At 33.5% G+C, this 72,089-nt stretch overlaps 3 protein-coding genes across 7 annotated transcripts in view; 1 reads left to right on the forward strand and 2 right to left on the reverse strand.

The window, feature by feature from the left end:
- The first annotated feature begins 3,036 nt into the window (after nucleotides 1-3,036).
- Nucleotides 3,037-3,603, forward strand: LOC145249383 (protein CFDP2-like). Its single transcript, XM_080110943.1, has one exon. The coding sequence runs from the start codon at nucleotides 3,037-3,039 to the stop codon at nucleotides 3,601-3,603; it is 567 nt and encodes a 188-aa protein (XP_079967069.1).
- Nucleotides 3,604-7,028: 3,425 nt separating this feature from the next.
- Nucleotides 7,029-41,293, reverse strand: LOC145249592 (tafazzin-like). Its single transcript, XM_080111296.1, has 8 exons — nucleotides 41,054-41,293; nucleotides 35,061-35,189; nucleotides 22,728-22,940; nucleotides 21,532-21,573; nucleotides 17,430-17,492; nucleotides 13,847-13,899; nucleotides 11,578-11,655; nucleotides 7,029-10,454 (listed from the first exon to the last, which is right to left on the reverse strand). The coding sequence occupies exons 1-8, from the start codon at nucleotides 41,166-41,168 to the stop codon at nucleotides 10,353-10,355; spliced, it is 795 nt and encodes a 264-aa protein (XP_079967422.1). The 5' UTR covers nucleotides 41,169-41,293; the 3' UTR covers nucleotides 7,029-10,352.
- A 16,611-nt stretch (nucleotides 41,294-57,904) lies between these two features.
- LOC145249593 (extracellular tyrosine-protein kinase PKDCC-like) overlaps nucleotides 57,905-72,089 on the reverse strand; it is a 117,502-nt gene continuing 103,317 nt past the window's right edge. For all 5 annotated transcript variants that reach the window (XM_080111297.1, XM_080111301.1, XM_080111300.1 and 2 more), the window contains exons 4-7: nucleotides 70,114-70,328; nucleotides 66,007-66,257; nucleotides 62,833-63,009; nucleotides 57,905-58,789 (exon numbers count right to left, since the gene is read on the reverse strand). In XM_080111297.1, coding sequence (XP_079967423.1) covers nucleotides 58,707-58,789; nucleotides 62,833-63,009; nucleotides 66,007-66,257; nucleotides 70,114-70,328 — 726 coding nt within the window. In that variant the 3' untranslated portion in view covers nucleotides 57,905-58,706. The remainder of the gene's footprint in view (nucleotides 58,790-62,832; nucleotides 63,010-66,006; nucleotides 66,258-70,113; nucleotides 70,329-72,089) is intronic.

Raw genomic sequence — 72,089 nt, forward strand, 5'->3', positions numbered from 1 at the left:
TTCTGGTATCTAAGGATCTCTACAGTGAAGGGGTAGGATTTTGCTGCTTGTTGTTTTAGTCGGGGGTATTTATGTCAAAGACGCAAAAGTATTACAAGTTCCTCAGAGCACATGCCATTAAAATATTCATAAAACAGGCATAGGAATGCAATATTATGGTGATGGGAAAGAGGTTGGGCTTGGTTGATAGTACGGACTTATCATTTCTCTCCATGCAAAACATGTCCTCATGTTCATATTCATCCATCATCACACTGCATAAACATGCATGATAAACTCTTTCCTTTGGTAACAGTGGTAATGCTCTGCTGGTTAGTAATGGTAAAAGATCCCTGAACTTATTTCATCCGTTCTTAACTCTTGCAATCACACTAGCACTTGTTCCGCTCTGTTTCAACCTCAAAAGCTTCACCATCCAAATATATTTTCTCCATATTTGACTTCTCGTCCATCTTCATAGTCTGATATTTTTTGCATAAAAATTGGTTATCATTAGGGTTATGACAACAGCATATTCTTTTAATTGTTTTGACTCTCGAGTGTGTATCCTTTGATATCTTCTATGCTTTTATATAGACTGATGTGGTTCTCAGTTGATTAACTGTGTCTAACTGTGTCGGATATATACTCAAGAGTCAAAACAATGAAAAGAATATGCTGTTGTCATAGCCCTAGTTATCATCTCTTGAACTATTAGTATCGTAAGCTCGGATAACTCTGATCGCCTGGGCTGACTTTCAACCAATTATAAAAATAAAAATAATGTGTTAATAATATATGATCTCTGCATTTTAAACATAATTTCCAGGTCGTATACGATTTCATAATTTTACAAACACATTGTAGTGCAGCAGCAAATATTTACTGCGGAGTTATCTACACATTGTTATTTTCTTAGTTTCTTAATAGCTCAAAGTCACCCCGGGTGGCTAGAGTCACCTCAGTTAACGGTAATTCCACTTCATTTCTAATGTATTCAATGCTTATAAGTATTAACAAAAAAAAAAAAAGAAAGAATTTTCATCCAACATTTGTTTTTTTTTTTATAAATTAACAAGCAAAGAGAAATTCTTGCTTGCTTATCAAACATTGTTTATTTACAAATCAGCATTTTGCTTTTGAACATTTGTATGTTTCATTTGTTTGACAAGATGTAAAATCAAAGATTTTACAAATACATTAACAATCTCTATATACACAGACCATCATAAGAGTTGAACGAACATACTTTTAGTTTAGGCCTCTTGATTCTTTGGAGAACAAAGGGCTGCAACGATGCTCCTCCAACAGACCCGGTTCTGGCTGGTCCTCCTCAGTTCGCCCCATGTCATTTTGGCAGCCCTGGTTTCAGCTTTAATGCTTCTTTTCCATGTCTGCCTCGGGTGACCAATTTTATGCTTGTCTTGCGAGTTCCATTCAAAGGCCTGCCTGATGATGTTGGATGCAGACTTTCACAAGGTATGGCCAATCTAGTTCAATTTTCGTTTATTGATCTCTATCTCTATTTGGTTTTGCTTAGTTTTGTCCCACAGTTGTTCATTGGAGATGGAGTCTCCGGCCATCTGATGTTTAGGATGCTTCTGAGACATTTGTTGGTAAATGTTTGGAGTTTGTGGGTGTTGGTCTTGGTCACTCATTTACCTTCATGACCTCTGTCTTCTTGATGTTGATTTGGAGTCCAGTCTTTCCAGCTTCCTCTGCCACATGACATAGCTCCTCCTGCACATCTTGAAACCTGTGTGAAAGGAGGCTGATGTCATCTGCATAGTCCAGGTCCTCCAGCTGTTTTGTAAAATTCCACTGGATACCCGTCCTCTTCCCTGTCATGGATCATTCCATGACCCAGTCGATCACCACCAGAAATATTATTGGTGAGAGCAGGCAACCTTGACAGACGCCGGTTTGTATGGTAAAGGGTTCCATCAGTTTCTCGCCATGGATCACTTGACAGGTGGCATCTTCGTACATCTATTTTACGATGATGACAAACTTTGGAGGAAAGCCATAGTGATGCAACAGTCTCCGGATGACCTCTCTATCGACGCTGTCAAATGCCTTTTGGAATTCAACAAAGACTCCGTACAGGGTGGTCTGCCACTTCCAGGACAGCTTGATGATAATGTGCATGGTTGTGATATGGTCCATACATAAGCGGACCTATCAGAAACCAGCCTGTTCGTCCCAAAGTCTCTTGTCTAAGGCGATCTTCAGCCTCTCGAGAATGATTCTGCTCAGTATTTTGCCTGGTATGGATAGCAGCATGATTCCTCTCCAGTTATTACGAAATGAGAGATCACCTTTCTTTGTCCAGGAGCTGGGTTGGGTTGGTGGTGGGATGGGTGGTGCTGGTCTGTTGAGTATCTCCTTGAAATGCTATGTCCACTTTGCTCTCTGCTCATCTTCTGTTGCAATGGCATTCTTATTCTTGTCTTTCACAGAGCGGCTTGGGTTGCTGTTCTTCCCAGAGTGCCCTGGTGATTTCATATAGTCTCTTAATGTTACGCTGATCTGCTGCGGTTTCTGCCTCCACAGTAAGCTCCTCTATGAACCTTCTCTTGTCTCTACCTGCACTGCGTTTCACTTCCTTGTTTGTCTCCCAGTATCGCACATGTAGTTCTTGTTTCTCTACCAGGTCTTGCATCTGGTTGATAGTGTCTTTCAAGTTCTTTCTCTCCATGATGAGTGCCCAGGTGTCTGTTGTCAGCCACTCTTTGTGCTTCTTTGTCTTCTTGCACAGGACTGTTTTGCATGTTGTCTTCCAGGTCTCTCAAAGACTACTCCAGGTTAGGGGTTAGAATAGGGCCAACAACCCAATTCTGTAAAGAAAGTAAGTTACAGAAACTGCAACGACATCATCTGTTGACTTCTTGATCCAGGAAGTGTCCTCTCTAGTAGAATTCATGATGTGAGCGGGTGAAAGCCTCCGGGAAGCCAATGCACTGACAACCCTTCTGACGATCAAGGCCAAGACCAGAATAGAGACCTGGAACATCAGAACCCTATACGAGACAGGCAAGACTGCACAGGTGTAGTAAGATGCACAGATACAACCTTAAGATCTTAGGACTGTATGATACCTTATGGAATAGAAGAACAAGACTGACAAGTGGAGACATCATCTACTTTGGACAAGAAGGTCAACCACACATGTACGGTGTAGCACTACTGATGACGCCCGAAGCAACGCAAGCACTGTTGTCCTGGGAATCTGTATCTTCAAGAATTCTCATGGCAAGATTCAACTCCAAAAGCAGGAAAGTCACTATAATACAGTGTTACGCCCCTACCAATGCAGCAGATATTAAAGACAAAGGTAAGTTTTATGAGCAGATTCAAGCAACTGTGGACAGACCACCAAAGAGAGACATGAAGATCTTGATGGGAGATTTGAACGCCAAGATTGGCATCGACAACATGGACACAGACCTTATCATGGGCAGACATGGCACTGGAGAACAGATTGAGAATGGAGAGATGTTCACTGAATTCTGTACTTTCAACGACCTGGTCATTGGGGGAACTCTTTTTTCACTATCCACAGGACCACATGGATTTCCCCTGATGGAAAGGCAGAACCAAATTGGTCATGTCACAATCGTGTGAAAGTGGAGACGGAGTCTGCACAATGTCAGAGTGAAGCTAGATGCAAACGTGGTATCAGACCACCACCTGGTTATGGCAGTAGTGAGAACAAAGCTGAGGGCCTACAAAGACCAGGTAGGAAGACCAGCACACAAGTTCAATGTCCACAACTTGAAAAGGCAAAGGCAGAGGAATTCAGGACAGAACTACGAAACAACAAGTTCAGTGTGCTTGAGCATCTACAGCAAGAGACAATTGAAGAGCAGTGGAGTAGTCTTTGAGAAACCTGGAAGACAACATGAATATACTTTTAACTTAAGATTAATAAATAGAACTAGCAAATATCTGTTCCCTCTGAGTGTATACTTTTGCTAGCCTGAGACATGGTGAACCAACATATACTACACTATCCACACCACAAAAAGGAGAAGGTAATGGTTGGGAGAATGTTAACAATAGAACAAATATTACATTTACCTTCCTCCAAAGAAAGAAGGTAATCCTGAAAAGATGGTATCATGAAGAACAAACATACACTATACTGTGCCCCCCCCCCCAAAAAAAAGGTGGTAATGCCTGGTAGGATGTTATGACAGAAGATACTATACAACACTCTCGAGAAAAAAAAAAAGGTGATATTGAGGAGGAGTCCTCCATAAAGACAATATTATAGAGTATGGTGTCATGACAACATAATAGATACTATGTTATTTCCTCCACCAACAAAAAAAGGAGGAGGTAGTCCCTGGAAAGATGACATGACAACAGAACAGATACTACATTAACCCCCTCCTTCCAAGAACAGCGAAATACCTGGGAAGATACTCCCTCTAACACCTTTAAAAAAAAAAAAAAAAAAAAATGGAGGAGGTAATTCTTAGGAATGTGATCTTCTGACAAAAGAACCAATACTACACTATCCATTCCCATTAAAAGATAATACAATAGTAAATTTCCGATTAAATCAAAGGTTTTTGTTTTCTTCATTTAAAAATGTCATAAAAACATTATTTTTTATGGTTTGTTGTCTTTTTTTATTAAGACTAGGATTAAAACCATGAAGTGAATGTGGTATTTTGGTGATAATGTGTAATTTATAGTAGACAAAAAATTTTGTCCAAGAAAAAACAATTATTTATTGATTTTTACTTTTTATCTAAAATTTATTTTTTTGACTAAAATCAAAGTGTATGATTCAATAAAACTTTTTCAAATTTGGGTTTAACTTAAATAGGGAAGCCTCTAGAGTGAATGTGGTATTGTGGTAACTGATATAATTCTAGTTAAGAGTAGAATAGACAATTTTAAGTATTTCTGACCAATAATGACCAACAGCACCCATTATCCCCACACTTTTGAATGGCCTTGTGCCTAATTTGTTCCTTATGTAATAATTTCATATTTAAATATTTCAAAGTGTAGTATCTCTTCATCCCATCAATAAACATTTCATTAATGCATAAACCGGAAATTTTCATGTAAATTGTCTTCCTTATAAATTAAAGAAAACGAAATTCTAAGTTTTTGAAACATTCTTTATTAAATTGTTTTAATTATTAACAATTATAAAACTACTATCGACAAAACTATTGCATTTATAAAAAGAAATATACAAATTACAAATGTATATTACAGAATATTAATCTATTCAAAACTTGTTTATAAAATAAGTTTACAAATTATGAATGCCTAAAGGTGTTTGTATTTGCAGATTACTATATATACAGTATTTTGAAATGTAATGCTGCATCATAGAAGTGAATAAGTATAAACCATTTTGATGTTAATAGAGTTAGGATATGTGGAAAAAATAGCATTCATTTAGACCAGAAGAAAATGTTTTTTGGAATAGCTATTTTATCCAATAAATTTTCAATTAAAAATCCATCGAATCATTGGTAAATTTGCAGGCTTGACTGCTTGGTCTTTTGGTTAGATCAAAGTGTAGTATCTCTTCTTATATTACATTTCATCTTTTCCCTCCTCAGTCATTGAAGAAGAACTCCTTCTAGACTGATGCAATTTAAATTTTTTAAACATGCCTCTTTTTGGGGGGAGCTGGATATTTCTGCACATTAAAAACAAAAACATCCTTATGTCTAATTCTATTCTTGAGACATGTGAATAACGATGAGGACTGATGAAGTCAGATGTGTCATGTTTGGATCTAATCGGTCTCATAAGCTCTTACTTATGCATGACTGTTTTGCATGTTGTCTTCCAGGTCTCTCAAAGACTACTCCAGGTTAGGGGTTAGAATAGGGCCAACAACCCAATTCTGTAAAAGAAAGAAAGTTACAGAAACTGCAACAACATCATCTGTTGACATCTTGATCCAGGAAGTGTCATCTCTAGTAGAGTTCATGATGTGAGCGGGTGAAGAAGAAGAAACCAATACTAACGACAGAATCAAGCCTATCAAATAAATCTACATTAATTAAATATTTGGTTCTTGCCTAGAATTCCCTTTGATATTAAACACAAAAATAAAGAAAAATCTGAATAATGTACCTGTGACAAAATAAAAGTATCATATTCCAAAAATCATATGAATTGATCAAGTAGTTTTATTTTTAAATAAGAAAATAAAATTTTATGAGTAACAGAAGAACAGCTGTCTTGTCCACCATTTTGAAAACAATTTAAAAAAAAGGAAGAGGAAGATAACTCAATACTTTCTACTTGTGAGATTTATGTTATCATGCCTACAAATTCCAACTAATCGCTTAAAAATGATTTACTTTATAAAAATAAAACCACTTGATCATTTTATGTAAGTGTAGGAATATGATATTTTTATTTCTTCATGAGTATCTACATAATATAGATTTTTCTTTATTTTTGTTTTTTAATATAAATGGAATGGATCAAGTAAAGCTTAGATACCTCATAGCAGAAGACAAAGATTGGCAAACATTTCAAGTGGCACCGGTTGTTTGACCTTGACATTGCTGGTGGTTGTTTGTAAACACATCAAATAGCAGACATTAGTTTTATTAAAAAGTTCTGTAAATATATAAAAAGAACGCACTGAGAAAGACACCCATTTATTTAAATATATTTTGTTTAAATACGTTTGTTTTATTACTTATATTAAAAAGTTTTGCATAAATAGAGAAAAAAGTTTTGGTTTTTTTCATCCTTAAAAGTTTTATAAATATTTAATATTAAAGAAAATGTTTTGTAAATATATATTTTTTCTTTTAAATCTTTATAAGTTTTGTAAATATATTAAAAAAAATCTTGCTCATGAACATTCGACCATCTCTGCTATTTAACGTGTTTACAAACAACCAACGGCAATGTCAAGGTCAAGCAACCGGTGTCACTTGAAATGTTTGCCAATCTTTGTCTTCTGCTACGGGTATCTAATCTTTACTTGATATGGTGGAATTCTGGAGAAAAAGCAAATGTTTCAATACAAAAAAGAAAACAAAAAACATCTGGACATCTGATCTTTTATATACTTTTGATATTGAAAATCTTAAACCAATTTCATAAAAGCAAAAGGAATTTGTGTTTGTGTTTATAAAACTCTCAAAGTGACGAGAGTAATGTGTTTTTCGTTTCTCAGATGGTGAATCAATACTGTTTTATAGAGGTTCATTTATTTTCTAATGTCAAATATTGCACATGGATGGGTTAGTTCAAGATGATTTCAGAAGGGAGTAAGCCAGTGTTAGGTCAAAGGACGTCCCTCCGACATTCTACAGTACAAGTTCTCCTCATACAACCACAAAGCATTTGGATGGATTCACTTGCCAGGACATTTTTGAGTAGTCATGTGATTGGTAGAGATAGGTTTCTGAGTGTTTGTGATATTCTTGTGTTGCAATTTAGGCCCTAGTTTGGTGGTGATTAATATATTTGTGGTTTCTAAACTTGTTTGTCAAACTTCTCCTCTTGAGGTGTGAAGGCTGTGGCCTATGTCAATATCTTTGTCTGTTCAAGAATAGCAAGTACTGCAACCATTTGTTCTTTCACTGTGCCATTGGAATAGTTTACTTCTCAACCGTAGTTTGTTTTGTTTGAGCAAGTTATTGTAAACTCACATTGTGATGCCATGGATGTAATATTCTCCATCTTGAACCAGGACTTTGGGTAACGTTGGAAGGTGATTCACCGGGAAGGGAAAGGTTGTCAGAAGCAGAAAAAGCCATGGCCCAAGACAATAGGAGGAAACGATTCCCCAAAAAAAGGAGAGAAGCGACCGGAAGTTAATATATTTAATGGTCAGAGTTGTTTGTGACTGATTGCAGACAGGAGCAGATTGTGGCAGATGTAAAGAGATGATAAGATGAACTGACGACTTTGAGAAATGACAAAGATGCCTCAACATACCAAACAGATGTTTGCCAGTTCTTTATCTGTAATGCTATATCACACACACTCAGAGCCCAACTGATATATGCACATCATATTGAAATTTGTGTTTCCTTTTGCGAGTTCATGTTGATTTTTTTTTTGCATACTTGTAAATCAGTGCTTGCAATCTTTACAATTGTCATGACGACATGATCAGAATCAGAACAAAAAGAGATGTGAACAATCAGAAAACTATGGCACACAAGCGTTGGTGGTCAGCAGTTGTAGAAGAATGTGTATGGTTCTACAGCATAATTTAATTAGAGATTATAAATGAACAAGAAAGTGTGAAATTGACTGTCTCTGTTTTGCATCTCATACTTCTTTATACAACCCTTTGATAGTGATAAATCTAATGTGTAAACACAGCGACCTCAAAAGAAAATGGCCGATGAGTTCATAGAATACGTCCAACAAGTCTTGTAAATGATACTTATGATAATGATTCCATGCAGACTGAAGAAATAATATTTATCATAAAGCTGTCTAACAAGTCCAAAATGATTCCATGGATTGAGTAGCATCAGTTAATAGCCACGGAGGTGTGAAATCTGTAATTTACTTTTACACTGAACCGTTATTCGCAGTCAATTATTGGTTGAAAACGGAAATTTTCAAACAATGGATTTTGTCATTTCAATACATAAGAATTCTTTTTTTGAATGGAGCAAACTTTCCTTACAAATAATTATCTTCATAATTCATCAGTGGAGTAAGGATTAGTTTCAGTTTTAGTTTTTATACAAAACTGAAACTCAGCGGCCATTTTCTATCTTGTTGTCAGCCTGTTTCCATATAACTGCCAGGTCCATCAGTTCACATATTTCTTTATAACGGTTCTATAAATCGATAAATATTGCCCAGTCGCTGTCAGTTGATTCCTGTTCTATTGTAGATCGATGCATATTTTATTTTGCGATGCAAATACGGCATAATCGCATCAACATCTCGGTTCTCATTAGATCACTGAAGTTAAGCAACATTGAGTTTGGCCAATACCAGATGGGTGATAATTTGAGAATACCAGGCTCTGTATGTAGGAGGATGATGGAGTGCCTGCATCCCACCTGGCCTCCAACTCTCTTGACCCTGTCCTGCCGCTGAATCAGGCTGGTTAGGATGAGCGACTAAGGCTGGCTCTGCACCAACGAGTTTCACTTTAAACAAACTCCCAATGTGTGTCATCCGTCATCTCTAGGATATGTGAACACATTTTGACGTACAACTTATTCATATTGCGCTACAAAATCATTCCTTTCACAGCACAATATTTTTTTTTTCTGTAACACAATTTGTTGCATGAGTTTTAAATACTGTTGGTCGCATTTCATTTCTTTAGAGATGGAAATTTAATTGTTATCTTGAGTGGTCTTTGGGCCTTGGTACATGTTATAGTGTGTCCACCCTATGGATAATTATGGACTCTTCTACTTATTATAAAAACTGGGAGAATATGTCTCTCGGCGTTAGTAGACAAGTCATACACACTTGACATTCAGTCTGACGTATACTCACACTCTTTATTTGTTGTATTTAATTTTCTGTTCGGTTAGATTTTGTTTCCATTAAATACCAGTTGTGTCTTTCTTCCAGACCCTTCTGGAATCATAACAGTATAAAAAAAAAAAAAAATGTAAACGTTGGTAATTTTCCACAATTGTATATGAAAATTCATTTTGGTAATGTCATATAAAAAAAAAGTGTAAAGTGGTCTGATCTTGGATGGCAAGGTAATACAGTTTTGGAGAGCCTCATTTATTTGATTATGCAAAATTTTGTACGTGAATTTGTTAGTCTAATATCGATTTGAGGTGAGAGATTAACAGTGTTGGTTTAAAGGATGTCTCTCCATATATAATACGTCTGATTTACTACTCTACACTGTTAAAGTTATTCAACTAGCATGCTGGTTTTCTTCAAGTTGAACTCTTCAATGTCACGTTAGCATTTCCATTTTCTTTGTTCCACAATTTTTTCTGGTGCGTTTTTTGGAAAAGTTGCGAGGTGAAAATATCTAATTAGGAATATATTTTTTAATTTACAAATATTATTATTTAAATCTTACGTATCCACATATAAAAACAATTATAAAATGTAGTACTACTAAAATCCGTTTAAATATGTACAGATAGTTGAAAGAGAGGAGGGCATTATGAAGATAGAAAAAAAAAATTCTAAAAAATCCTTTTCATTTTTAAAAAAGAAAAAAAAATGAATAAAAGGAAAAAAATGGTTTTATTTATTTTGTTGTTATTATTCTCTCTCTTTGCCCCCACTCCCCCCAACTGACACTCGCTTAATATTTGAAAAAGAAAAAAAAAGTGAAGATTTTGATTTGGTAGCGAATGCTTTTGACGTCGATACTCTTACAGAGAATGTGCTTGACACCACAATGAAAGACCCTATTAAGATTTATTCAATTTTTCTGAGTGATATTGTTCTGCTCTTTTCCTCAGGGATTTCATTTCTTCTTGGATCTTGTCTGTAACATGTTTTCGAATTTCACGCTGAAAAAATAAACAAATTATTAATTATAAAATATTTATCTGTTTTCTTAAAATATCTCAAAAAGTTATTTTTGTCTGTTATTTTTAATATTATTTTTGGCATTAATGTACCAATTTGAAAGATGAATTTGGGAAACTAAAACTTGCACAATCAAAAAATGATCTCAAATCCACTGTCTGCCTTTGTTTTTATTGTGTACACTAATTAATCAATATAATTATTTTTAAGACAATTTTTCGTTTTAATTTAAAACAATTGCTTAACTCCTTGACAGTAGGCTCAAGTTAAAAAGTGATTATTAAAATGAAAGCAAAAGTCAACTGTGAATTTTAGATAAATAAATTAAGATGACATCTAAATTAGACTAGATTAATCTTACCTTTTTTTTTTTAAGGATCTGTACATTGTAGTAGTTAATATCATTTCATACATTCAGCTCCAAATTAAGTCTAATGCTAAACAATAAATAAAAGTTTTCCTCTCTCATTAATTTTAAATAAATAAAAATTAAAAATAAAAATTGTATTCTTAAATATTAATTGTAATTAATGTATATGAAAAAAAAAACATAGACAGATGTCGAATATTAAACCAGTTTTTGATTGTGTAAGTTTTATTCGTATTATTTGGAATCTTCGGACTATAATATAACAATGGTGTAGAATGGGGTCGTAAGAGGGCCTATGGGATAGGGGGAAAAATAAGAACTACACATCTGAGTTAAATGTTTTTAGCAGTTTATCCATAGTCACTATTTTATGTGACTCACAAATCATAATTTTGGGAGGGGGGAGTCTTACCCAATCTTTTATAGCTTTGTGTCATATTTCCAGTGAGCAATGCTGATACACAGGTACTTAAAAATTCAATAAATATTTTATATTTTTTTACTTAACATTTCTTTACATCTTCTTAGGCAATGCCAAGAAACCGGTTCTGCTAGTTTAAAAATAAAATTATTTGATTAATTTACACGATTTTTGGAATATGATATTTTCATTTCATTATGGGTGCATACATCATACAGATTTTTCTTTCTTTTTTTCTTTCATTTTTTTAATATAGACGGAATTCTGGACAAGAACTGATTTATTCATAATTCAAAATACAAAAATATCTTACAGCAGTTTTCCCAGCTTGTCGTAAACTGTCAACCTCAGATTTAAAATGCATTGGCTCTCCAATCAAAATTGTCACAGTCTGCAAAAAGGATTAAAAAAAAAAATAATGGAAAACAAGATAAAAAAGAAAAAAAAAAAGACTTAAAAAAAGGAAAACTAGATAAGGAAAACGACAAAAAAAAAAGATTAAAACAATAAAAAAAAAGGAAAAAGATTTAAAAAAACAAAAAAGGTTGAAATTCAATCATCAAATTCGATTTCACATGTTTTACATGTTGGCATGTGTTTAATGGCTTTTAAAAAGTGACAAATTCCAATCTAACTTATCTCTGGCCAGGTTTTTGCCTAGCCTTTTTTCCTCAAGTAAATCATTATTGCTACCTCAACTGTTCTACATCTATTGACCTAAGAACTATCATTCATTCTTTCAACATGGCCATACGAACAAAGTCTCCTGTTTTGCACACATCTCCTCCATACTGTTCAGAGGTCATCAGAACAAAGATTGATTTAAAAACTCACATTCTTCTTCTTCTTCTTCTTCTTCTTCTTCTTCTTCTTCTTTTTGGTTGTCCATTGTTATCCAATGATGACAATCTCCTTCTTGTGAGTCTGCTGATTTTGAAATAGTCCAATCCTGGACCCGCAAGTACGGTCACAGATCAGGCATGTGAAGAACGTGCCAAGGATGGCCTGTTAAGCATGCCTCTTTGCACACCTCACTGCATGGTCCTGTATTCGCTTTTCAATGCAGTCCACTTCCTGTGAGCAGAGGGAGCGCCAGAGATCCTAGCTGGAAACAAGTTTCTCTAGTGAAGAGGGGCATACTCGACACCCCTTCTTGATGTGGTCTTTGAAACGACACTGTGTTGGTCTTGGAACAATTGACCAAAGAGGATTCTACATGGTAGTCTATGGCTGAGCATTCGAATAATGTGCCCCAGCCAATTGAGTTGGCATTGATTCATGATGGACTCCACGTTGTAACTGCCTGCCCTCCCCAACACCTGTGTGCAGCACTCTGTCTCTTCATGTGATGCCAAGTATCTTCTGGAGACATTATATAAAAAGTCTTCAGACTTCTCACATGACACATCCATTATATTATTCTCATCATTTCTCTTAATACAATATATTCAATCTTTACTGGCTAGATTTAACTTCCATACATCACCACACTGCATAAAATGTCTGATAGACTCTCTATTTGGTTGACAACAGTAACAATTTACTGCTAGAAGTTTCCAAGACTTACTATATTCACTTTTAATCATTGCAATCGTACTACATTTGCTCCTTCCTATGTTCTAGTAGTATCACTAGCGTAACAAAATTCTGGACAACCTCAATAGCCTCGTTATTCAAATATATTTTGGGGAATTTTCCAAAATAGTCAACAAAAAAAAAAAAAAAAAAAAAAAAAAATGAATATACAACAAATAAATATTATTAAAAGCAAGTTACTCTTCTACCTATATGGATAAAGTTTTGTGTTTGAACTAATTTTAAGGTGTTTTTACTTAAAAATAAAAGTAGTGTATAACTTGTTGAGTTAAAACAAAAAACAAAATGGTGATCTTGTTCGAGTCCTAGTTAAGTCTCGATAATTGCTAAAAAAATTGAAAATTAAACAAAATACAGATAGAAACACATCCAATAAATGTTGCCAAGTGTGTGGAATATGAGGATTAAAGGACAAAATAAGGTTATATACAATGCATGATTTCATTGGCTACAATATAGGACAAGTAGTAAGTCCACGATGAGTAGAACAGAAAGCTATTAGCAAAAGCGTGATTTTCACCTTGAACTATATATATCCCACAATTAAATCAGTTGCACCATGACAGATATTTTGACAAAGTTTGGTAACGATTAGTTAAGCGATATGAGAGCACAAGCAAACTCTACCAAAAACAATCTCTTTGCTGGAGATAATTAAAAGTAAAAGTTATTCCCCTTGTTGAATGATTTTTAGTCTGAACTGAAAAATGTTTTCATGTTACCTATTGTTCAGGCTACTTAATCTATTATTATAAAGTCATATTCCTGTCTGTCTGTTTACAATTTGACTAATAAAAAATATACTGTTTCACAAGTAGATTTTAATACTGAAAACAAACTTTTATATACTTTTATTCCCGCATGAATTCTACATATACTATTTATTCAAAGGAATCAACGTTCCAGAGGTTATCTTTTTTGCATATTACAGCTCAAAAAAATAACTTTATATGCAAGAAAAAGGTGAAAACTTGAACAAAACTCACTTGTCCTATTCTTGGGATGTAAGGTCTTTTGTTAGGCAAAATGGAATCCATCCCTGAAATGGAGTTAACAAAAATAACAAAAAAAAAATATTGAGAAAAATATATCTACATTTTAAATTAAAATAAATATTCGGTACTTGTACAGTTTTTAATGAAAATATCGAAAAAAGGTTATATTGTACGTATCCGTTTTGGACTAAAGATCTCCCCCCCCAAAATTCATTTAATTTGATCGAGTATCTTTTTTTTTTACTGCAGAAAAACATGTTCTTATGAGAGCGCGTTGAAGTCAGCCATTATGGAATTTGTTAAACACGCCACGGGGAGATAACTCAATGTAAAGCGCCAACACTCCCCCCTCCCCCATCTTTAATACTAGCTTTTCTTCCTAAAAATCGAACCTTTTGCTTGGTATCATAACAAATTACTTTTTCGCTGTAGAAAAAAAAAAAAACTTGATAAAATTAAGTGAAATTTTTTTTCGGAGAACTTCGTTCCATAACAGATATGTGCAATATAACCTTTTTTCGATATTTTCATTTTTTAATGTCTTCATTAAAATGTACAAGTACCAAATATTCTTTCAATTGTGAAACCGTTTTAATCAAAATATGCGCAGGAAAATCTTTTTTTTCAACGGTTATATATATATATATATATATATATATATATATATATATATATATATATATATATATAGGGTGTCCAAAAAGTCACTGAAGGGTTTTGAACTTAAATAGAGTCTTTATTTTTTTACGATATCTTCCTGTAATCTGACTAAGATATTGGGAAATTTTTTTATGCAAAATTCAAACAATCTTTATTTATGAAAAATAGTGTCTTTTAAATGTTGCCCATTTTCAGCTTCGCATATTCCTGCTCTTTCCAAAACATTAGAGATTGCAGAATTTCTGGAGTGCGATTTAACTCCCTTATTTTTGGATATCTTAAAGAGAATCTATGTTAACGAACCCCAAACTCTGTAAGAATTGAAGGAAAACATCAGGAACAAAATAAGGGAGTTAAATTGCAATTCAGAGATTCTGCAATCCGTCATGAATGTTTTGGAAAGAGCAGGAATATGCGAACCTGAAAATGGGCAGCATTTAAAAGACATTATTTTTCATAAGTAAAGATTGTTTAAATTTTGCATTTTTTAAAAAATTTCTCAATGTCTTAGATTGTGTTAAAATTACAGAAAGATATCAAAAATAAAGAATTTATTTAAGCTCAAAACCCTCCAGCGACTTTTTGGACACCCTATATATATATATATATATATATATATATATATATATATATATATATACTAGCTATACCCTGCCACGCGTTGCTGTGGCTCAATTTGGTGTAATGGAAAAATCTAAAAAAAAAGAGAAAATGCATGTTTCTTAGTACAGCAATCCATTCCAAAAGTGTTTCAAAAAAATACAAAAATGAGAAAAACCGGTACTCTTGCAGAATCTAACCTGGATCCTTAGGAGTTTCCATCAATCATGGCTTGGGCTCGACCAGTAGTCATTGGATTAAGCCGAACGTTGCTAAAATGTTGAAACGGTTAATCGAGTGTTTGTTTTTTGTGGTTTTTGTAATCAAAAATGTTACGTTTCAAATAATATTTGGGGGAGGGGGGTACCATACACAAATTCGAAAAGTTGTCCAAAAACAAATAAATGAAAGCAAAGGTAACGCAAGTTATGTTTCTACATAAGTGGATAATTTGTTAGTGTTTTTATTTAATGTAAAAAGTTTAATCAGCTCAGAAAAACACGCAGTGTTTATCGATGTATTTGAAACAGACAAATGGTCGTGGACTCTGTTGAATATGTTAAGTTTGGGAAAATAAGTAAAAAACTATACAAAACAGTGTAAGAACCCACCAAATATATCTGACCGTGACTAAACACCCCCAACCTCCCAATAATAAGAACGGCTTTTGGAATAAAACCCGACAATCTCCCCATGGTAAGAACGGCATTAGGAATAAACACCTTCAATCTTCCCATGTTAAGAATGGATTTCAGAATAAACACCCCTAACCTCTCCATGTAAAAAACGGCTTTTGGAATAAATACCCCCATCCTCCCCATGTTAAGAACGGCTTTCAGAATAAACAACCACTACCTATGTTAAAAATTGTGGAGGTGGACCAAAAGTGAAAATTAACTTTTTTTTTTAAATAAGTTGTTAGTTTAATGCACAGCGCTAATAAGTATCACAGTTTTAATAAAGAAAAAGCAATCATATTTTCTAATATAAAAACAACTCTGAAAAAAAAAAAAAAAAAAGGTGCTAATGCAGAGAGTGATCCGCGCTATTTTTTAAATCATATTTCCACACTTAATTAAAGTTTTACGATATGTTTTTTTATTCAATTGTAAGGTTAAAGTACAGAATAGGTACAAAACACCCTCCCCTCCCCCATGTTAAGAATGGCTTTTTAAATAATAACGTTATTATTTCAGCACAGATCACTCTCTGCATGAGTACCCAAAAAGAAAAGTGTACTTTTGAGTTTGTTAAAATAAGTTTTATCGGGGGGACCAAACAATTTTTATAACTTATGCTTTATTTCTTTGTTTTGAAAGTTGTTCTTCATCGGTGACACCGGCTTAATTTCCTCAGCTTACTCCGGCTGTTGATGCCATGTTCCGAGGAAAGACGGGCATGTGTTGAGTTATGTCCAGATCACTCTCTGCATAAGAACCAAAGTTTGTTTAATATGGTAATAGTTGGGTACTCTTGCATAATTTTACCCGAATTCTCGTGAATTCCCGTCAAGCATGGATCGAGTGAGACCGGCAATTATTGATGTCAGCCGAGCAGCAAGCAAATGTAAAACTGCTTTAAAAAAGGTGTGTGTGTGTGTGTGTGTGTGTGTGTAAAGGGGGGAATAAAGTAAAGAATAAGCGACATATATATATATATATATATATATATATATGGTAATTGGCTCGGCTAAAATCGGAAAGTATTCTCGACGAATAAAAGTTTATTTTTTAATATGTTAATATTTTTTACTTTTTAATATTTAAAAACACAGTTAGATGATAAACAGTCACTCATAAAATTTCATGGAAAACGGGCATGTAAATTTCTAGTTTATTGACTTTGAACAAACCAACCGTTTGATTTTTATATATATATATATATATATATATATATATATATATATATATATGCATATATATGTGTGTGTGTGTGTGTGTGTGTGTGGAAAGGGAAGTTACTTTATACGGACGAATACAAAGTCATCTCCCTTTTCTTAAAACAGCAGTCATTTGAAAATAATTCCAACCAAGGTATTTTCTGGAAGAAATTAAATCGAATCATATTTTATTCTTAACAATATGTTATAACAATCCACAAGAAAAGCCGATGTATCAGAATCAAATATTTTGATGATAAAGAAATGATAAAAAAAGTTTAACTTTATAGATATATAGATAGTATATAGATAGATATAATTGTTTCATTAGTTAATATGTGATTAAAAAAAGAAAAGAAAAATCGATTGTACAATAGTAGACGTTTATATTCTTTCTTTTCAAATCAATCCAAAGAAATTAAAAGCATGACTTACCAATGTGCCACATTGGCAAAACTAAGGAATTATTATTGCAATCGGCTATCAGTCGGCCAACACCTGGAATGATAAAAAAAAAAAATATTCACCATGTGAAATATCAGAAATATTCACCAGAAAACTAATAAAAGAAAAGAAAAAAAGCATTAGCGAATCAAATGTTAATAAACTGTTTATGTATAATATTATAGACTAACGAAATCTTTTGGAAAAGATTTTTTTTCTTTTAATTTTTCATTCTCGGAGGATTCCTCCTCACTTCCAGTAATTCCTGGGAGCACAATTTTATGACAACATAACCAATAGTATACGACTCAGACCCATTAAAAGATATTCTGATTATTTTTTTTGTTTCTTTCATTTAAAAATGTTACAAAAAATATATTTCCATGGTTCCTCCAGCTCTTGCTTTTTTGGGGAACAGGAAGAGGTGTATGATTCACAGATAGGCCTGTATTCAATATCCGTGTGAGGGAAGTTTAGTAATGCCTGACTTAATATGTCATCGAGACGCCAAGAGACTGGCTTTTTCAAGTTACACTTTGTCAGAGGAATAATCTGCATGGAACCCCATGGTTTATGGCGCCTTTCCTGACCCCATTCTCAGGCATTAGGTTGAGGGTTGGAAATCGAGGGTTGATACACAATTCCACAGAGAGTGCTGAGCCGTGCTTAAAAGGCTTCCAAAGTCTAATGACCTTTCTCTGACTTCTAGAAAGAAACTCTATAGGGGATTAGCAGAGGAGGACTTGCTGATGACCTGCTTGTTAGGCATTTGGGATGGTCGGAATAGAGGACCTGCTCTGAGTAGAGCACAGCACAGAGTTTCTGAGTTCTCTCTGACCTGGCAATTGACCCAGAACACGGTGCTCCTTCAATGCCATACAACAGTGAATTTGTCTGGGTGTTCCCACTGTGGGATTCCAGCAGAAGAAAAGCCTGAACATGCTTTCTTTGAATGCCACAGAATCTGACAGTACTGGAGGTATGTTAGCAAGATGATGGCTCATATCGATCCTGAGCATCCTCACCCGCTGAACATATCCTACATAATTGACAACATCATACAGTCACAGGACCAGGAGAAATGACTGGTGTTTCTTTTAATCCTAACCATATCACGAATCGTAGCGTGGATGTTGCATTTGTCCAGTATGTGGTATATATGTTAAGAGATTACAGTTAGGATATCTGTGTAGAATGAGTTTGCCTAAATCCATATTGCCAGTCGGAAATAAGTTTAGTATCTATGAGGTGGTGGACTAGTGCTTCATTGATTAAGGATTCAAAGATTTTAGTGAAGAGAGGAATGAGGCTAATGAGGTAATAATTGATTACATCACATCGTAAATTATATACATTTAACGGTGTGAACTGCATCATATTGTCCTCTCAACTTTTGCAGATCGTTGGGGCGGTTATGTAGCTCCATCTGGCTATAGCAGCTTTTCTTTGCCACATTTCTGTTTTCATGCAATTGAGCGTTTTTCATTGGACCCACTGCCGAGCCAGAAGGGAAAGATTCCGAAGGGAGATTCCCATAAGAGGAAAATCATTCTCTAGCTTTCTGGTATCTTCCTGAAATGTTTTTAATGGCTTGACATGTCTGGGGAAACTTCATCTTGACTTCAGTTGTCGGGTCGTTGGTTCACATCTGAATGTAATGGTGTTCATCACTGATAGCTTTTTGGCTGATAATTCCTAAACTGTATTTAAAAATGATCATAAATTTTATTTTTAATATGCAAAAATATTGAACAAAAACAAAAATAAACAGATTACTTTTCTACAAGACATTTGTTTTATTTCTCATCCTCCACTCTATAATAAAGAGTAATGTGCATTTATATATATATATATATATATATATATATATATATATATATATATATATATATATAGCAAATAGTTAATAAAACATGTTAAAAAACACTTTGAAAAAGAGTTAAGAACATATTTAATCTGAAAAGGAAACACTTAAGTGGATAGTTCTTAATCCGCGGAGTTTTGAAGAAATACTTTCCTTCTCATCAGAGGATAGGAATTAGCAAAATGCAGGATCGGATTTTGCATACAAAAGTATTTGATGAAACTGCAAGTAAGTCAAAGATCTTACTTGATAACAAAAAGTGAAGCAGAGGGAACATGGTGAAGAAAAAGGTGATTTCAGGTGGATGGACAGCCAGGTGAAAGGAAAAGCATCCAATGACGGTAAAATTATAAAAAATTAAGTCCAAGAATGTTAATTTAATTTTCCATTCAAACAAGTAAAATCCAAGGAAATCGCGTAATTGGAAGATGGTCCAAAATAATCCAAGAGGCCAAAATCCGTGGAATAATTCACAAATATGTACAAGGAAAATGGGGAAAAATTCCAATAATATTAATAAAAGAAAAATAAGATATGCTTTCTACATGGCTGCCGAGAACAGAGTATATATATATATATATATATATATATATATATATATATATATATATATATATATATACTAGCATGGGTGCCCGGCGTTGCCCAGGGGTTTGGAGGTGTGTGTTGAGCAAAAAAAAAAAAAAAAAAAAAGTGGTGGTAGGAAGGTAGGCTCGAACCCGTACCGCGAATACTGCCAAACCGGAAGTGACGTAGGTTTAAATTAAGGCTAGATAATCGAAAACAGGGGATGACTTTTGAAAATATCGGCAAAAAAAGCAACCCCTCCCTGTAGAAAAGTGCCCAGTTGAAGATGAAGAAATTAATGTTTTTAGCCAATTTTTCGGTATTTGTTGTCTGAAGGGTTGAGCTTCAAAAGGACACTGATTTTGTGAAAATCTGTCGCCTTTGTCGAAAGTTTTAGGCAGACATGCAAACATACATAGATTTATATATTGGTAGCTCAAATTTTCGACCCAAACCGATTAAAAATCTTGACCTATCTTTGAATACCCTTTATGTAAAATTTCAAATGTTTAGACCAGAAATTGTCTTTAGTAATTTGGTAGAGACCGCAGAGGTCAATTTTTTTTTTTAACTTTGTCGCCTATTATGACCCTTTAACATTTATTGTTTTGGACTCAAATCAAGTTTAGATCCATGTCCAAGGAACCTATATCTAAGATTTCAAGTGTTTAGACCCCAAAGGTCAAATTGTTGAACTTTGACCCCTTAACAGCCAAATTTCTGGCCGAAAACGGATTACAAAAAATTTTCCCAAATCTCAGTACCCTGTATATCAAATTTTGAGTCTGTAGACTGAAAAATGACAGAGTTATTGTGTAGGGAAATGTACAAAAACAGACACTTTCACAGATATATAGAAAGTTATGAAATTATATATGGCAATTAAGCTACACCAAGACTTTTGTGTTTTATCCCCATAGGGAATTGCCAGGCTAAAATGCATGGAATTCTTGTTACCAGTTATTTTATATATAAACATGGTGTTTAGTTTAGCTAGCTAACCTACTAGATTCATTGTTATTCCTGTACACAGGTTAATGCTTCCATTAACCAATGCCAGGGCTTCTCTCATTCGTCTGACTTTTACTATCTCTTTATTTTAATCTGTTTTTTATAGCAGTAACCCACCCTTATTTTGTGAACGAGTAAAATTAGTGACCTTTTTTTAACATTTTATATATATCCATCCAGTCACACAAAAGTTAACAAGTAAATTCAATTATTTAGAGGAACTGAGAAAGCAAACAGCAAGTCTGATCTTTGGCCCTGCCGTCTAAAATGAATTCATAAAGAAAATCTATTTCTATGTTTTCTTTCTTTTTTTTTTTCTTCTTTCTATATCGACTGATATGATTTTTTTTATTTTCTTTTATTCCTTTTTTTAACCTTTCTAGTTTTTCTTTCGTTTCTATTGTTTTTACTTCACCAACTTGGAAGGCTGTGAAAATCATGAGAATGGACTACAAGGATAAATAAAGACCTGGCCAGAGATAGGTTAGTTTGAAAGTTAATTTATAAAAATTGTCAAATGCATGCCAGCATGTAAAATGGACCTTAAACTGAATATGATGATGATGATGATGATGATTGTAACCAAGATGTTATCTTATATGAATATTAATGTGAACACTAGCAAAGCATAATTTTTACATATTTACTTACCCCATTTTAAGCGTAAACATTCTTTTGTTAAATTGACTTTCCCTGCAAAAAAAAAAAACATTTTTTAAAAAACATTTTATTTATATGTCATGAATAAATTTTATTTAAATTATTTATTCATTTTAAAAAAAAAAAGAAGACAATCATTTTTATAATAAAAAAAGAATTTATTCATTTAATCTTGATCTCACGTCATCAAATCTAAGATTTCTTTAAAATTCACATTACACATTCATCATATCATAACAAAATGGAAGATGATGGTGGTCTAGTGGACATGGACTGACAACCTGGGTGTCCTAAGTTCAAATCCAGTTCGTTGCACAAAAATAACTTTCACTTAGGATGTTGGCAATCTTCACGTGGTCCTTCTTATAATCCTCAATGTCTTTCTAGAAAGATTGTTGGATATAAAAAATATCGGGGAAACCAATGCCAACAATAGAATCTTTGGATTCATATGATATGATTATTTTATTGTAATTATCATGTTTATTAACCAATCGGAAAATTTCCCACATAAGCCTATCTTTATCACATCCTTTATGCATCTATATTCTGATAATATTTTTAAATGGTAAGCGTTAAAGGTTGCGGTCAGAGAAAAACACAAGAATAAATTCCATACGGGCTACAAATAGTTTTATGTTGTTTTTGTATTTTTGTTATATATTACGAAAGGAGGAATTATTTCCATTTAAAATCAATTTAGTATTATACATGTATAATTGAGAAAAGCATGTTTGAAATATACCAACATTATGTGAATAAGCCAAAGCAAAACAAAATAGGAACTAAATTTTACCTGATATCGTTTTTATATCTGTTTTCGTTAAATATCACTAAATAAGGAATCATTTCCATTTAAAATCCAGTTTTCCATGTAAAATTGAGAAAAATAGGTTTGAAATGTGTCAACATAATGTGAATAAGCTAAATAAAAAGAAAATGGCCACCGAATTTGATGCTATGTTTATCTAAAAACAAAACTCAAATTTTAACTTGAAATGATTCCTCATCTAATAATATTTATTAATAATAATATAAATTAATATTTAACAAAAATAACATTAAACCATTTTTAATGCTTATATAAAATTTTTATCACAATTTTTTCTGACTGCAACCTTTAACATTTACCTCTTTTAAATACTTTACTTCACTGATGAACATAAAACATAAAAAAAACATAGAACCTTCCGGAAACATATGTAGCCATTGTCCACAATTAAGCTGCTCAAGGACGAAATCCATGCTTCGCTGGTAGACTCCTTCACCGCGACACACGGGGACCACCCGACTAAGGCTGCAGAAAACAGTATGCCAGTACTTGGTGAAACAAATGTTGTCGGCACCAAGTGTCCAGCGAATGTTTCTAGCACCAATCAGATATCGCCATTTTAGAACTCCTGAAAGACAAAAGACAATTTAAAACATAGATGGCAGAAAAAAAAAAAGACAATTTAGTGGTTGTCAAGAATTCTCCCATATTAGAAAACAATACAGAAAAAATCTTTATAATGTATGTGCCCATGACGGAACAAAAGAATTATATTCCAAAACTCATGTAAATTGATCAAGTAGTTATATTTTTATAAAGAAAATTATCTTCAAACGATTTTAAGTAATTAATGCGAAATTGTAAGCATTACAAGGCTGATCTTGCAAGTTTTAATTATTGTGGAGTTATCTTCCCTTGTTTCTCCAACATGATAATGCAAGACAATTCCTTCTTTGCATACTGATAGAATTTGATTTTTTTAATTAAAAATAATACTACTTAATCAATTTACGTGATTTTTGAATATGAAATTTTCCTTCCGCCACAAGTCATACAGATTTTAAAAATAATTTTTCTTTTTAACATCGAGGAAATTCTGGATAATAACTGACAATTTGATAATTGAATAATAAGAAAAGAATGTTATTTAACAAAGGATTTTATGATTATCACTTGAAACAAAAATTAAAATACAGATGCAATATTTTCCAACAACTGATAATCCTACATCTCTTGTAAAGTTAAAGACTTGGAGGAATGCCATGTTTCTGAACTTTCTGAGACGAGGGTTGATAATAATACGTATCATTTAGATTATTTAGAATACTGTTCTCATTTTGAGTGCTTCGGCCAACGTAAGCTCCAACCCTCTTCAGGTGTATCTTGTTGAATTTAGGAACCTGTACAGAAATAAATAAAGGGTTTCATTCAAAATTTCAATGCAGATTCCCAAGTTCGGCAGAAAAAGTCCTTATTTTGACAAGATACACCTGAACAAGATCAGAAGTTAGATCATCTAAAACATTGTGAAAAAAACAATCAAGATGAGAACAGTAGTCCGAATAATCCAAATAATATGAATTGAAGGAATGTTATTAAAAATAAAGGTCTGAGAGAGAATGTTACGAAAACCAAAGTGTTGATCAGTGTTTGTAGTGTTGAACAACTCTCTAAAAAGTAGAAAGTTCCTCTGCTTAGTTTGTGGAAAGGGAGTCAGGTAAAATTTAATTTTTTGTGGTACATGTCCATAAGTGCAGTGGAATTACTAGTAGGTTAAGAGAACACAGGGTGGAGTAGGAGCTAGTGTGATTGCAAGTGGAATAAGTTTAAGAAATTTCTATCATTACTAACCAGCAGAGCATTACCACGGTTAACCAAGGAAAGAGTCTATCAAGCATGGAAATGGCTAGTGTGGATTGAAGGCATGCACTGCATGGCCACATTGAAATAATGGATGAGAGTTCTTTGATAAGTAGATATAGAACAGTTGAGGTAGCATGTTCAGGTCACACAGGAAGGCCAACAAAAACATGAAAGTGATGACAATGGACTTGAGAGAAAGAGGGATAAATAAAAGCATGGCTAGAGATAAGCTAGCTTGGAAATCAATTTCTGTAAGTCATTCAATAAATGTCAGCAAGTAAAAATGGACGTTAAAGCAAATACGATAATGAGTGAAAACACGATGACAGATTGGGTCTAAACACTTGAAATTTTATATATAGGTTCCTTGGACATGGATCAAACTTAATAACTTGATTTGAGCCCAAAACAATAAATTTTAAGGGGTCATAATCGGGGTTAAAGTTAAAAAAATTTGACCTCTGTGGTCTCTACCAATTTAGTAAAGACAATTTCTGGTCTAAACATTTGAAATTGTACATAAAGTGTATTCAGAGATAGGGAAAGCTTTTTAATCGGTTTGGGTCGAAAATTTGAGCTACCAATATATAAATCTATTTATGTTTGCATGTCTGCCTAAAACTTTCGACAAAGGCGACAGATTTTCACAAAATCAGTGTCCTTTTGAAGCTCAACCCTTCAGACAACAAATACCGAAAAATTGGCTAAAAACATTAATTTCTTCATCTTCAACTGGGCACTTTTCCACAGGGAGGGGTTGCTTTTTTCGCCAATATTTTTGAAAGTCACCCCCTCTTTTCGATTATCTAGCCTACGTCATTTCTGGTTTGGCGGTGATTGTAACAGCAAAGATGTCACGTTTTTTTCACATTCTTTTCCTCCTTCGCAGTATGGGTTCGAGCCTGCCTTCCTACTACCACTTTTTTTTTTTTTTGCTCAACACACACCTTTCAAACACTCGCGCAACACCAGGCACCTATGCTAGTATGTATGTGTATATATATATATATATATATATATACACACACACACACAGGGTGGCCCACTTAAAAGTAGCCCGATCTATTTAATCTTTCTCTAATCAATATTTTTTTCAGATTAAGCGGTTCACTTAAAAGTAGTCCAATCTCTATAATCTTTCTTAATGACCAAGTGACACCACAAGATGGCGCTACATGCCACACGTCTCACAGATCTTTGACACAAGATCATGTCATATTTACGAAAAAGAGAACAATAAGCAAAGAGTTATGTTATCCGGACTTGTCATCATGTGATTTTTATTTTTGGGGGACTTTAAAACAAAAATAAATTATAATTGTCACAATCCTGACCAACTAAAGGAGAACATTACTAACGCTATCAGGAGAATCACCAGAGAGATCTACAAATGTGCCCAGAAATCCATAAATGCCAACAGGAAGCACTTCTTTTAAACAATACTACAGGTAATTTAAACAATAAAAGAATGTTCCTCCTCTCTACTACATTTTCTGGGCTACTTTTAAGTGGGCCATGTTGTATATAGTAATAATTTATGAAAATACTAGCAAAGATACCCGTGCTTCGCACGGAGCTTTGTTGCGCACTCGGGTACCAAAATCTGTGGGCACCTTTCCAGTAAGTTGATGTTGTAAGAGCAACGATTGCATAAGGTGATTAACATTTTAACTACCTCTTGTAGTGACTGAAATTCAATCAGGAACTTCACAAAACATTTTCATCAAAAAGGAAGGTTACTTGATGTTACATAGTAAATTTTTCATTGAAGTAATTTTCAACTCTTGCTTAAAGTTTATCTTGCACATTCAATACTAAAAACTTACCACAATCAGATCATGTCAGTTTTTCCTCATATCCATTTCTCGAACTTTTTACTGAAGAGCCTCAGGGTAAACTACATTTCTGCTGCTTTGATTTGGAGCCAGAATGTAGAGTTTTTCTGAACTTCCTGTCCGGCTGATGGAGACGTAGAACATACCGTGACTGAAGCAGTCTGATGTCAAGTCTACGCCAATGGTGTTAAATGTCTGACCTTGACTTTTGTTTATGCTCATTGCAAAACACACCTTCACAGGAAATTGGAGTCTCCGGAATTTAAATGGAAGTTCTGAGTCCGATGGAACTAAGGCTTTCCTTGGCAGTAGAACGGTTTCGCCTTTGTAGGGACCACAGGAAATGGTGGCCTCAAGTACATTGGTGTGCAATCTGGTGATAACACATCTGGTTCCGTTTGTTGTTTTTGGCGGTTCCAAGGATCGAAGAATCATGATTGGCGATCCAATTTTGAGATTTAAAATGTGTGGAGGCATTCCAGATATCTCCAAAGAGTTTAAAAACTCCACAGGGTAGTGAACAGCTTCATATTCATTAGTAGCCGAATCAACTGACTTGTATTGCTTTGTGTCTCCTGGAAATTCATCCATTATTGAATTGTTCAAATGATTCACATTGCTGTTTAATGGCGAAATAATAGCCCTCTCAGCAAGCCAATCCGGTGATTTTCCATTGTTTTGCAGGTCTGGGTACACTTTGTCTTTCAGTTGCTTCTGATTACCGACACATTTACCAAGCGCAGTTGGAATCTTAATTGTGTCAGGTGAAGACGTGATAGGAAACTGACCATTACCGATTTGGAGAAGCAATTTTGAGAAGTCTGCTGCAGCTGTGTTATCAGAGATATAGGCTCTCATATTAGTAGTCAGTCTCTTCACTATAACGTGCCTCCAGAGATAGGATTGTTTCAAACTTGCATTGACAATGTTAGCCCTTGTGCCATTTTTAACCACTGGGAGGATTTGACGGAAATCACCGCAAAATAAGGTTGGAATGCCACCCATGGGATTCTTGTTTCCTGTGATGTCTTGCAGTGTTCGGTCAATTGCTTCATAAGCACTCTTGTGCATCATTGGGGCTTCGTCTACAATGATTGCAGAGGTGTCTCTAATTACATTTGCCAAGGCTGAGTTACCAGTAATTTTGCAAACTGGCTGATCCATTCGATGAGTATCCAAGGGTACTTTAAAAGTGCTGTGAAGAGTGCGGCCACCTTGTAGTAGAGTAGCAGCAATGCCACTGAATGCTGTTGCAAGCACAATCTTTCTCATGGATCTAATCTTTGCAAGGATCAAATTGATTACAAAAGTCTTGCCCGTACCACCTGGAGCATCAAGAAACATCATGTTTTTGTTCATTTCACCTTGTGCTTCCAACATTGCCATGAATGAATTGTAAACTTCTCTTTGAGAATCGGTCAGTTTTTCTTGCATATTTTCTGCTTGTAGGGAAAGTTCTTCAAGATTATAAGTAACTTCACGTTGATACTCTCTCGCGAGTCTTTCATCTCTCCCTTGCGTTGGTGCAGGTAATCCATAGCTTGCCAATGGTTGACCGCACATAAGGAGAACTTTTTCTTCAATTAGACAAAGAGTTTTATTGTAGATGTCCTCATTAAAATCTGCTTCTGGATTGTTAACTTCTTGCCTGTATCTGTGAAGAATGTCTTCAGATATTACATCACGAAAAGCCATCCAGATCTCAAGAGGATTTCTTGGCTCACAGGCTGTTAAAATTATCACAAATAGGCTTCGCAAATTTGAAGGTGATTGAGTGGCACTTGCCTCTCCTACTGCTTGATGCAAGTGATGGTCATTTTCTAGAAGGCCTCGAGCAAGGCACGCTGCTCTGTATGTTTCAAACACCTGACCATTGTATGCTCGCAAATTTTGAAATGAAGTTGGACCAGCAACCTCATTGAGCAACAGGCGTAAGAAATAACACTCCCCTGCTTTTGGACTAATCGTGTAGATTCTCCCAATGCATGGTGCCTTCCATACATCATCATTTTCAGTACCTTCAACTTGTACCCCACGCATTCTTCTCATCCATTTCTTTGTCGATTTGTTCCAAGTGTAAAACTCAGGGACTTCTGCGTATTTGAGACCCCTTGCAAAGTCATCCTCATGGCAGAGTTGAAAAAATGCTGTCAAAGTTGTGGCAGGCGGTGGACCTTGAGCTCGTTCCAGAGCAGTATCAGCTGAGAACATGACACGCTGCCCATTTTCAAGATGAACAGAAAGTTGTACAATTGGGGGGAAATGTTCATAGATGGGATGTTCCAATATCCTCCAGGCCGCCTCTGAACTGCCGACATACCTTGCATTCTGGAACTGCTGGATCTCATCCACAATGTGACTTTGTACTTGGCCTTGTTGGTTAGCTGCTCCATCAGTTCTTTGTAGTTCAAACACTGCTTGATCACATCCTTTATTCACGTATTTGAGGACATATTTGATGCTTTGGATCGAGCTGCAAATTTCTACGTTAATGTGAGCGTTGAACTGCTGAAGGAGGACCTTGTTGTACGGAACAATCCACTGGTTTGTTATTTCTTGATTAACATACCGACCATTTCTCTTCATCCTTATTGTACCAGTCTGGCCTCCATCTTCTGGTTTTCTTCGCCTGTACTTGGGGTAAGAGTCTTGGCCTTGCTCGGTACACTGAAGAAATTCTTTTGGGTATTTTTTGGAACATTTGTTGTCAATCATACATGGACAATTTGGATTAAATGGTCCACAAGGTCCATGCACCATATGTGCCATCACTTTAGCATGAAGATCAGGATCTTCCTCTTTGTCAGGGATCTCTGCAGATATGCAGAGATCCATTTTTTCTGGTAGAAGTTTGTCCTCTGGGGCCTGCCAGGTGAGGATGTGTGCATGCGGCAGTCCTCTTTTTTGATATTCAATACTGTACAGGAAATCCCTCAGCCTGCCAAATCCTCCCTTTTTAATAAATTCAAGTAACTTTTTTAGCTTCTGCCTGAAAACCCTGGCAACAATATCTGGACGATCCTGAGGGTCTTGCCCTTGAAGACAATTTTCTGTAATTTCTGTCCACTTTGGATTTGTTGTGAACGTGATGAAGAGGTCGGCTCGGCCCATTCGCCGAACATATGCCATGGCATCACTTTGACGCTCAAACATGTATCGAGGGCCTCCTGTATAAGTTGCCGGAAGTACAACTCGTTGACCAAACTGTTCTAGATTCCCATCCTCCCTAAGAATTGAATCTCTCAAGTTGCTATAATTGTCAGCTCTCAGGGTCTGTTGCTCACGCCTCAGGAACTGTAAACGTTCTGTTTCAATCTTGCAGTACACATCCACCAGCCATTGTTGAAATAGCCTTCGGTACCAGGGAAAATAGTTTCCAGGCCGAGTCATTAAATGGTACGAATAAAATTGCTGTTGGGTAACTTTTCGCCCATTGGATGCCTTCATGTAGATGTTGTAAGATGGAGAACCATAGGGGTACATTAACGGGTACATTAAAGTATCGTAGAGGGGATGTAGTTCGGAGATCCATTTTAATGTATCATTTCTAAAACGCAAGACAATATCCCGGTTAGCTGTTGGTTCATTCTCCATTAATATTCCAATCTCATACGTTGTTGTTGGAGCATTGAATCGCCGTGGATGCTCTTCTTGCGGCCTTCGGTCTTCCCTTATGACAACTTTATGTTCTACCAAGTGTTCTTCTTCAATCCTCTCCTTTGTTGTTTTCAGCTGACAAATAAAGCTGTTGTTCTCATGTAAAAATTCAGTCAGACTTTGGAGAATGTCTCTATTGAGTCTACTGTCACGTCCCCGATTATGTAGTTTCTCTTCCAGACTATCCAAGAAGTAGACTTGAATAAACTTTGCTGTTTCATCTTCAGGTGGTAAAAGACTCCCAATCTGGTGGCAAACCTGGCCTCGAATTCTAAAAGAAGGATTCCACCCATGTACTGCCGCAATTTTGTGACCAAATGATGTCATTGCAAAACAATTGCTATAACAGCGTAGATTTTGCAGAAAATCTTTAGAGATGGGACCATTGCCGGAGAGCAAATCTTGAAGCAACTGAGGCAGTGGTGGAAAGCTATCAAGCACAACTTTGCCAGAAGAACAACAACAACCAGGGGTTTCTCCTTTAAATTTTACAGCTGAGCAATGTTGACATACTTTGTCCATTTTTCCTATATCAGCTGTAGTGAGAGAGTCATTTTTGTTGTAGAGCAATCCTTTTCTATTGCAGTGTTCTATTTCATGGTGTCTCAAAGCAGTCATTCGTTGTCTAGCTGCCTCGTTTTCTGTCAATTGCTGGGGCAAAGTCATACTCTCTCTCCATGCAGCCTCTCGTTGTTGCCCTTGGTATAGGCGAAAGCTTCGTTGGGTTTCCGATTCATTCTGATGTCGTTGAGCCACTCTCAACTGACCTTGTGTACGTCTACTTACCTCATATAATTCATTCGATCGTAATATTGCTTCTCTTTCCAGTGCATATCTTTGCCTTTCTTGAATTTCATCTTGTGATGAATTTAACCGCCTTACAGCATGTCTAGTTCTGTCAGCTTCACGTTGGGTTTCTCTTTCCAAATCTGACAGTCTTGCTCTCCTTTCTCTTTGACGTATCCTGTTAAGTTCTAGACGTCTTTCTCTATCTGAATTGTTTTCATTAGAGCGAATTGCAGCAACTCTTAGTCTATTAGCTTCCAATCTTTCCATTCTTTCTTCCTCACTTTCGTTTCTACTTCGTTTGGGTGGCATAATTTCGGTTTTAAACGGAATTGTTTAACGATATTAATGATTGTAAATTAATTAAGCGTAAAGGAAATGTATACTAACTGAAATGGACGAACTATAAATAATATTTCTGAATAGTACAATTATAAACAATTATATTGTACCTATTTACTATGCCTCCCCACGGGACAGAGTTAGACACCAGGGTCGTTTTTTAACGTGGAGAAAAGGTACAAAAATAAAAATTGTCTCAGTCGTGAAGGATTTCTCCTCCACCGAAAGAGAACAAGAAAATGAAGTGCAGCATCTGAAGAACAGATACTACACTTTGATCTTGACCAAAAGGAATGAATAAAAGCGACCTACGTGTGACTCATTACTTCCGGGTGTAAACGTCACAATCTAAAAGTAATAATTAAAAAAAAAAAGTAAATGTAAAATAAATGTAATACCAACTTAGGTTAACTAAGTAAACAGTACAATTAAAACAGTTCTATTAAAACAAATAATTACTAAGATCTAGGTAATTGTTAGTCTCATTGTTATGGTTTTAAAGAAAAAAATGTGTAAAAAAGTTCTGCTTTTGTGAGTACGTGTATTTCTTTTAAATTACATAACCTTTTTATTTTATTAATTATATCTCTTTTAAATTTATATATTTTGTTAGTAAACTGGAAGAAATTCAGTTGAATAAAACCTTGTTCGTGTTCTTTACGTTAAACTCATATTTTTATAAAAGGTTCATCCGGTTTAAAGAAAGCGCTAAGTTTAAATAAGACTGGAAATAACTAATTCAATATATAAATAGAAAAATGAAATAAATATAAGCTTTAAGTCTTAAGATAGTAATAATCAAAATGTAATAAATTATTTGTAGTTCAAATCTATGATAAGACAGGCTTTCGAAATAGGCTCGACCAGAAAGATTAAATTGGAACGAAATTATAATCTCCGTGCCATTTTCAAAACAACCCCACAAAAGTAACGATATCCTGCAGTTGGTTAAATGACAATGGTTGTAAGAAAAATGTAAAAGAAAATGCGCTTATCTGTTTATTTTGACCTGTTTTATTTAATTAAAAAAACATTGGCTATAACTGGAAGAGAGCGTTATGTTTTGGGGGTTGTTTAAAAAATAGAATGGAAATAAAGTTAGTTCCGTTTTAATTGTCTTTAATTGCGGCAAGCGCTAACAAAATCGAAAAATCACTGTTTACATTCGAAATGTTAACTTTTATAGGTTTACAGGTTTGCTGACAAGGCTGGGGGTGTTTAATACAATTATTTTACTAAATTGATTTTTTTCATTTAAAAATAAAATTATTTCTTTTTTAATAAAGTTTTATTTTAAAATATTTGTTTTTGTTTATTTATATAAAATTACGATAGTTGAATTGTATTCTTTCAATTATATTGGCAAGTAAAATATAAAAGATTAAAACGGAACGAAATTGAAATTTCCATTACATTTTCAATACAATCCCAAAACATAAAGTTTTCTTCGCCAATGAATTGTTTTGATAATATACGTAAAGTGAAATAAATCGAATATAAAATTAAATGAAAATATATTAAATAATTAAATGTTAAATAGATTTTGTAAATAGTACAGTTGAAATGATTAGAATATTTCCAATATGTAATAAGGTCGAGGTAATTAGTTAAAGAGATTTAATATAATGTGATATGCAAATGAGCATAAGTCATTCGATATGGGGGTGGTTTGTAGACTAGTATATAAAGAAATTAGGCATTGATTCTTATGTCTCCTATAACAGAAACATCCTAAAATGGGTTCTAATGTTTCTCTACCAGGAGAGATCTACCCTCTTACCTCCTTTATATTTCGTTGATGATGGAGAGCTGTACACACAGACAGAAACACACGAACCCTATTACTTTATAAAAATATAGATATATGACAATTAAACTACACATAATTTTCCATTTCATCCTTGTGAGGATTCATCAGGCTATTAATAAATCCTCATGATAAAAAATAGAAAATACTGTGTAGCTTAATTGCCATATATATTTTCATAATTTACTACCCAGCTCTACTCACATATTGTGCATTATTGAAGTATATACTGAAAATCGATACATAAACTATTATATCTCCTATAAAATTTTATATAAATACTTGAAATTATATATATAAGAAAATCAAATGATGAAAAAAATAAAAAAATTACATTAATCCATCAAAAGTTAAAAAACAAGGAATATAATGAAAGATATTCCTTATTTTTGAACTTCTGATGAATTAATGTATTTTTTTTTTCATCATTTTATTGTTTTCTTATAGTATTGCTCTATTGTTAATATCGAGAATTTCTTTATCAAAATAGGATCTAATATAAAATATCTATATTTATATTATTCTTTTACATTAATAATTTAATTTAGTAATAAATTAATAACACTAAAGAAGGGTAGAAATTATTTTGACCTTTAGTCCTCAAATTTCATAAACGATGTTTCTGACAAAGGAGAAACAATTTCTGTTTTCTGGGTTGAATCTATCCATCTAGCACTTATTGTTAACTAGTTTTTGACCTTGAACTAATACTTTATATACTTTTTTAGCTTTTACAACAAGTTGCTTGATGTGTTGTCTGGAGCAAAAAAAAGAAAAAAACACTACACATCTAAGACATGAATGGGTCTAAGGCTCCCAAAATTCATATTAAAATTGCCCTGATACAGTACTAATCACTTTTTTTTCTTGTTCACCCCAAACAAAGCATATTGCAACTTGAATATAAGGGGCTACTAGTTAGGATTGTGTATAACAGAGGACTGTGATGAGTTGAGTAGCAAGATGTCTGTTCACAGTACATTTAAGCTTCTTCTGGTTAGTACAGTCAAAGAAGCAAGAAACAAAGATATAAATTCCCAAGTCTAACAATCTGACGGAAGAAACTATTAGAGTAAAAGACTTTCTGGCATCTAGAAACCTCAACAGTGAATGGGTGGGATTTTGCTGCTTGTTGAGTTAATCCCGAATATGTACATCAAGGGGATACAAATTCATCAAAGCACATTCCTTTAAATATGTGTAACACAGGCACAGGAATGCGACAAAGGTTGCTTGGACAATAGTGTAGAACTGAGACTCTTTTTGAACCCGTCTAAGAGTGAGAGATGAGTGGTAGATATGCCAGCCCAGATGTGGCAACAATACTCTATGCATGGGTGAATTGTAAAGATATCAGATACTTCCTGGTGTGAGTAATTTTTTAGCATAATAATAATCAGTTCTAAGACTTCTGCAATTTAACGAATGAATCCTCAGAATATTATAAAAAAATTTTATGACTTCTACTCAGTCATTACTATAGAAACAAAACCAATCTAGCCCTGTGAATTAAATAAAGGGTTCAGTTCGGCAAGGTGCACCTATTGTAGGTCAAAGGTTACATCAAGTCGAAACTGCTAATCTATCTATATATCTATAAAAGTGAAAATGTGTGTGTGTGTGTGTGTGTGTGTACATTTCCCTACCTACATTTAACTACTCTTAATTTTCAGTCTAAAGATTCGAGATTTGACATAAGAGGTATTGAAATTTGGGAAAATCTTTTTAATCAGTTTTCAGCCAGAAATTTGGCTGTCAAGAGGTCAAAGTTCAACAATTTGACTTTTGAAAACTCTACCAAACTCCTCCACCAATTTTAAATCTAAACACTTGAAATTTTAGATGTAGGTTACTTGGACATGGATCAAACTTTTTAATCTGATTTGAGCCCAAAACAATAAATGTTAAGGGGTCAAAATTAGGGTCAAAGTTAAAAATAAATTTGACCTGCAGTCTCTACTAAATTACTCAGCCAATTTTTGGTCTAAATATTTGAAATTTTACATAAAATGTATTCAGACATAGGGCAAGCTTTTTAATTGGTTTTTGGCCGAAAATTTGGCTGTCAAGGGGTCAAAGTTAAAAAAATTTGACCTTTGCAGTCTCTAGCAAACTATTCAGCCAATTTTGGCTATAAACATTTAAAATTTTACATAAATGGTATTCAGACATGCAGCAAGCTTTTTAATCAGTTTTTGGGCGAAAATTTGGCAAGCAAGAGGTCAAAGTTTACAGAGTTTACCTTTGCAGACTCAACCAAAAACTCCTTCAATTTTTTATCTAAACACTTGAAATTTATATGTAGGTTACCTGGACACGAGTCAAACTTTTTGATATATACATATATATATATATATATATATACATATGCACATAAAGGTATAAAAACTTCTAGTAATACAAACAAATAAAGACTTTGGATGGAGAAGATATAGGAGTAGAATAGCATGTTACTTACCCCAAAGAAGAGGTTCATCAATACAGCTGTCATGGTTACTGACGGTAACCAAACCTTGATTGGGTGGTCGATCCTCGATTGTTTTGAATAAAATATCAGGATTAATGAGATGGAATGTGTTCAGCCAATCTGATTTTAACAGAAAAAATATTTTAAAAAGTGAAAAAAAAAATTATATATATTAATTATGAGGGGCATTCCAAAAGTAAAGCCTCCTATTTTTTTAACTCAAAAAGTTGTAGAACTACAACGATGAGAGTGGATTAAATCATGCAACCTTTTGTGCTCCAGAATTTATTTTTCTACATAGTCACCACCATTCTCAATGCCCTTTTGCCAAAGAAACAAAGACAGAAAAAATAAAGGGCACTTTTGCATAATTCGTCATTGATCTAAGGAGGATAACTCCATCCATTTTTTTTTGGCACTTGTACAGTTTAATCAAGACATTAAAAACTGAAAATATAAAAAAAAAAAAAAAAAAAAAAAGGTTATATTGAACGTATCCATTTTGGACTGAAGATCTCAAAAAAAAAATTTCACTTAATTTGATCGAGTAGTTTTTTTTAATTTTTTTTTTTTTTACAGTGGAAAAACACGTTTTTATGACAGCGCATTGAAGGTAGACATGTTGGAATGTTTTGAACACGCCACAGGGAGATAACTCAATTTAAAGCGCCAAAACTCCCTCCCCATCTTTAATACTAGCTTTTCTTCCTAAAAATCGAACCTTTTTCCCCCCGATATCATAACAAATTGTTTTTTCGCTGTAAAAAAAAAAAAAAAAAAAAAATACTTGATGAAATTAAATGAAATTTTTTTCTGGAGAACTTCATTCCATCATGGATACGTACAATTTAAACTTTTTCGATATTTTCATTTTTTAATGTCTTGATTAAACTGTACAAGTACCTTTATTTTCATACAAGAATTTAGGATGCTGAAACCAACACAACTTCAAGGAATTGTCCTTTATATTAAAAACGAAATGTTCAAATTTTTACATAAAAAAAACAAAACAAAGAATTAAAACATTACCAAGAAAATAGTCTAACATTACAAAAAAGAAAAAAATTCTCTTAGTAAAATGGCGGTATCATTCTTAAATCAATGACGAGTTATGTAAAAGCGGCAGATAAAGTATCTTTAATGTTAATTCTATTTTTAAAAAAAAAAAGTACTGGTAGAGCTTTTGAATCAAACAAAACAGACTTCTTGTTCGACATCTTCCCTTTGTTTATGTATATAGCCGGAATATGACGAAGAAAGCACTTAGCAAATTAGAAGCAGACGACAGTTTTATTTTACTTATACATACAAAAAAAAACGATTATGCAAAAATAAGGAAAAAATCTGTAAAAATGATTTAACACTATTTATTAGTAAAAAATTAAGTTAACTTTCCCATGAAAAAAAATTATTGATTTTCTTCATCACAAAGTAAATACACACATGGTGAGTGCTCTTTTGTTGTTTTGACGCCGGTTTGATTTGATTCAGCCTTTTTTCTCCTCCGGCTGTTTACGTATTTCTACGTAGGTAAAAATCGAATATGTCAGGTGTAGCAGTACAAAAAGATCGTTGTCCTATATTAAAAAAGAAAAATAAAGAAAAATTCGTATGATGTACGTACCTGTGACGGAACAAAAAGATCATATTCCAAAAATCACGTAAATTGATCAAGTAGCTTTGTTTGTTTTTTTTTTTAGAAAGAGAGAGAAAATCATTGTTTTACAATTTAGCAATTGATTGTAAATCGCAGCCATTACTAGGCTAAAAACAAACGAATAAATTCCAGAAGTTCTAATTAGGTCATCTACTTTTGTTTAGTCAAGATGGCGGAATGAGACAGTCCATCCTCGTTTCCTTATAAAATTTGATTTTCTTAGTTAAAAAAATACTTCATCAATTTACGTGATTTTTGGAATATGATCTTTTTGTTCCGTGACCGGTACGTGTATCAATAGGTGTATCAGAAAGCGGCCATTAAAAATGATAAGAACTTTAATAATTCAACTTACTATCTTTTGAAGCTTATAACTACTTGAAAAATGTAATTCAAACCCTAATTTTTTTTTTTTCAATTAAAGGAGCAAAGACCAAATTTAAAAAAAAAAAATAGCTGTTTAATAGCAAATTATGCAATATTGTTTTTTTTAATCGGTTTTCTTTAAAAAAGATTTAAAGAAAATCGACGTATTTGGACTTGCTTCGATAAATATAGGTGTATATAAATGCCAAAAAATCACTTACCTATAAAAAAGATACTATTAAATGGGTAGTTCCATTCTTCATTGTTAAGAATTTATCCATATTTATATTTTAAACTCTATGTATTTTTTAAATAAAAGGATTTTTAAAGTGAGGGCCATAGGAAATCGCATTTTCATAATGTGTTTTGCGCAATAAGCTTAAAGGTTGCTCCTGCTACTTGGAATTTATCAAATATGGATTCGTCAAAGGGGCATCATTAATGTCTCTTTTATTGTGTGCTATTAACCAAAATTAGTATTTTTGGTCCTCCGTAGTTAAAAAAAAAAACACACACACACACATTCACTTATAAGTTTTTCCCCAAAAACAAAAAATCCAGTTGACCTATTTTTTTTTTTTAATTCTCTTAATGAAAAACACGAGTTTTTGATACTTCTTTATTGACTGAATTGTTTTTTTTTAAATATCTAAAAAAAAGATAACATTGAATGAAATAGAAAAAATTGTCATCAGCATCCGGTATTTACTTGATGATATAAGTAATATGAGCTTTCATTTAAAAAAAAAAAAAATCAACGTGGTTTTCAAAAAAAAAAAAAAAAAAAAAAAGGATTTACACTTTGGACTTTACAGGTAAATTTGCAAATAACTATTCTTTTTTTTATTTTAAATTTGAATATTTTATTTATAGATCTTTTATCTTCAATTTGTGATATATAAAACTTTGGTACATAAATTATTTAAATTTAAATAGACATTTCAAAATAGGGGGGGGGATTTAAAAAAAAAAACGTTTGTCTAAAATATTATATTCGGTTTATTGGAAAGAGTATAAAATTTTACAATGACCCTGAAAATATCGTAAAAATTGAACCAATAGAAAAATTTTGATAGATTTTTTAAAGTTTAAAAATTGAAAAATATTAAACTCGTAAAATTCAATTGATTTTATTACGTAAAAAAAATGACTGCCTGAATGCACGCTGGCACTTTGTAAACACTGTTTTTTAAAAAATAAAAAATAATATTTCTATTATTTTTTAAACAACTTAAATATTTTATTTTGGAAGTATATTCCATAAAGAAAATAAACAACCCACTTTAAAAAGAGAAATTACGAGTTTTTTTATATTTTATTCGCAGTTTTGTGTTAGGGGTGTCAAAAATTCCCCCAAAATTCTGATACACCTACTGTATCAAAGAGTTGGCAGACCTGAACGAGAATCCCCCCCCCCTTTAATTTTAACCAGTATTCTGCAGTTGGTATTTTTTTTACGATCTAACCCAGCATAATATAAACACCCCTAACCTCCTATGTTAAGAACAGCTTTCGAAATAAACACCCCTTCCAACCTCAAAAACTATACTAAATACTAAAACATTAGGGGGTGGGGTGATTCTCGTTCAGGTCCGCCAAAGAGTTTTCTATACTTTTGTTTTTTAACAGCGAGGAAACAACGCAAAATGGTTAAATATTCAGAATAGACGACATCAACGCTCTGCCATCTGGCATCAATTGAAATGGATGGCTCCCGTCTTGGGGAGGCTCCAGGTTTGATAAGTTTCTGGGAGTGACCTTTACTCCTGATCTGAAATGGAACATGTACATCAAATCTGTTGCTAAGGTCGCTGGAAAAATGGTGGGATCCTTCTACCGTTCCAGTAGATATCTTACTGCTGATGCAATTCTCTATCTATATAAAAGCCAAGTACGTCCAAAGATGGAGTGCTGCTGCCATATCTGGGAAGGAGCTGCAAAAATCAGCTTATCCTGCATTGACAGAGTACAAAATGGACTTCGTAGCCCAGTGGGGGATGCCCTTTTCTCTTCCCTGCAACCTCTCTTCCACAGAAGAGACGTTGCGAGCCTGTCGTTGTTTTATCATTATTTCCATGGGAAGTGCTCTCCAGTCTCTGGTCTCCCCTCGCCAATCTTTCACGAAAAACACCCGTCTTGCTGAAACCACTGTCAGTAATTTTCCCCACTCTTTATCTGTGGCTAAATCAAAACGTAGATTCCATGAACAAAGCTTCTTTCTTAGAACTGCACGCCTGTGGAACTCTCTACCGCTTCTTGCCTGTCTCCCTCCTGACTTTAACATGGAGGTCTTCAAGTCCAACATAAACAAATTCCTGATGAATGTAATGACACTTTATCAAATCTCCAATACTAATGAATATAGCAACACTATCCCATTGATGACTGTACACAAAATAACCCTTATCCCGAGTGGCTTCCAGGCCTTGATAAGTGGTGACCTTCATGTAAAAAAAAATAAAAAGTACCCATATTTGTTTACTACTCGAAGCAGACGAATGTTCATCAATTTTAAATAGTTGTCATTGGTTAATTTGAGTCACGTGAGACATTCTCGATTGTGCTTTGTCGCAGTGACGAGCATGAAAATTGCAGCCGATTTTTTACTTTGATCTTGGCCAAGAGAAGTCACGTGTTGAGGAGAGAGAACCATAACGGGTATCTATTATTATAGATAACAATGCTACCTATCAAAGGCAAGATAAGTTACTCTGGCATAAATATCACCAATCAAGTGAAAAATGTAATGTTCTCCCAATATTTTGTTTAATTTTCGATTTGGGGGCGATTATCGAGGTCCGACTATGTCTCGAATGAGACTGTTTTGTTTTTTGTTCTAACTCAACAGGTTTTACACTACCTTTATTTTTAAGTAAAAAAAAAAAAAAAGCACTTTACTTATTTCACCGTGCTAAAATAACGTTATTTAGAAAGCCATTCTTAACATGGGGAGGGGAGGCTGTTTTGTAACTATTCTGTACTTTCACTTAATTTAATTTAAATAAATAAATACTGTAAAACTTGAATTTTACTCGAAAATGCTATTTAAAAAATTGTCGAAAATTCTCCAACACCAAGGTAGTTGATAAATCACACATGGGTACATTAAGTGCATACTAAGCGCAGCACGCAGCAGCGCCACACTTTAAAATAAGTTAAAACGCACACACAAATACAAACTGATAGGTAGAAGTAATTTAGCTTGCCTTGAGTAACATGTATTTTTTTATTTAAGCTTGCTTTTTTTCTTTCTTTCTTTTTTAAGCTATTCTGGAAAATCACCGCCCATATACCGAAAACTGGGTCATTTTTTTTTTTTTTTACTATAGACAAAAATGTTTTTTTTTTTTCAATCGTTGACAACTCGAAAATGAAACAAAATACTGATAGAAACCCTCCTAATAAATGTTACCGTGACATTTATTGGGTGGCTATTGTTTCATTGTCGATTTTTGAGCGATTATCCAAACTCAAAAGATGTGGCTCTCATTTCTTCGTGTTCTCACGTAGCATTCGACACTGCTTGTTTTTCGAACTTAATAAAGGTTATAAAAGTTAAAATACTAAAAATTCATTCAGTTATATAGAAAAGTACATAATCTTGCCTTTTGGTAAGTTTTATTTGTAAACTTTTTTTTTTTTTTTTTTACTACTTTTCGTTTTGTTGTCTATAGTACAAAATGTCTGAAAATTGCTATAAAGGGTGTTTGTTTCGTAACCTTCGACATACGAAAGTGATTTTGAAGCCTTTAAATCTGCAGATAGAAAGTAATTTCTGGTTAGAATTAGTTTCTGGGCAAAAGTAGACTATGATTGTTTAATCGTGCTTCTAAAACAAGCCTCTGCTGTATCAAAGAACAAATGTTATGAGAGAAGAAGAGGGTCAAAATCAAAGGTGAAAAAAGAGAAACTGAAGGTTGAGGAAGCAAAGCAAAAAAAACGTGTTTTCTTTTTTTTGTACCTGACCAGAACTTGGTTGAAGCTCCGACGAAAGACAAAACGATTTTTGATGAAATGTTCCATAATTTAGAAGGTTTGTTAATTGGTGGAATAATCCATATATGATCAACCGGCATGGTTGTATTTTATTTTCTTCGCGGGTTATTTTAATTAAGTGTACACGGAAATTTTAGTTAACTGTATTAAAAACGAAAGAGAAAAAAAAAAAAAAAAAAAAAGTATCGGAACTCTTCCGTTTTAGAAAATGTGAACGTTGTTAACGGTGAAATTATGTCCTGTGTCCCTCTCTAAAAATATTCCGACGAGATGCCTTAACACTCTCAAACTGTTTTCCTAAATTTATAGATTAAAGATTCTCTCTTTGTTTTTTTTCGGGGTTTTTTTGTTGTTTTTTTAAGGCAATTATGTGTGAATATTCTGAAAAACTTGTCAGAAAGAAAAAATAATTTAGAATTTATAGTGGAGGGCCAGTTTCGTATATAAATTAATGTCAAATGATTCCAATTTTCGGGCTTTTTTTTTTTTTTTTTACACAGGCATCACCACATTATCAAGGCCAAGAGGCCACTCAAGGATAAGGGTTAAAGAGTGTACAGTAGAAATTGGAAAATATAGTAATCATTAGTAATGAAAATTCGGTAAATTTGTTAACTTATATGGAACGGCTCATCAAGAACTTATTTATGTTAGACTTGAATACAAACATATTGTACTCCGCCGGAAAGCAGAAAAAACGGAAGGCAATTCCACAGGCGTGCAGTTCTAAGAAAGAAGCTTTATTCATGGAATCTATGTTTAGGTTTAGGCACAGATAAAGAGTGGGGGGAATTATTGATAGTGTTTTCAGCTAGACGAGTGTTTCTTGTGAAAGTTTGGTGAGGGGGGAACCATAGACTGAAGCTCAGTCGAACACTTTCCATGAAAATAACGATACATCAGAGACAAGCTTGCAACATCTCTTCTGTGAGATAGAGGTTGCAGGGAAGAGAAAAGGACATCTACGAGGCTACGAAGTCTATTTTGAACTCTATCAAGGCAGGACAAGTTCTTTCTAGCAGCTCCTGCCCAGATGTGACAACAGTATTCCATCCTTGGACGTACCTGGCTCTTATATAGATAGAGAATTGCGTCAGCAGTGAGATATCTACTGGATCGATAGAAAGATCCCACCATTTTTCCAGCAGCCCTGGCAACAGATTTGATGTACGTGTTCCATTTAAGATCAGGAGTAATTGTCAAGCCCAGAAGCTTGTCAAAACTTGAGGCCTCCCCAAGACGAGAGCCATTCATTTCAATTGATGCCAAATGTGAATCAGAATGTTGATGATGTAAAGATAGAAGCTTGGTTTTAGATGCATTAAAAGTAACCAGCCACTCCTTTCCCCATTGTACCATGTGCTCAAGATCAGAGGAGAGAGAATCAGAGAGAACTTGGTCGTTTACTGTCTTAAAAATGGTCATAAATGGTAGTGTCATCAGCATAAATGTCTACAAATGATGTAAGGATGTGATTTGGAAGATCATTAATGTAGATCAGGAAAAGAGTTGGGTCCAGGATGGACCCCTGAGGGACACCAGCATTAATACTGTGAGCTTCTGATTTTTGCCCCTCAACTACTACTCTTATGAACTTATCAGAAAGAAATGATTTAATAATTGAGAAGACATTTCCAGCTATACCATATCTAGAGATCTTATGAAGTAAACCTTTATGCCATACCCTATCAAAGGCCTTAGATATGTCAAGAGCAATTGCCCTAGAGAGGTTGCCTCTGTCGAGAGATTTGCTAATCCTATGAGATATAATTGTAAGCACATCTGCTGCAGATCTAGCAGAACGGAAACCATATTGAGTGTCACTAAGAAGGTTATTTTTGTTGAGATGGTTGATTACTTCTGTATTTAACACAGATTCCAGCAACTTACTCATGATGCACAGGAGACTTATTGGCCTGTACTGAGAGGGGGATGAGCGATCACCTGAATTCTTAAATACAGGGCATACTGATGAGATTTTCCAGGGTAATGGGAAGACAACGTTTAAACAGTTTTGTAAATATGGGCGCTAGTTCTGGTATAAGTTTTTTGAGTACTATAATTGGAATACTAACATTTTAGTGCCATTAACTACATTTATTTATTTATTTATTTTTACCACTAACTAGAGGACCGAGTGACAAGATCATAAAACCACATGTAATAGGTTAATAAAATAGAACCCTACTTCCCCCCAAAAAGGAAACATACACGATTTATCTCCCATAGCAAAAAATAAAAATAAAAATATGGTTAACTGCCTTTTAATGACCCGGAAATGGGGGGATCCTTTTTATGTTAAATTTATACACGAAACTAATCCCCTGCTCCAAATTCTAAAATATTTTTTCTTTTCACCAATTCCTTTATATAATCGCTTAAAAAAGTAAAATGTCATTGAGGAGGGGTAGAGCTAACGAAGGGTGTTAATCTACGATAATATCCTCTTTTCTCTGTCTTTCTGCCAAACTATTGATGCACTCTTTTTAAGGGCAACATACGAAACTGATTTTTAACTCATGGGGGTGAAAAATGTTTGGATTTTTGGAATGTGTTCTTGCTGAAAGAACAAATTTGTGGGAGAACCCTAAGGGCTAAGCTTTAGATGTGCAAAGCTGCTGGAGAAACTGGTCTGCGAATACAGAATGGGAAGATTATGTACTCGTTTCTTGCATCACGCATGATAACTATTTCCAAGGACTCGAAACTTTCCTGGCAAAACTAAAACAAAAACCAGACAAAAAAGAGTCTAAATCTTGTAATTATCCCTCAAAGATCTCTGAAGTCTAAAATCACTGGTTAACCCCTCAAAATTATTGTAACAAACATTTGCTCTATCAGAATTAAATTGTATGAACTCCAATCCACTATCATAGATGAGAAAGCAGATCTGGTAGTAACAACTCAATATTGGTTATCCGGATCAAGTAAAGAATAGATACCCTGTAGCAGATGACGACGCCTGGCAGTGACCGGCGCACATTTCAACTAACACCCGTCATTCGACCTTGACATTGGCACAAGCACAGAGCGTCGGTTGTTTGTAAACACGTCAAATAGCAAACATGCTCGGATATTCGCCAGCAATTTTTTTTAAAAATATATTTACAAAACTTTTGAAGATTTAAAAGAAAAATATATATTTACAAAACATTTTTTTTTAAGTAAGTAACAAAACGAACGTATTTAAATAAAAGATATTTAAATAAATGGGTGTCTTTCTGTTTCGGATTTTTGCGACCAAGATTGATTTTTATGTACCGTGTTTGTTTGGGGTTTTTTTTTGGGGGGGGGGTCCCCCTGTGTGCGTTTTTAAGACAATTCAATATTTACTTAATTATTCTTTAAAACATTAACTTCAGCGACAATTGATATATTTTTAAAATAATATTTTTAAATATTAAATTTTGACGAATATTCGCGAGCAAGATTTAAAAAAAAAAAAGAAGATATTTAAATAAATGGGTGTCTTTCTGAGTGCGTTTTTAATATATTTACAGAACTTTTTAATAACTGTTTTATTCTTTTTATCAAACAAAAATAGAACTTTTATAATGACATATATATTATGGACTGTTTTTCAAACATCGAAATTTTAAAATTAAAGTTAGTTTTATAAAAAAAAAAAAAAAAGACGAGGTGGGTTTTTTTTTTTCAGTTAAATGATAAACTTTATTTGAACTTTCAACAAACTTTTACAGACATAAAAAATATACTTTATAGATATTTTATAATTTTTAAAAAATATATTTAACGAAAAGTTTTTTATCTTTTTTTTGTCTTTTTTTTTTAAATCTTGGTCGCAAAAATCCGAAACAGAAAGACACCCATTTATTTAAATATCTTTTATTTAAGTACGTTCGTTTTGTTACTTACTTAAAAAAAAATGTTTTGTAAAAATATATATTTTTTTAAATCTTCAAAAGTTTTGTAAATATATTTAAAAAAAAAATTGCTGGCGAATATCCGAGCATGTTTGCTATTTGACGTGTTTACAAACAACCGACGCCATGTGCTTGTGCCAATGTCAAGGTCGAATCACGGGTGTTAGTTGAAATGTGCGCCGGTCACCGCCAGGCGTTGTCGTCTGCTACAAGGTATCTATTCTTTACTTGATCCGGTTATCCTTATAAATAAAAGAGATTCACCTGCAATGTTTCACTTTATTTTGTTGTGACAGACATCCCCCCCCAACTACCACCCAAGCAAAAAAAAAAAGCGATGGACTTATGGTGCATGCAAGATCCTTGTTCAAGTCATCTCAACTTCAACTCCCTCCATATATTCACCTGTCTGATAAATTTGATGCTGTTTTTTGCAATATATATATGAGCAGATAAAATATTCCTGTATATTGTAGTCCAAGTTTTACATATGCTGATTACCAAAGTCTCACTAATGCTATGAAAGCTGTTTTTAAATACCAGCATGACTATCTCACAGTGGGAAATATTAATGCTTTCACTATGTCCATCCCTCTGAAAACACTAAAACACAAAACATGAATTACGAGGAAAATTGAGCAATGTCAGAGTGGGAAGTCGGGAGTGAACATTTCTGCCACTTTACATGTCCAGGTTGGCTACCCTCTTCTTTTTCACTACTGCCACCACCACCATCATCATCATGCGTACCTGTTTGGCATGCTAGCTTGGTTCAACGTGGAAAAAGAGGAGAAATATCATGACTGTTGGCTGAGAAGAATTGTGTCCTTACTCTGACGAATTTGGACCCTAATTTCAATCGTCAATTTGACAATTCTCCTTAGAGAAAGGTCGTGTTTTTTTTAGGGCTCTGTAATTTTGATAAGTGATATGAAATGATTTTGGCAGAGAATGGTTAAATTGTTGCTTGCCAAAGTTGGTAAGATGCTGAAACAAATCAAATAAAAGGAGGTATATGAGACTGAGATAAAAGAATAAAATATGCATCAAAAAAATACATAAAATGTCTTGCAAATCTAATTGTATTTTGTGACTTTAATAAGGCTAACTATGAAAATATGTCCATTTAGACAGTTTTCTTGAATGCGTCAGAGATAAAGAAAATAAAAGCTCTTGGGTGTGGATAGGTTGGTGATCGCATTCAAAAGTGGGGAGCGGCATTTGTTAACATCTTCTGCACAGTTTAAAAATCTCACACTAGACAATTGTTTTTTGCTATAACATTCCAGTATTTCTTAGGCAATATTATCATTATAAATTGGAATATATATATAATTATTATTCCAGATTAATATTTTACAGAAATAAAGCAACCAATGAATTTTTAACAAGGTTCATACTTTTTATTTGTTTTACATAAACATTTATATGTTGCTACACATTCATGAGCATGCTTCAGTCAGTCAGTTACAAGAAACTAGACCTCTTCAGATGATATTGATTATACAATAATAGAGACTCTACTTTTGTAAGTAATATCGCCTGAAGAGGCCTCTAGTTACTTGTAACTGACTGACTGAAGCATGCTCATGAATGTGTAGCAACAGATAAATGTTTGTGTAAAACAAATAAAAAGTAAATACCATTTGTAAACAATTCAAATATCTGTATATATTAAATATTTAAGTATATTTAAATCATGTTCACATCATTTTATTTGATATATGTTATGTCTTACACGTGTTTCGTTGAATGGTATAACAAGCAACTCGGCAGCGACCCATATAAATGCATAAGAAAATTTTAAAAAATATTTCTCATATGAATGTGATTTTGTGGTATCTGAATTGTTTACAAATAATATATATTTTCTGAAAGTGCAATTCATTTTTACTGAGCTTAAATAGATCTGGCAATTTAAAAAAACATCTTTATTGTATATATATATATATATATATATATATATATATATATATATATATATACAATAAAGATGTTTTTTTAATACATATATATATATATATATATATATATATATATATGATGTTTTTTTAATACATATATATATATATATTACTAGCAGTTCAGCCTGGCTTTGCTCGAGCACTATGTATTGTTGATAACTTGCCCTACATGTGAATACACTTTATGTAAAATTTCAAATGTTTAGATCAAAATTTGTCTGAATAATTTCGTAGAGATCGCAGAAGTTAAATTTCTTAAAAGTTTGACCCCTACACTAGGAGTCTAAAATAATCCAAATAATCAATTCTAATTTTTAAAAAATCCAAAACAGTTCACTGTATCTATAAAAATATGTCTTTATTTTCATATTTGTAGATAAAAGAGATAACATAGACTTGGTCACAAGAGAATTACAAAAGTTAAATCCATACATAATATATTATACATTTATTGGTTATATTTGTTAAACAAGTAAGGAACAAGTGTTTATAATAGACACGTTATTATAAGTCCTAATGATGAAAATGGTATTGCGTGTCCACAACATCAAAATCTTAGCAGAATTCATATTGTTATTATTCCTGTGCCAAACTCTGATTCTCTCTCCTCTGATCTCGAGCGAGTGGTTCAGTGGGGGAAGACGTGGCTGGTTACCTTTAATGCATCTAAAAGCAAGCTCCTATCTTTACATCGTCAACGCTCTGATCCCCATCTGGCATCAATTGAAATGGATGGCTCTCATCTAGAAGCCCCATGTTTTGACAAACTTCTGGGCTTGACCTTTACTCCTGATCTGAAATGGAACACGTACATCAAGTCTGTTGCCAAGGTCGCTGGAAAGATGGTGGGATCCTTCTACCGCTCCAGTAGATATCTCACTGCTGATGCAATTCTCTATCTTTATAAAAGCCAAGTACGTCCAAGGATGGAATACTGCTGCTATATCTGGGCAGGAGCTGCTAAAAACAGCCTATCCTGCCTTGACAGAGTACAAAATAGACTTTGTGGCTTAGTGGGGGATGCCCTTTTCTCTTCCCTGCAACCTCTCTCCCACAGAAGAGACGTTGCGAGCCTATCTTTGTTTTATCGTTATTTCCATGGCAGATGCTCGTCTGAACTCTATTCTCTGGTCTCCCCTCGCCAATCTTTTATGAAAAACACCCGTCTAGCTGAATCCACTGTGAAAAATTTTCCCCACTCTTTATCTGTGGCTAAATCAAAACGTAGATTTCATGAACAAAGCTTCTTTCTTAGAACTGCACGCCTGTGGAACTCTGTTCCGTCTGCCTGCTTCCCACCTGACTACAACCTGGATGTCTTCAAGTCCAACATAAACAAATTCCTGATGAACCGCCCCCCTTAAGTAGACACTTCATTAAATCTCCACACGAACGTACTGTACTTGCAATAAACCTTATCCCTGAGTGGCTTCTGGACCTTGATAAGTGGTGACCACCGTGTAAGAAAAAAAAAAAAACTCTTAGGAAATTATGTCCACATGCTGGTGTTGACAGCCTAAGGCTAAACGCAGGTTCTTTTTGTACACCAAAAGAGGAGTTTGGTGGTTGCTGGGTCCTCTTGCCTCTAAAGAGATCAAAAAGCATGAACACAATTCTTGATATAATAATTGAAAACAGGCACACTTGTCCAGAAGAGATTGTTTCTAATTGGTTAAATCTCAATCAAAAATAAGCATTTGCTCCAATCAGTAATAAACTTTCTCGTCAGGTAAATATTTTAGACATCGTTCTTTTTTAGGACTACTACTGCTACTAATTTTGAAATGTTGTTGTTGTAGTAGTAGTAGTAGCAGCTACAACTGCTGTTAATTTTGAAAGGTTGTAAAAGTATAAGTAAAAATTGCTACTAATTTTGAAATGTAATAGTAGCTACTACTGCTACATATTCACTTCTAAATAACAAAGACAACTTTTTTAGTTAAGTTATCTATCAAGTTTCATAAATAACAAATTGTTATCCTTGAGTAGGTTTTAATTTTGATAACTGGTGACTCACACACACAAAAAAAAAAGTTTCAAAACACAAAACAATTCAGGACATCATTACCATGAATGACATTATTTTTTAGTGAGGAAGAGGGGAAGGGCAAATATAATAGTGAGACCCAGACAAATTTCTTCCTGTAATTGAATCCGTTTACAATCTAGTTTTTGTTACTGTTATTATTTTCACAAAAGGCAAAAAAACAAACAAAAAAAAAACAAAAAACACATAAAAAGTATCTGTAAAATAATAGGTAACTTTCAAAAACAACAATTTCTGCCTCATCTCCAAAATAATCACCCCCACCCCTCCAAAAGCAAATTTTGTTCAGAAAAAATCCAACCCAGAAAAAAAGAGAATACATCCCCATGTTCAGACTCAATTACTTTTGACCTTTTAAAGCCTTGATTTTACCTTTTTTTTCCCTCTCAGAAATCAAGAGGAAACTATTCTAGGGCTAACACTTGATTTCTATAGATGAAATCCATAGATATCCAAGTGTTTCTCTTATACCTCTCAAATGTTGATATATCTTAATGACGTAACTTACAATATCAAAAAATAAAATAACACATAACATGATAGATTTTATTATATTTTCATTTTAATTTTTAATGCACTGATAAAGCATGTGAACATGATTCTTGGTTTTTTCATTTTACTTCAGCAAATTTTCAGAAATAAAGAAGCCCTTCCTTGAGCTAACACTTTAATTCTATGTGAGATACATAGAGGTCCGTGTATCCAATTAAGATTCTCCTCAACCTCTCAAATGTTAAGTTAGTAAAACAACGAAAAACATCAATTTTTGCCATCTCCAGCTGATCACTTAACTGTGTTCTAGTTTATCTTTCTTGTGGTCTTTTCTTGGTTTAGCTAGATTCCAGGACAAAAATTCATCTGATGGAGTATCCAGCTAAGTGCTGTTACTTGAAGTAATTTGGGCATTTGGCATTTGTGCGTTACTAAGACAGAATCACTTTTTTGGTTTTCAATTGGGATACAGAGAGAGTTGTAGCAGATGAAATTGCACGAACACAAGCAGGAGTGAATTCTTGCAGCTGGAAATTTTGAATACACTTCCTTCCTGGCTTGTCCAATCAGAAGCCAGCTCTCCGTCATGTAACCGAGTTTATAAAAGGTTGAACTGGCAACACACTCTCTTTCTTCCCAGATCGTGGACTGACAATAACTCCATGTGGGACAGATCTATTGTCCCCAACTTCTCTCTTGGGACTCAACTGAACTTGTGGGAGTTGAAACTCCCAGGCTAACTCAATTGTCGCCCTTTACCGGAGAGCGACCTAGCTACGTCACTTCCTGTTTCTCATATTTCTCTCTCTTTCATGCTGGACCCTCAAGCAGTAAACATGTAAACAAGAGTCGCTCCTGTTGGTGACATCGATGCCACCAACAGCGTTCCTGACTAACTCATCAGCCTATCATCAATCATAAGTAACAAACTCTTATTTCTCAATGAACATTTATTCTATCTCTTTCTTAATATTTCTCATGTATATTTATGTAAATAAATTGCATTCCTTCACTGATTTATATCGGTACGTTTTTCGTCGTCATTATGTGACCTTTTGCTTATCAATCCTTCTACCATCCAATACATGAGGACGGGATCGTCTATCACGCAAGCAGACCATCCTCTCTTCCCTCAAAAAACTCGCTCAGCCGTTGGGCTCAGGGTTCAACTAAGACGTTAATACAGACAAGCCAACATGGTTACCTCCACACACAGGTCCATGCAGTGCACATACGAGCTCTCTTTCTCATCTCTAATTTTTTGTGATGCACGTTTTTACTACTAACTTCTAGGAGACAAATAATCCATTATGGCTACGGACCATAACTTTAACACATGAACTTTTTCTGTTTAATCTATGTCTCCACACAGTTAGAATGAGACTTATTGATTTCATTTCCCAACGTGATTGCAAACATGCATCGTTGTTCGACATCTTATTCTACAGAGTACATAGTAGAGGCAGACAAATGCAATTTCCGGATCGAATAAAAAATAAATACGTTTTTTTCTTTTTTTATTGTGTATTTTAGTTGTTGTTGAGAAAGTTTTTTTTTTTTTTTAAATAAATATAAGAAATTTATAATAAAATGGAGTTGTTTTTTTATTTTATTTTCAAAAACTTTATGTTCATATTTTATTAAAAATGAAAAAAAGATGTCTATTTTGTTAAACAAAAAAAAACTCAGTTTTGTGTTATTATAAGTTTCTTATATTTATTTTAATTCCACAAAAGCTTTATGTTCATGTTTTATTAAAAATGAAAAAAATGTCTATTTTTTTTTTTTTTTAACTCTATTTTGTGTTATTATAAATATCTTATATTTATTAAAAAAAAAAAAAAACTTTCTCAAAAAAAACAAAAAAAAACGCATTTATTTTCAAGTTGGTTCTGAAATTGCATTTATCTGCCCCTGTTATGCACTCTCCAAATATCCAAACTGAAAACCAAAAAATGATTCGGTCCTAGTCGTGCACAAGTGTCACATCACTTGGAGAAGATGTATCATTCCTTGTATGAGTTAGTGTGTAACTGTGTTAAGGGGATCTTATTACGATTTCTAATACTCTGTTATTTTGAATATTTGGTCAGGGTTTATTTGTAGGGAAAAACATCCTCATGCCAGGTTGTCCTGACAAACTCTTGTGCAAAGAGGCTGAAGACACTCAAGTATAGTAGGTATTTATTTGCTTCCCCACGTAAGCAAAATATGACACAAGGTCGGTTTATATGTGAGGTGAGGGGAGGGGAAGGGGATGGTACATATAAGGTTGTCCCTACATGTACCAACAACCAATTACCACAAGGGCAATGGTCACAAAGTGCAGCATCTACCGGAACAGATGCTACATTTTGCTCCCAGCAAAAGTGCCATATTGAATATGGATTCAAACTCTTTCCTTTATTCATACCAGCATGTGTAACATCGCAGGAACAAGCAAACAAAGGAAAAAATTAAAAAATCTGACTCAGCATTTTTTAAAAGTACAAATGAAATGCATTTGTGGTTCTTCAAAAAAAAAAAAAAAAAAAAAAACATATTTCATTATCTTGCAAAGGTCTATTCTCACACACACACACGCTTTTAAGTCTTTTTCTTTGTAACCTCGCGTTGGTGCTCACCAGTGCTTTCTCGCTCTTGTGTTTACATGTCGATCTTTGCCGGCACGCAACTTGCCTCTCTCCTTGACCATGTGGTGCGTTTTTCTCTTATCTTATGACACAAGTTCACGCACACTTTCTAATCTGCATATGTGCTTTAACGGCTGCTAATATTTTTACAAGTCAGTTATCCTTTGGTTGCTGCTGATTTTCTCATACGTGTCCGTACATGCACTTTGCTACACATGATGCTCTTGTGTTTTTGTATTCAGGCAATTTCAGCTGTCATTTCAAGCAACTTCTCATTCTTGTCAACATTTGGGATACCTGGAATCCTCAGTCCAAAGTATTTGAAATGTTTTTGGCTTTTTTATTTGAAAAACAATATAAATAAATAAAACTAAGACAATTATTTTAGAATTCAAAGTGGGGATTTGTTTTGTATATACATTTAATGTAAAATGATCCCCTATTTTCAGGCCATTCTAATGTTTTAGGGTATTTAACCAATTATTTGTTTTAATTTTTCTCTGATAAATTCTGTGCATGTTCATTTGTGGAGCATTCTACTGTTTAGGTGATTAAGTATGGTTTTACAACCTTACTACTCAGACCTAGGGATAGTTGTAAAAATAAAATTTGTTACATTTCTGAAAACTTAGAATAGAAATGCGGGAGGTCATTTGTTAGATTAGTATACAAAAATTAAACCCCAGTGTAAATTCTAAAATAATTGTTTTCTTTATTTTTTCGTCTTTCCACCAAGTTTTACCTGTTCATATATAATCGCCTAAAACAAAATCTCATTTTTATTCGATTTTTTTTTTGTTGGTAGATGGGATCAGCTAAGTGTATTAAATCTATAAGTTCACTTAAATTTTTTTAAAAACCATCTTGGTCCTCTTGTTTGTATTGGTATCACTGGTTCCTTTTTAGAATGAGGTACTCAGAGGAGGTACCACCTGAAGGTTGCCAACAACCATAATGAAAGTGGTGTTATGGATCTGACAGCACTCGAACACAACATGCCGAATCATCAGCCTGCATAAATATCCACTTCAGTACTACCACCTCCCAAAGTTTCATCGAAACAAGAACATTAGCTTTTAGAAAAGCCTGTGGTAGGTTTGACCAAATAAAATAAGATTTCTGGCATGCTAAGCCTAAAAGAAAGCTAAAATAGGGTTGTTAATCAAGATGTGGCAATAACAGGTACACAAGATCGCTCAATACTTTTCAAAATTAGTTTTAAGAGTGCCAATGAGTTTTGCGATAGTTTACAACAGTTAGGGAAAATTTATGGACAGTCTTGAGTTTGCGACAGTTGTAGATAGTTAACAGTCTGTTACAGATGAATGAAAGTTGTGGCTCAGAGCATATCAAGATCATCTGATGTCAACTGGTGAACATGGCCTCGACAGACAATGTAAATGTGGACCTTGGCATTTGGAAGGTCAATGGAACACACACACACTGTAATGTAAAATGATCCAGACACAGTGCAACTAATATTTGTAGAATGCATTGGAGTTTGTGTTTTGTTTTATTTTATTTTTATACCTATGAACCGGTGCATGGTGACCGAAGAATTGTTTGTAAGTCTGAGTGTATACAAAGACAATGTCATCATTCCAATAAATTAGATCTAACTATTATAAGCTACAGAAAGAAGCTAGTGTCTATATCACATCTTCTACTAGATCATTTTTCTTGATATTTGAAATTTATACTAATTTCAACATAATGTGTAAGTATGTGATAGTGTCTTTACCGAAAATGCATTTGTTCAGAACTCCATTACTCTGCACAAACGCCTAATTTATTTTAAAAGTTACTTAGTTCAAAGTTTACTATGTACTTGCGTGTTAAGTACAAAAAAAAAGGTTTTTGTTTTAAAATATTAAATTTAATTGTAAAATCTGTTGGCAGCCATTTTCGACCTTTCTCACTGGTTATCTGCCCTTTAATTTTTGCTCTTAAAAATAGAATGTAAATATCCTGCAACCATAGCATTTACTGATAAAACATTTAAAACAAAAATAGATGAATTTATGGTGTACAGAATTTCTTTTAACCTAATATATTAGGTTGGTGCAAAAATGTTTTTTTAATCATATATATACGTAAAAAAAAAAAATTTTTTGCACCAACCTTATAAAAGTTTTGTGTATTTATTTTTAAATATTGGAATGAAAACTGGAGAATCAACAAATATTTTTAAATAATTATCTTTAAATTTTTTAGAATTCATATTTTAAATTGAAGAATATAATAGTTGTCTACTTTATATGGAAACAAAAATTGAAAAACAAAATGACTTTACTGCATCCCCCCACAATACCGGATAGGTACAGACAATATAAAAGTAAAGAGACTTATCTTTTTCTTTTTTTTTTTTTTTTTTTTTTTTTTTTTTTTAGTTATACAAGAAGAATGTTATAATAGATATGTCAATGATTTCATTTAAAAATGAATAAACTAAGTGGAATAAATAGTGGTAGTGGTTCTGACAAAATCATGTATGTCTTAAAACAAACACACATCATATATATATATATATATATATATATACACACATGCACAAAAATTTTAAATCGAAAGGAGGAAACAAAAAGCTCAATGATTAGTTTGTGCAGTAGGTTTTATTCAAACAACTGTTTTCAAATGTATGTGAAGTATATCTCTTCCTCTTTCAGTTAGTGTTGAATATTCAGAATAGAAATATAGATCGTTTTGTCACATTCTTGTAGTAGTTATTCCAGTCGTTAATTAGCCTTACACCAGTGAGGGGGGCTGGTACGCATAAAAAGCTGTAGAGAGGTTAGCCCTGAGACAGTGCATATTCTCTCCTGATGAACTAACATTTGAAAACTGAACTATAATACCCCACAATTAAAAACAACCTACAACTAATTTATGAATGAAATAACTACAAGGTCATAAAATGATCCATATTTCTATCCTGAATATTCAGCACTGACTGAAAGAGGAAGAGATATACTATATACTTGAAAACAGTCGTTTGAATAAAGAATGAAGAGACAAATCATCAAGCATTTTGTTTCTTCCTTTCCATTTTAAATTCATATCGTCAGATTTTTATCCCTTTATTATATATATATATATATATATATATATATATATATATAAAAGAAGCGAGAGTCAAGTCAAAAAATAATACTGAGCAATGTGGAGCTAAATTCTCGCATTTATATGTCTGTCACCACTGCGGTCGCCATTGCAAGTCTCTAGCAGGACTAAAGTGCCACATACGTCTAAGTGAATGTCGACACGCTGAGTTCTAGACCTTCAGGTCAATTGTCGGAGTCTCATACGTCGAAAATCGACGGAGAGTCCATCATATATATATATATATATATATATATACAGAAAGTTTTTAGATGAGACAAGTCATTGGTACCGTCAGTTTCAAATCCGATAATTAGGACCGTTTTAGATACGTTTAGGTCTTAATTATCAGGTTTGAAACAGACGGTACCAATGACTTGTCTCATCTAAAACCTTTCTGTAAACAAAAATATATATAAATATGCTCTTATTTTCGGATTTTCCTTATAATTGAGCACTCTGCTGGATTTCTTTTTCAAAAAAAAAAAAAACTAATATATATATATATATTAGTTTTCTCCACTTCTTATTCATTGATGTGGCTCACGGCTCACATGTTTTAGAAAAAAGTCCACACTGTCACCTACATTACTGACCTCTTAAAGTGTGAAGGTGCTAGGATGGATAGTTTACATGTAAACATTTCTTCATCTCATTATTCGCTATAATTTTTTTGTTGTTACCAGCACTCACCATACACACACACAATCTCAATACACTGAAGAATGCCAAAAATTCTGTTTAGAAAAACAATTTTTTATACTTATGCAGTATAAAGACCATGCTATCAGCAGATTTGTCCAGGCAGTTTATGGAAAACACTGGAATGTGCTGAAATGCCAAGCACCTTAACTCTAATACAAAAAAATCAAAGAAAAATTGTTATCATTGGTTTATTATAAAAAAATCTAAATATTTTCTTTGATTTCTACAAAAAAAAATCGTAAAAGGAAAAAAAAATTAAAAAAATATTTTTTGTTTGTCATTAATTGTTTATTATTCAAAAAATATTTTTTCATGAAACTTAACTTACAATGAATTTTTTTTTTTCTTTATTTGTATTTTAATTTTCTAAAAGATTTGTAAAAATTGTCTAATAATTATTCAATATTGTTTTAATATTTCAATTAATTTTTCATTGAATTAGCTTTGTACTGACAGAAATATTGGCCAGCATTTGGACATGAAAAAAAAAAAAAAAAAAAAAAAAAAAAATCATTAAATTTTTGTTTGGCACCCACCGTATTTCTGTAAAATGCTCAGACGATTCTGATGATACCCCGGTCCTTATACTATATAAGCACTGATTTTTCTTTTAAAGACATCTTGTATTTCTATATATCAACAAATAGGAAATAAGTAGAGAAATGATATAAACATTAAGATATGAAAAATATCAATCATATTATTTTACAACCTACAAGCATTAACTTAGTCCATAACAATTGTTTCTGCAGACCAGAGATCTCATCTGTTAAGTTATTCATTTAGCTTTCACCATCTGAAGAAGCAGATGAGGTCTCTCGTCTGCAGAAACAATTGTTATGGACTAAGTTAATGCTTTGAGGTTGTAAAATAAAAGAAAAACATTTAGCTCTACTAACATATTGAGCATTTTTTATCCTTTTTTTTACCACTTATACCTGTAAGTATATATATATATATATATATATATATATATATATATATATATATATATACTAGCATGGATGCCTGGCATTGCCTGGGTATTTGGCGGTGTATGTTGAGCAAAAAAAAAGAAAAAAGCAGTCAATTTTTTTCACTTTGACCCCTATTATGCCCCCTTAAAATTCATTGCTTTGGGCTCAACTCAAGTTATTAAGTTAGATCCATGTCCAAGGAACCTATATATAAAATTTCAAGTGTGTAGACCCAAAATTGTTGGAAGAGTTTGGTAGAGTTCTCAAAGGTCAAATTGTTGAACTCTGGTCCCTTAATTGCCAAATTTCTGGCCAAAAACCGATCACATCGATTTTCCCAAATCTCAGTGCCCTGTATATCAAATTTCGAGTCTGTAGACTAAAAATTGACAGAGTTATTGCATAGGGAAATGTACAGACAGACACACACAGACATGTTCACTTTTATATATATATATATATATATATATATATATATATCAATGCTTACAGTGCAACAACAAATGTATCAAGTAATGTGTTTTATTTTCAATTTTTTATTATTTCATTCATGGCATTATACAATAAAACAAGAAAATAAACCACTTTACTTTGATATATTCCTTTTTTTGTTTTATTTTTTGGTATTGTCAAAACCGAATCAATTTACAATTGCTCTGGAATCACATAGTATGGATGAAAACAGTGGAATATCCATTGCGCTTAAAGCATGTGAATTTGACTACACAACCAAATTATATAGATGTGTGTGTGTGTGTGTGTGTGTGTGTGTGTGTGTGTGCACACATGTGTGTATATGTTTGTTGAAAAGAGAAAGGATCTTTAACCCATTGGCATGCATGATCCTTTTTAGGAGCAAAAGGATAATTAATCATATTTCAGCAACATCTGTATTTTTCAAAGACATCTATAGTTAGTTATAAGGATTGGAGTATCTTAAATATTACATTTACTGTCTGATATACATTTATAACACTGATGTTTCAGTTTTTAGTAAACTGGAAATCTACAGTGAAAGGATACAATCAATTTCATCTATTATTCAATCAAATTTTATTTTTGTTAAGCAGTCGTTATAACCAACCCATATTTATAATAGAGTATACATGAATTCTCTAACCATCCTATAAAGTCGTGTACATCTTTGAAAATATATTTCGTATCAAATATTGTATTTACAAAAAATATTTGGTAATAAATTAAAGAAAAAAAATATGTGGACACAATGGGTTAAAAGAGAAAATGTCATGCACCTTGTTGGAAGAGGGTTTAAACAGTTTGTTTTGTGTGTGCGTGCGTGCATGTGTATGGCAGGAGGGGGAAGGGAAGATGAATTGCACATATTCTTCTTCTCAATGTTGACAACATTTTAGCTGACATTCACGAGATGATAAAAAAAAAAAATCAGACCCCTCCCCCCCATTTTGATAAATGGAATGAAACTTATATAATGGCAACCATTTTTTCTTCTTTTTCTGTTTTTTGATTTTGCACAAAATGGGACACAAGAAAAATTATTGAAATATTCAGATTTTTTTTCTTCAGTTTTTTTTTTTTCTTCTTTTCATTTATTTCTTCTTTCATTCAAACTTAAAAAAAAAAGAAAAAGATTTTTTTTATATTTTTTTACTTCGGTGAAGAATGTTGGAATGGAAAAACCAGCTGCAGTCACTGACTGTTGCCATGAACCCCCCTCCCCATCCCCACTCAAAGGGTCCAATGAAATCACAGACAAAGCAATCAGATGGAGACAACATGTTCTTTTAATGGAATAAAGTAAGAGAATGGCGAAGCGGGTGGAAAGTGAGGTGGCACTCGAAAATTGGGAAAAGCATCCTTCAAGGAGGACGCACATATAAATTTGTGACAGGATTTTGCACCGGGATGCTGACATTGTTCTTGAAATGTACAATCTTGTGACCTGAAAGTTAAACAAAAAAAAATTTGATATAAAAAAAATGTTGAAATTAGGAAAAAAGAAATTATGTTTTTTAATTTTTGAGATGAGAATTAATTATTTGGATTATTCAAACTTTTGTTCTTATCTTGAGTGTCATTTTTAATGCTTTGAATGTAACCTCTGATCTTCAGGTATGATTTGCTGAACAGTGGACTGCAAGGACTCATTGCATAACAGAGAAAGTAGTAAGTGACAATCTTTTGGAGGTTGAAGGTTCAATCCTAAGTGTTACGAAGAATACAATTGCGAATTACAACTTCTACCTAGTCAAGGCTGATGGAATGAGAACATGCTACCTTATTTGAGAGCATGCAACCCTAATGGATTAAATAAATGGTTCCATTCAAAATTCTGTGCAGATTTTAGAGTTTGACAGAAATATTCCAAAGTTCAACAAGATGCACCAAAACTGAAATCCTGTAATAATACTCAAAATGAAAATGGTAGTCTAAATAATACAAAAAATTTAATTTCTGACATAAAAACAACTGTTGAAATTGAAAAAAAAAAAAAAAAATTGTTTTAAGAAAAATATTACAACTTATATCAACCAAGTTTTATCCCTAAAGTAAAAACATTTAATTATGTTATACTAACCCATTTCATGTTCATACATTTCGTACACATTTAAAACAATGAAATTATCTGATTAGCAAAAAATGTTGATTAGTGATTAATCTGATATTACTAAAACATTCCAACTTATACATTTTAAAATGAATTGTTCCAAAATCAAATCAAACAGTACAATTTTAAAATAAACACATTTCAAAAACTGAAATTCGTTTTACTGATTTGGATATATGTATCTGACATTTTTATGGTAAAAAGACAGAATATTCATCATTTTAAAGAGAATTAAATTGCTACAGTTTTGGATAAATATAGAAGAAACATTTATTTATTTAAATATGTAATTGACAATAACAATAATTTTTACTGTAAAAGAAAAAGTCATTTTTTTTAATAGAATCTCACAGACATTATTTAATAAGGATTATTATTTTTGACAGTGAATTATAAAGATTAATGTAGAAAGTACTATGGAATTTCCAGAGGGTCTTGGTAGTCAATATCATTTTGCTCTACAAGGTGAAACAATAAACTTGTTGTGCTGAAGAAAACAACCCTACAGCTTTATTTTAAAACTTATTGAAAACATCAATTCAGGTAACTTTATTATGTAGTAGAGCTGACATCTATTCAATGTAGCCACCTTCAGCCTCAATCACCACCTCAATATGGGTCCAGAACTGGGAGCATACCTTTCCCACAAGCGCTGGCAGGAGCTTGACGGATGGCTTTGGTGCTGTGCGAGGTTATGTTGATGATGTTCTCGACGTATGACCAAACAAAGTAGTCCAGCGGGTTCAGGTCGGGGGAGGAGGAGGGGCAGTGAGAGAAGGGTACTAAGTCGTAGTACTCCTTCTGAAGTCAAAATTAAATATTTTATTTATTTAAAGTTGACAGTGGCAGTTATTTTTATGAAATAAAAAACAAAAAAGTTGTTTCTTAATAGTATTGATTCTGACAAACATTTAAGTTGTGTATGTACAAAAAATAGCCAATCAGAATACATCTTTCATTTACTTGCTTATAATCAACCAATCACAATGATTGTAGTAGGCAAAAGCAGGATAAGAAAGACCTGGAATGATTCAATGAGACATGTCCTCAATTGATGGCACATAAATAATAGAGTTTCATGGAGAAAGTCACCTTGGCTAATGTGCAACCCATGTCTGATATGGAAGAGGTGCAGAAAATGAAGAGGAAGATGGAAAATAATTCAGTATTAATATATAAATGATAGTGATTATGCGTATTAGTGTGTTAACTATAAGACTTAGAGACTGAAAGCAAAAATAGTGTCAACCATTTTGGAATTGTGACTAGTAAAAATGCAGGTACTACCAACATCTTATATTTATCTAAAAACAGTTTCAGAATTTTACAACTATTCAGGTGGGTAGAAAATTTAATCTTGTGTTTGTTAAAAGTTATTTGTTGGCTATTTACATATGGCATAACTAAAAGAAGACACAAGTGCAACATCACTTCCGATTTTGGGATTTTGTAAATCATGCCGAATTCCTTTATTTTCTTTTAAAGTTGATGAGTTCCTATTCTTCTGATAAGTTAAGGATGAAATAAATTAAAAAATTGACATAATTGCATGAATGATTCTGGACTACGAAACAGGTGCTGTCAAGAATTGAACATTTCAATATGCTAAAAAAACGGTAAAATGGACATCTTGAAATTTGGAATATAGACTTTTCTCATTTAAATGCTCTGTAATTATATCGAGCTTCATAAATTAATGATTTGGTAGAAATAAAAGGTGAAATACAATTGAATAAGCATATTTTCCCATATATATATATGTCTTTAAAGATGCTATGTTAGAAGTAGGCACACAAAAATTTACTCATATTCAATATGTTGATCTTTTATTGGTAACAACTTGCATATAACTGTTTCAATCTCAGTGTTGGCGTATAAATATATTTTTCTAGACTTTCAGAAGTCTGGAAAAAATTAGACACATGCAACAGAAAAAGAAATGTCAGTTACTCACTACTACAGAATCCAACAAATTATTGAAGGGGAAGTATATTTTAATTTAACATGTAGATAAAGCATGCTTGATACTGTATATATATTTTGTGTATTAAAAAAAAATATGAATAACCGCTGTGTTTATATATTATTCCTTAATTGGAATTCATTTTTGAGATGAGCATTATATATATTAATTTATTTTATTTCGGACTATTATTCTCATCTTTATTAGTTGTTGAAAAGCAACAACCACTGTGTTGGTTTCATGGTCTGTGAAAAAACTTGACAAATTGGTTGTCAACACGTGCTGAGTTAGTGTAAAATTACAATTGACGAACTGTTGATGAATTATGTATGTCAACACTGAGGACTGAAATAATTGCATGCAAGACCAACATTTTAAAAATGAGTGAATATTTGTGTGTATTCCTTCTAACGCGATATCTTTTGTAGCTCTAGTATAACATTGAGCTATCTAATTGAGAACTTTGATATTTATTTATATGTAGTTATACCAGTTATAAAATATGCTTAAATATATTTTAATTTATGCAGGTCCATATTTATTATTATAGAGACAATACTCTATTGATTATTATATTGTACCCAATATATAGCAGTGATTTAAAAAGTAAAAAAGAAATATAACTTGGGTGCCATCAGCTAGAATCAAAATCAAAACATGTAGCTCTCCAGCCTTATTTGTTACCATCTGACCAAAATCCATACATATAAAAAAAATATAATGAAAGATATAATTGTATACTTGCACAGGCATACAAACATGTTTAGTCAATGCTTGTTAAGTTTCATTTTTTTTTTTTTTCAATTTTGACACCTTAGCATCTATTTTTATTGGCTAAAAAACAAGTCAAAGTTGTTCCACAGCTCCATATATATATATATATATATATATATATATATATATATATATATATATAGTTTCAAGTCTGTAGACCATAAATTGATAGAGACTGTTCCTCAGAGATACAAGGCCACTATCTCTCTCTCTCTCTAAATATATATATATATATATATATATATATATATATATATATATATATGAGAGAGAGACAGAGTGTGTGAGATTAAATAAGTTCAAATGCATTGAACTAAAAATTTTTTTTCAAAAGTGCTCAATACATATGTAGAGCTATTATAAGTGAAATTATAGAAACATTACGAAAACCATATATGGATTAATCAAAGTTTCTTGAGATTGTTTTCGAAATGGCTTGTGAAACAGTTACTCCTCAAATAATCATAAAATTTGATTTTTTTATCTAGAAATAAAACTACTTGATTTATGTGATTTTTGGAATATGATATTTTCATTTCATCATGGAGATTTTTCATTAATTTTGTTTTTTAATATAGGGGTAATTCTGGACAAGAACCGAGAAATCTTAAGACCCTTCCCTTTTTTCTCACATGCATACCTGTCCATGTGGTCTCCTTTGTCATGACAAAGCCATAGCATTCAGGGTCCATGTCACACATGTCCTCTGCCTCCTTCCTGTCAAAGACAGACAATGCACAACCAGTCCCGGATAACGATGCCCAGCACCGATAATCATGAATACCCGGCAAGTCATATCCTTTCAATTCTTTGTAGGCTGCAGAAAAAGATAAAGAAAACCAAAAAATACAATTATTAAAATAATTAAACTTTTTAGTTCATTAAAAATGGGAAAAAGTTATAGTCCACTGACTTTGGAAATAATGCTTTATGCCAAATTGATGGTTGAATGTGGTAAAATTTGTGCTAAGTTTTGCATTAAATACTAATCCCTAATTGTGCATCGAATGGATATCATAACACTTAGTCTACTGCATCTTATCATAAAAGTTCATTCAAAATTTCAGCCAGATCAGCCTATTAGTTTCTGAGAAAAAATGAAATGGACATAATTCTTCATTCTTTAACCACCATTTCCACCAAATTCTAATATAGTGGGGCAGGTTATCTCAATATTCCATGAGAATCGTTCACTTAGTAATACAAGCACCAAGTGAAAGATTGTTTCAGCAATCTGCTTCACCACTACTACTATAGATTTTTTTTTTTTTTTTTTTTTTTTTTTACACAGTGATCACCACTTATCAAGGCCCGGAAGCCACTCAGGGATAAGGGTTATTGCAAGTACATTACGTTAGTGTGGAGATTTGATGAAGTGTTTAATTAAGGGGGTGGTTCATTAGGAATTTGTTAACATTAGACTTGAAGACATCCAAGTTGTAGTCCAGAGGGAAGCAGGCAGACGGAACAGAGTTCCACAGGCGTGCAGTTCTAAGAAAGAAGCTTTGTTCATGGAATCCGCGTTTTGATTTAGGCACAGATATAGAGTGGGGGAAATTTTTCACAGTGGATTCAGCTAGACGGGTGTTTTTCGTGAAAGATTGGCGAGGGGGGACCAGAGATTGGAGTTCAGACGAGCACCTGCCATGGAAATAACGATAAAACAAGGATAGGCTCGCAACATCTCTTCTGTGGGAGAGAGGTTGCAGGGTAGAGAAAAGGGCATCTCCCACTAAGCCACGAAGTCTATTTTGTACTCTGTCAAGGCAGGATAGGCTGTTTTTAGCAGCTCCTGCCCAGATATGGCAACACTATTCCATCCTTGGACGTACTTGGCTTTTATATAGATAGAGAATTGCATCAGTAGTGAGATATCTTCTGGAGCAGTAGAAGGATCCCACCATCTTTCCAGCGACCTTGGCAACAGACTTGATGTACGTGTTCCATTTCAGATCAGGAGTAAAGGTCAAACCCAGAAGCTTGTCAAAACATGGGGCCTCACCCAGACGAGAGCCATCCATCACAATTGATGCCAGATGGGAATCAGAGCGTTGATGATGCAAGGATAGGAGTTTGGTTTTGGATGCATTAAAGGTAACCAGCCACATCTTCCCCCCACTGAACCACGCGCTCGAGATCAGAGGAGAGAGAATCAGAGAGAACTTTGTCATTTACAGCCTTTGATGTGTTGCCGTAGATGGTCGTGTCATCAGCATAGATGTCGACGAATGATTTAAGTATGTGTTTAGGGAGGTCATTGATGTAGATCAGGAAGAAAGTTGGGCCCAGGATTGACCCCTGAGGGACTCCAGCATTTATATTACAGGCCTCCGATTTTTGTCCATCTACCACTACTCTTATGAGCCTATCGGAGAGAAATGATTTAATGATTGAGAAAACATTTCCAGTTATACCGTAGCTGGAAATCTTGTGAAGTAGGCCCTTATGCCATACCTTGTCGAAGGCCTTTGATATTTCAAGAGTAATTGCCCTAGAAAGGAAGCCTTTGTCAAGAGATTCACTAATCCTGTGGGATATAACCGTCAGCACATCTGCGGTAGATCTTGCAGAGCGGAAACCATATTGTGTATCACTAAGAAGGTTATTCCTGCTGAGGTGGTTGACTATTTCTCTATTTAATATTGATTCCAGCAACTTACTCATAACACACAGGAGACTTATTGGTCTGTACTGAGAGGGAGATGACTTATCACCTGAATTCTTAAATACAGGGCAAACTGATGAGGTCTTCCAGGGAGTCGGAAAGCACTTCTCCTTAAGCCAGCGCTTAAATAGTTGCGTAAGTATGGGAGCAAGTTCTGGTTGAAGCTTTTTTAACACTATAATTAGGATGCCATCAGGGCCAGTTGCTTTACTGGAATCTAGGTTCTTGATTAGCTTGGCGACCTCCTGCACAGATATTTGTATGTTACCTAGCTTGTTCTGTGTTATAGGAGGAAATATGGGGAGTTGATGGCCTTCGTCGCATAGATGAATGTGTTTACTTATCTGTCATTATATATCATCCTTTCCTACTGACATGGTAATCTCCCCTTCTGAGGCCCTTTATCCTGGTTCAGAAGCAACAAGACTCCAGTGTAAAACATTCAACCGCCTGAGAACAGAAATGGGGCGATCAAAAGTTGTCATGACTAGACGGGGCTACAAAAATTTGCGAATATGGAGAGGAGGACCATATGATGCAACACTGCCTTATCCATCTTCTTCTGCCCAAATAGTGCAGCTTGAAAGATATTTCAGAATACAACAATACAAAGGATTGTGTGAAAAAAAAAAAAAATATATGTTGCATGACATACAAACAAGAAAATCATATTTGGTTTAAAGTCCATTTTACATGCTACCGTGTTGGACTGATTTAAGAAATTGACTTCCAAAACTAATCTATTTCAGTATTTCTATTTATTCACTTCGACATGAAAGGCAGAGTTAGGCACAAAGCTTTTAATTCTGAAAAATTCTAGCCCCCCCCCCAAAAAAAAAGAGGCACTCTAGATTGGGACAAAAATTAAAATTGCCTCAGTTTATAAGTATTTCTCTTTCCCCGTTACGTGACAGAAAAGATAATGTGTAGTATCAGAACAGTGTCAAACCATCGAATGTCTTTGCTTCTTGCCGAATGGGTGTCTCTGCATCAACCAGCTGCACCTTATTTCTTCCAGTTAGGTGTTGTATCTGGCATCCCAAACCTGATATTGAACTTACAAAACAATCGTTAAATCTACTGAAAATAAGTCTATTCCAAACTACTGAAAAATGATTTTCCTAAAAAGATACGGTTTTGTTTACTTACTGGTGTTGACGGACGAAGTTCGATTGAGATAGGCGCCACTTTTGTAGAGGTGCACAGCTTTCTCCATGTTTGCCAAGAGCGAGTCGGAATTCATTGTCAAATTAGTGAATCCATTGACGACATCAGTGAGGATCGGACGGAGTAGATCAGGGCCACCGTGTGGTAGCCGGAACATGATAAAATGTCGACCAGCATTGAAAATGTTCTTTTTCTCATTCAAGCCGACACAGCGACCATTTTGACACGGAACTCTTCAAGAAAATGAAAAAAAAAAAAAAAGAAAATTTACAAGAATTCTAAACAAGAGTGGATCCACTCATAACATCAGTATTTTAACAAGTATTATCAGTTATATGTGGATGGGTGTATTTGAAACTGAAGGGAGGGACATCTCATTAAATGTTGGCAAACTAAATGTCTTACATTATTGCAAGCACAGTTACCCTATGTTATACAGTATACTGTATATTTTGTGGCGTGAATCTTGTGTTTAACATGCCACCCCCTCAAAAAAAAAAAAAAAAAAAAAAAAAATCCATAGGGTCAAATCTGGTGAGCATCAACAGTAATCGATACTTCCTCTTCATTCTATTCATCTGTTAAGCAAGTGACCACAAAAATAAGCTCTTGCGTCATGATGATAGTGAGGAAGTGCTCCATCCTGCTGGAAGTATCATTGTCTGTTCCTAAGCATCTCTTAGAAACGTGGCAATACATATTCATGTAGCAAGTCGAAATAATTTATTGGGACATCCAATATTTTTTTTTTCAATTCTGATACAATTACAGATTCTTTTAAAATCTCTAAATATTTTGCTATAGAGTTGTTTTTTTTTTTTATCTTTGGATTATCGTAAAACCCATGTAATATGTGCATATATTTCTGCAATCAAAAATACATATGTGGAGGTTGATCTCTAAAGTTCAGAATCAATAAATATTTTTCATTGGTACCAACAATGGAAAATTAATTTTGAAACAAAAACAAAGAAAAAGAATTAAAAGATAATGTTTGCCATTAAAAAAAATAGGCAAATTTTTTTTCTAATAAAAAATAAAAAACATCCTGATTTTTTTATTGTCGATTCTGATTAATCATCCTTATAATGCTCACCATCTTAGGTTGAGCATTTGGGAAGTGATATACAAATTACCATTAGCATATAAAGCGATGCTCTTTGTGTAAACAAATTGAGCTTAGGTACTTTGGACAATGTCAAAACATGGTTAATTCACTGCCCGCATAGTAGCAGCCGTATAGCGCAACGGTTAGAAGCTCCAACTGCCGTTTGCACGATCGGGTTTTGATCCTTGCTTGAGGTAGTTGCTTGTCTAGCCGCACTGATGAGCTGTGAAAGAGCAAAACAGTACTGTATGTGGATATATATATATATATATATATATATATATATATATATATAAGTAGATTGTAGTTTGCTTGAAGCATTGTTGAAGAAAATTATAAGGTAAAATTAAAAGCCAAGAACAATGCGAGATTTTTTTTTTATAGAGTAAAATTAAATGAAAACAAAAGAAATAAATTTCTTTTTTTTTGTTGTTTGTTTTTTCTTTTTCACACAAATTTTAATGTACTGTATGTGGATATATATATATATATATATATATACACACAGATTTTTAAATTTATATATTAGTTAAATAGTAACTGGATTATCTAAAAAAATTGTCATGTTATTCAGGAAGTGGTATTTTCAATTAAAGAGCCATAAATTTAACACTTGTCTTGTTTTTAAATTTCTGAAACAGCTGCATGGTACATAGCCGATGATCCCCATTTTCTATTTCACAGTTTAAAGTTTAATTCTCTTTTGCAATTGTGAATTTTTCAGTGGTAAGTATGTTTATGCAGATGCTAAGTTTGCAATATGCGGAACTTAGTATTTCTAGGAATTTAAACTGCATTTCTTTATATAAAATACTCAAAGCTTCTTTAGACTACACACACACACACACACGCAGACACACACTAGCAAATCTTGGGAACAAGTACCAAAAAGAACAGTTGGAAAGAAGTCATACACGATCCACTATGACTACAAAATTCCTACAGCTACATACCTAGAAAACGGGGCTATTAAGCCTGACATAGCAGTATGGGACAAGAGGGAGAAAGTTGCAACCCTAGTTGAAGTAAGTGTCCCTAATGATGCTGGCCTTAACAGAGCAGCGAGGGAGAAAATAACAAAATACCAAGGACTTATGTACGACATGAAAAGAAATTGGAATTTTAAGAAGGTATCAATCATACCAGTCATTATAGGAACAACCGGGCTAATGAAAAAGAATTTTAAAAACTATCTGGTGAATATACCCGGTGAACCAAGTGCAAAAGAAATGCCAACAATAGCACTTAAAGGGACGGTTAGAATCTTAAAAACATCTCTGGGTTGGAGTAACTAAATTAATAGGAGAATGTTTGGCATCTGGTAGAATGCCCCATCGCCAGCAAAAACAAAGTGATAAGAAAATTAAAACAAAAAATAAGATTATTCATCCATGAGACGGATAGAATTTATTCTCAGAAAAACAAAAACAGTTTTGTTACACTGTTACTTGATATAACCAAGATACAATGTTATTAAACCTTACATCTAGAATTCTAATTCCAATTTTGACAAAAATCTATTCTTGAAAATGTTTAAAATTTAAAGCTTACAGGCATGTTAAGAAATCGAAATTCAGGAAACCTGTTTAATTATCTGTATTTCTCTTATTCTATCTGTCTCTCCATACAATCCTTCTCTCAAAAATCACTGGGCTGATCTAGCTGACATTTTGCGTGGCCCTTTGTTATGATAAGGTGCAGCAAACTAAGTATTATGGTATCTATTTGATGCACAGTTAAAGATTAATAGGGATTAGTATTTTACTGAAAAAAAAAAAAAAATCAGCACATATTTAATCATATTCAACCATCAATGTAGCATAAAGCACTCATTCTAAGTCAACAGGCTATAACTTTTGCCCGCTTTTAGTAAGGTTTTATCTGCTGGTGCCATTCTTTCTGTGCATTTCGTAAAAAATATGCTATTTCAAACTTTAGTGCAACAGACAGATGGATGGATAGAACCTTTAATATAGATGCTAAGTACAGTGGTAATATGCAACAGAAGATGTTTTAGGAGACAATTTACTAAAACAATTATTATTTGGATTATTCGGACTACTGTTTTCCTTTTATTACCAAGAAGATCTGCTAAGTGCTGGAAGTGTCTGTGAACTAAGTTTGACCAGCACAGTATTGATGTGGCGCTCACACTAAGTGGGTTGAATCAACTTCCTCCAAAAGGATGAAATTTTATAGGAATATCGAATTCCATTGGCCATCCGAAAACTTGATGTCCTAATCAGGACAACGCGTCTTAGCTGGTTCAGGCACATTGAAAGAAGCGAGAGTTATATCAGCATTTGTAGAGATTTAAGACTGGACAGCAAAAAAAAAAAAACAGTGTCCTAGGAAGAAAAGGAACCATCAGACAAGACCACACACAAACAATATCAAATGGATACAATCAATTTCTACAATCGTGATCACCAGAGATTTAGCACGAGGATAGCTGAACAGCATCAAACTCCTACCAAAGGGAACTAGAAAATAAACCTGTATGGTGAGCGAGTGTGAGACTATTCTCATCTTGAATGTTATTCTTACAACTTTGCAGATGATGCATCTTGTTGGACTCAAGAATCTGCACAGAATTTCAAATGGAGGGCTTTAGTCAATCCACTGGGATAACTTGCTCTCATTTCGTCAGCCATGACCTGGTAGAACCCTCAAGTAATTTGCAATTGCATTCTTAGTATCACCTATACTGAAAGTTGAACTTTCAATGCCTCCGAAAGACTGTCACTTAAACTGATTATTACTTAGCACTTATTAGAAAGCTAATCCCAAAGATAGAATAAAATCTAAAATGAGACCAGTAGTCCGAATAATCCAAATGGTGCAAATCATCAATTAAAAATTTCAGAACATAAAACAATGTTATGCAGATTCTTTTTTGTAAGTTTAAAATTGTGTTTCTTACATAAAGCCAGTCTATTTTCAAGCGGCATGTATGTGTATGGAGGGTATGTGTGACTTACTTGGCATTAAATTCGGGTGATGCTGATGCTGAATGAGCAGCACAGTCATTGACTGTATTGCATTGTGGTTCCCCGATACCAATGTCATCAATGTCACTCAGTTTTAGTTGGCCTTTGACCAAAACAAATTGTTGGTGTCGAAAATCATTCATCACAATTGAGCCATGGGGAGAATGTGACATAAAATGAATCAGTTTGGTCAAATCGTATGAAATCTGAAAAAAATAAAATAAAATTTTTTTTTTAAATAAAATAAATAAGAAATATAAACAATTAGAGGTAAAACAACAATAAAAAAGAAAGACCAATGAACAAATTAAATTTGATTACAAAATTATTTCATACAAAAAAAGAAATTACAAGGGGCGCCTCAAAAGTAATGCCTCCTATTTTTTATTCCACCCAGATGGATCAGAGGGGACTACAAATTGTATTGTTATGATGACTGAACTTATGCATTCATGACCTGAAAGTTTCCTCTCTCTGTCGCAGAAATTGATGGTGTGTACTTTAAACAAGCAAACCCTGTCATAGACGTTCGTCAGAAGCGGAAATGTGTCATTGAATTCTTGGCAAACTACATTCAGAATGGTGATGACTATGCAGAAAAATAAATTCTGGAGACAAAAGGTCGCTTGTTTTAATGATACCTCATTAAACTTAAAGATAAATCACTCAGATATTTCTTCATTATTACGGGGTAAGTTGATATACCTATTTCAGGAATTGATGTCTGGGCTCTACAGACAAAGTTGATCTTTGACAACTAAATATTTTTGTTTACTAGCCAAATAAAAAAAGTTACTAGCCAAACCCACAGTATTTTTGGAATAAAAATCTTTCTGTATTTTTTTTTTTTTTAAATAAGTGTAATTCTAAATATACACTTAATGTTATGTTTAGACCTGAAGGTAAAAACATTTAAATTTTTGCAGATGTATTTTTGTAAGAGAGGCCTTGTTAAAAAAAAAGAGTATATTGTTCTATTAAACCCTTTATTATTTAAATAATTTAACTTTGCTAATTTTATTTAAACAAATAAAAAAAAAAAAAAATGGTTGAAAAGACATTTTTCACTCGGCAATGAGCTTTGGAAGATTTTCGGTGTAAAAAAACACAGTTGCAGGGCTCTACATTGCAAGTGAAACAGTCACATTTGCAAGTAATTTTTTGAAGTGGCGACTAGAAATAATGAAACACTTATCTTTTGGTGATTGTATTTATGTCACTGGCAATCTCCCAACGTTCACTACTGAGTGAAAAATATCTTTTTTTTTAAAAATAAAATGAGCAAAATCAAATTATTTAAATAAAACGTTTGATAGAACAATTTTTTTAACGACGGTTGTTTAAAAAACATCTGAAGAAATTTGAATGTTTATACTTTAAAATCTTAAAGTTCAGTGCATATTTGGAATTCCACTTATTAAAAAAAAAAAAATACAAAAATATCTTTATGGTATATGTACTCGTCATGGAATGAAGATGTCGTATTCCAAAAATCAGGTGGGTTTGGCTAGTAACTTTTTTTTATTTGGTCAGTAACCGAAAATATTTAGTTGTCAAAGGTCAACTAAAGATAAATTTGTCCAAAGAGCTCTGAGTAGTCGAGAGAAGCGTTTTATTACTTCTAGTTGCCACTTGAAAAAAAATCACTCGCAACGTAAAGCCCTGAATGTTTAGATGTAACTATAGTCTTTGGACAAGTCCATTATTCCTGAAATGGTAAATCAGTTTACTGAATAATACTATCCAGCATTGTACAAGAAAGTAGCACAAAAGTTTGAATGCCATTTTCTGGAATCCAGTCTCCACAATAAATGCTCATAATTTCTTGTTTTTTTTCATTTTCATTTTCACTCTCTCTCTCTCTCTCACACACACACACACACACACACACACACACACACACACACACACACACACACACACACACACACACTTGTTAGACAAAATATATGACATTAGTGGAATAA

The sequence above is a fragment of the Euprymna scolopes genome, chromosome 28 (genome assembly GCF_053919585.1).
Source record: "Euprymna scolopes isolate OS-2025 chromosome 28, ASM5391958v1, whole genome shotgun sequence".
NCBI lineage: Eukaryota > Metazoa > Mollusca > Cephalopoda > Sepiida > Sepiolidae > Euprymna > Euprymna scolopes.

What these genes read in the sequence shown, in the direction of transcription:
- LOC145249592 (XM_080111296.1), bottom strand. Translation starts at nt 41,168, where the DNA reads ATGCCGGTTGATCATATATGGATTATTCCACCAATTAACAAACCTTCT. An exon ending in TTTGCCAATGTGGCACATTG is followed by an intron (nt 13,900 to 17,429) that starts GTAAGTCATGCT and finishes ACTCCATTTCAG; the next exon opens with GGATGGATTCCATTTTGCCT. An exon ending in GACAAGCTGGGAAAACTGCT is followed by an intron (nt 10,455 to 11,577) that starts GTAAGATATTTT and finishes TTATTTTTTCAG; the next exon opens with CGTGAAATTCGAAAACATGT.
- LOC145249383 (XM_080110943.1), top strand. Translation starts at nt 3,037, where the DNA reads ATGCACAGATACAACCTTAAGATCTTAGGACTGTATGATACCTTATGG.